The 54529-nt window shown below is 34.5% G+C and overlaps 1 protein-coding gene across 1 annotated transcript; it reads left to right on the top strand.

Moving 5' to 3' along the window:
- The first annotated feature begins 8588 nt into the window (after positions 1-8588).
- Positions 8589-48772, top strand: Hr51 (photoreceptor-specific nuclear hormone receptor 51). The gene is made up of 11 exons (XM_076130006.1): positions 8589-8649; positions 16617-16745; positions 17705-17819; positions 24527-24630; positions 37971-38085; positions 43607-43764; positions 44118-44208; positions 44628-44736; positions 45275-45389; positions 45846-45965; positions 48534-48772. Exons 1-11 carry the CDS (start codon positions 8589-8591, stop codon positions 48770-48772), a joined length of 1356 nt encoding a protein of 451 aa, XP_075986121.1.
- The last annotated feature ends 5757 nt before the right edge of the window (positions 48773-54529 follow it).

Genomic DNA, 54529 nt, shown 5'->3' with positions numbered 1-54529 from the left:
GTTTTGATTGTAGATTTTCATACAGTATGCGTTTGTTTATATTTTGTGGTAGAGATTTTGCAATGTAGATTATCAGAAAGTAGCAAATACAGTATGGCAACCCTAATAAAACTTCCAAATATGCCAAGGTTGTATTTAAATCTGTTCAATATTAAAATTATTATTCAAATTAGGAGTTGTTTAATTATAAATAACATAATGATATGATTATTTTTGTTGTGACACATATATCTGTGTGTTTATCTAAATTAAAGATGTAACGATGTCAGTGCCATCTACTAATCATTGGCTGCACTAGTAACAGATAAAGATGTAAGTTAGTAACATCCTACAAAATCATAGATGGCGTTAAAGGCTGAAAGCTTGACGAAACAAAACAACAATTTTTACAACAGATGGCATTAAACAAAGTTAGAATCATGTTTTATTTCCTTTTTTGAACGGATAAGTTTTCAACAGAGCTAAATGATAAAACAATAATTAAACCAAATTCATCATATTCATACATATACATACATCAAGTAGTCATTTAAGCTGTACCTACCGAATCTGGGACCTGGGAACCGAAGTAGGGCCCCAGCTGCCCAAGTCAGACGTTATCAGAGTTTTGATATCGACCTCGGTAGTAAGACGGGCAATTATTATTCTAAATGGAAATAAATTAATTAACAGAGCACAAAGAACGAAAAGAACATCTGCAGAGCCAAAATTCCTGTGGAAAAAAAAATACAAACTCTTTTTTCCATAACTTTTATACTTTCGCGTTGCATTACCGCGGACATGCATTTTAGTTTATTTTGAAAGCCAAAAAGAAGGAAATTTTAACTTGCGCCGTAATGCGGGCACTTTTTTAATATCTCTTTTTCAAACAATTGTGGCAATTTGTTTTTTCAGAGCACGTAGGTACCCACCTACAAAAGTAACTACAAAAAATACCAACATATTCCATCATAATTAAAATAAATCGAATCAATTAAACAACCCTAAAACACGATCAATCGAATAATCGCGTAAGTAAATTACATTCGAGTAAGTTGAACCGAAGTGTGACAATCCCTTTGTGATCGGATACAAGGTGCAATTGCATCAGTTCATTTGTCTGTCTGTAGCCTACAGTTGTTGTAGGGATGTTATGCTGCTCTGTCGTATCCGAAACTGCTGGGTATCCGATTTTATATGAATAATTTTTTAAACAGGAATATTTGCAGTTGTAGGTAATAAAATTTTATTTTCAAAAATGATTAAATTTCAATATTGAGTTGCGTAATCGAAACAACAAACTACACACTTTTTGAAATTAAATCACGCTTGTTTTAGCGGAGGGCTTGACAAAGGTGAAAGAAGTCTCTGACGTGTGAATTAAATTTTATAGGATTTCTGGCATTGATGATGTTTAATTTATTGAGGACACGTAAGTAAACTTGAGGATTTAAGGTTCTTTACATGACCTCGTGAAAATATATGGTATAGGTACACCCAGGCCACTGGATTTATCTGTGGAAAAATATAAAATTCTTAGGCTGCTAATCATTCTTACAAAGACTCAAGACTATGCAGTTTGCCCGACCCAGCAAAAGCCACATGGCCAAACGCCTTTAATAATTTAATATCCGTATCCGAATTTATATACTTATCCGAAACTTCCCATCCCTAATACAGACATTGGTCAGTGTAATGCACTTTGTCGTTAGGCTGTGTACACACCGGAATCTGGTCTGTAGGTGCTTGTACTTCGCTCGAGCGACGATTGTTTTGATTGGAGTTCCACTTTGTTTATGAGTTCACTGGAGCAGATTTGGACATTGTTTGCTTAATGTTAGACTGCCTTTTGGGTATAAAAGTAGGTTTTTATTTGTTTAGATATTTAGGTTTTAATTTAGGTGTATTTTACGAATTTACGATAGACAGAATTGAAATATTGCATTTTTGAATTTTAGTATAAAATAATCGTTACATATTTCTAATAAATTGATAATAGACATCTTTTACTTAATTCGATTTACATAAAATTATTTTCTAGTTACTACATAGGTACCTAATAACATGCATTGCATTTCCAAATATTAATATTTATGAGGTGATAAGTGGGTGTTAAAGTAGGCGTATCGAACCTCATTTTTATAATTGAAATTATAAGAACTAGCCGAATCTGCACGAAAAAATATTTGATAGCCATTACGCAAAGAAAAAGAAACTACAGTTTGATTTTTTTATATTTCGGCATCCGACCATTTTTGAAGCCTCTGTGGCCAGTATTTCTACGTGTTATGTGCAAGAAAACTTTTTGCACTGATAAAACGTCAACATGTTTTGTTATAGGTTAAAATATATTCCTAACTAAAACACCTACAGAAGCAATCATATTAAGTAAATAATGAAAAAACAGAGATTTCTAAAAGAAATTAACTAACTCCCGGTTTTAGCGTTTAAACTCGTATAAAAAAACGCAATTGAATAGATAAACTACCGCTAAATGTACTTAGAAACCGGGGGTGAGACAAGTATAGTAGGTTCTGAATTCTTCGATATTTTTGCTGTAAAATTAAGTATATTTCATGGTAGATAAAATTGATATGTCGACATCATTATAATTATATTTCAAATTACAGTACCAATAAAACAGAATAACATCCCAGCCCCATTTAATATCGAACAACAGGCACAATTGTCTATCTATTTCAACCAATTCGTATCTTCTGTAGTTGACACCCACCCGTGGAGAGTCCCGCCGTGCTTATTATCCAATTTGCTTGTTCAAAACGCGCCGATTAAAATATACACTGTTGATGACATTCACGTAGCTTTGTTTGTTGACATTGACGAAGCAATTATTTGATTATAACCTCGAAATTGTTTACTGTGCGAAAGAAAATGTCAGTACGTTTGACTGCTCAGTATCTCTGTGTCACTTTCGGTAGTGATGCATGTTGCCATGTGTATTTTGGCATTTGGCAGGTGCATAGTAATTAATAAATTAGGTATACTTATCTAAATGTTACTATGTACCAATATACATAGTTATGTTCAAGGGTTTTGTTTTACAAGCGTTTGTTGTGATGATGTTCGTTAAATTCTGTATAAAACTATGTGAAAAGCGTAGAAATAATTATATTGTAGTTGTACCTAAGTATATTATTTGGAATCGAATCAAATATAATATTGTGGAACCCTACTAGATTAATTAAAAAACCCATAAATGTCACATTGCTGGGCAAGGAGAGTTTAGTCCGAAATGAGCGAGGGGTTAGACCTTAGAGTCGACCACGCTGGCTCAGAGTGAGTTGGGTTATTGCAGAATACTGCAGGTATCGGTTCCATAATTAAATAAAGCGACCTAATTTCAAAATCAGATTACACCAGATAACTTAATAGACACTGAAAGGCCATCCTTTCCATTGAGTTATGACCTTAACCTGATTTTATTTTCTTTAGTATCTTGGTATAAGTTTTAATTTCTGTTTAATGCAACAAATTGGAGTGGTGATTACTTTTATCAAGATATATATAAAATTGGGTATTTGACGTAAGAATTTCTTAAACTTATACAATAGGTAATGGTTATTATAAGTATCTACAGAATTAAGGAATTCAGGCATTTGAGGGCTAATTATGTACTCTTTATGAAAACTTAATTGGGTCCACTTACACCTTTATTTTTCAGCTTTTCGATCGCTTTTGAAGTCTGCGAATCCGTACTTTATAACTACGTGTAGTACACATGTAGATTGTAGAGTCGTTACCTGAAAATGTAGAGTCACGTGTATAAAATATAGAGTTTACAGTTATCGTTGACCTTCCATACCTACACTACCTACCTAATAGTAAAATCTATAAGCCTTTTTATAACCTACCTATTTACTGTATTCCTTAATTCTTAAATGTAAAAAGAACAAAAAGGAGTCCACCTAAGTACAGACAATAGACAACACAATATTATGTCTAAAAAAATAAAAGGCTGAACGCACAAAGCCTTTACATTTTATTCAAAAGCAGAAAAAACAAGCAGTTAATATTAACAGAGACATGCCCTTTCAACGGAGTGAAAAACAAAAGAAAATTCGTATAAAGAATTCAATCGAAATCGAATCAAGAATCCGTCTACCGTGCGTTAGAATAAGATAGCGTTATATGATAGTTGGTGGGTTGAAAAGGGACGGGTGTAGCGTTAATCCTATTGGCTTATACCGGGCGACGTTTGCCGCGATTGGTCGCTGTGCCTTATTGAACTGTCACTGAAGACCGTGGTTTAGGGGGCGACCGGTAATTCGGTGGCAAGCGGGGTGGTTCGGGGTGAATGGGTGGCGCGGGTGGAAACTCGCAGTTTGGCAATTGACTTGTGGGTAGTTTTCGGGGTTCCTTTGGCAGGGATTTCGAGTGAATTGAATGTTGAAATTTTATTCGGTTTTGTTGGATGTTCGATTTTGATGTATTTGTGTTTGTAGATGTTTAGTCTATGACTGGATATAAGCTTGTTTAACTTGATTGTACTAGATATTGTAGTGTATAATTTAGAGTTTTTTTTTGTTGTTAGTTTCTTTACTGATTTTGCATCAGATAATAATATTTTAAGGACTTTTCTTTTAAGGATTTTGTAACGCCAATGATTTGGAAACTATATTTCAGAGTCAGCTACTTCTTTGTACCTACTTTACTTTACTATTTCTTTGCGAACGATAAATCAAATTTCATCAGAACTTTATTTAAATATTATTATACAGTACATATTTGTACCTCCTTTTTTAATCCTTTCCTTTTTTTCAGTCATAGGTCCCACATTTTTTTAATAAGTGTATATTGTATATGCATCAAACATACCTATCAGACATCATAAAGCACCCAATCTTGACAGCTCATGTTGGCGGTAAAATTTCGCGCCCAATCGTAGGACTGTTGACTTTTCGTCTATGACGGCTGTTTTCCGCGAGGCACAGGCGACGCCACGCCCTGCCAAATGTGCGAATTCTTATTGGGTAACATCAAATGTCATTGCTATGTAGGTTTGATGCGCAGGTAAATATGTTTTATAAGACATAGGTACCTATTTGTGAAAAAGTAATACGCAAGGACCGTAAGTCGTAGATTTACTATACGGAATTCAAAATTTCATAAACAGCGGCTGATATTAATTTTTACTTAGTTTTCAAAAAAATTATTAGCCTTCTATTGTATTCTAGTAATTTTATTGAATTCTAGCAACATTTTAGCTTGAAAAACCTAATAACTTTGATCGTTCAGTAAACTGTTTACACCATACTGGAAACTGGAGATAATGAAGGTAGATATGTAGGCACCTATAGTTAAACCGGTTAATTGGAATCTGACATTAATTAACATAGAGACACATATCTAGGTAGGTAGGTACTGTCTGCAGGGTGAGTATGCATAATTTATCAAACAAACGCAAGGAGTTTGAGTTTAGATTTTTCGTACTGATCCCTTCTAAAGAAAATACTTATAACAAGAATGCAACAAAACGTAATTTTTCCAATAAAATCTGAGAGAAAAGCCGCAACAGAACGACTCACGCATAAACGGTCCCGCACCTAATTGTTTCTATATAAATTCGAACAAGCATTCCGTGTTGTAATTGGAAAACGGAACGTTCAATCCGAGCTAAAATGTACGACGTCATTATTCTAAACGGCGCGGGGCCGACGCAACAGCGGCGTAATGCCACAAATTAAAGCTTAAAACGGACGGTTAACAGCTGACCCAAAATCGAAGTGTCCCCCTATCTGGGGGACAGAGTCAGACGCGAAAAGCAACGGGGCGGAGCCTCGCCACGCCTTCAAGCTCACAGGCAATACCGCGTCAAAAGTTCCCCGGCCGTGGCATAACGCGCGCGCCTTTGCCCGTCGGCTCGTAGAAAAAATATAAACGTCAAAAGTGAAACGTCACGTGAACTGTCAATTTTTTTTGGAGGGAAACTCATTGGGTATTTTGTTCTGTGAATTCGTTATTATATTATAATTAAATATAATCAATGTTATGTTTATAAATTAAGTTCCTTCTTTAAAGATTTTCGTAAGTGTCATATTTTTACTGATAAGTTAATTAGTTATTATAATTAGATCAAACTAATCAAGAAATTTTATATCTCAGGTTAATTCCCGGGTAAGAAAAACATTATATTATTTTGTTCAGTAATGCGCTACATATTTTGATAAAAAAATATGATTTACCTGAAGTGTTTTTACATAATTAAATTACATATCTTATTGTAAAATACCTACCTCGATATAGAACTTTATTTTCCATTGAAGCCAGTCGCTATAAATTTTCAGTTGACGCAATGACCCGAAGTACTCGTAGCGTCTCGTAGAGGTCTACAGCCGTAGCGCTACGAAACTTTATTTACTTTACGATCTAATTAAATACGTTTTTAGAACAAAATACTTTAAAAAACACATTACAAACAATTGGTCATAATTCGTTGAACGCCAGAGTTCTATATACTTAGTGCTACTCATTAAACTTACTTCGTTTTATCCGAATTTTTCTACGTTACACAAAATTCAATGAATAATCATGATGTTTTCACGTTTTCAATATTTACGGCAGCATCAAAATTTTAACGTTTTTTTTTATTTATTAAGTATTTATATTTTCATGGTTATATATAGGATTTAATAAGGCATGACCTGAAAGTAATTTAATCTTTAGGCACAGGTACTTAGCACTTAATATACTGGTAACTAAGCAGTAATAGACAGATACTAAAAAAATAATCGCACCTTTTTAGCATATTTTTCAAGTAAAGTACTGGGATCGTTCTAGAATCTTCTACGCTGTTATTCAAGCGACTATTTCAAAATCGTAAAATCACCATCGTTTACAATTCAACATGTAAATACGTATTTGATGTAGTTTCATTATAACTGTTTAACTGTTCATGTTAGTTCAGGTGTTATATGTTATTTAAAATGAAAGATCACGGCAATTATATTATATCACCAAAATTTAATAATGTTGGGTCATGTGATGTGTCTTTGTAGAAACAAAAATTGGTTATGCTAGTGATATTTTTAAAGGTAAATAATCTTAATGTCGACCAATTTAGGGTTAACTTTGACTTGTTCTGTTTATCGACTATTAGGATTAAAAAATATGTAGTACTTTTCAGAATTTGTATGTTAAACAGATCCAGAGCACAACCGGATAAGCTTTGGAAATCAAAATTAGCAAGCAAAATTAGTAGCTGTACTTTTTCAAAAACCTCTATATAGTACCTAAAAGTAATTTATAATTTTCTCTTTATTACTTCCATATCTATCGCCACAATCTGCCCTTAAAATCTTATTTGGAAAAATATAGTGTGATGATATACGAACTGATATATATTTTTCTTAAGTGCAGTTCTTTTAAAACATACTAGTACACTTACTTAAATATAAGTTCAAAAGTTCGTTACCCGTAAAAAACTAGCCAACTGTCAGCGCGAGGAATCATCAAACAAATAAAACAAAATGACACAAACAGTATCAATACGGATTACTAATAACGAATAAATAATAGTTTCCTACATTTTCATGACACAATATGTTAACAAATACTTAAACTTAATTTAGTTATAGGTGTTTGTTAATTTTTTTTATACATTTCAAAATAAATTTCAAACATCGTTAAGGTTTTCATAATAAATCAAGAATTAATTACTTTTTCAGTGTTATGAAAGGCTGGTTCATTTTTACGTCTTGTATTAGGAGCGCTACCAGAATAATCTTAATATTGTAATAGATTTATTGTTAAACTATTTACGTTTCATGTTCATCGCGATGTTGCCATAATGTTAGCCTTTCTTATAAATTGAAATATCATTCACAAAAATATATATTTTAAACCGAAAGGTCCAATAAAGGCATTGAAACAAAAAATACAAAGGACTTTCAGATTCATTAGGTATACCATTATACCTAGTAAGTAATTAGTACATACAAGTTTAGATCATGTTTATTCTTCAGTTAGTTGTACAATGACGTCATATAGCTTCAGATCAATGAAACAAAGGTCGCAGACGTATACGTCGGACTATTTACCTTTGCTCTTTAAGTCTAGACTAGTATATTTATCTCGTGTGAAAGTTTTACGTCATTCAGAATAAAGAACCATGCTTAAACTGTGCTTAGAATAGTCGGCTATAGAGATATCCTTTAGATTACGTTCTTAATTTCGTTGCATATTTTGCAATACACTTACATTAATTTATAAAAAATACAGAAAATCGTTTTTGCACATGTATACTCAAGTATGTTTGATAAAAAACAGTTGTGTAGAAAAATAAAAAAAAGATACAGTACGATTGTTAATCGTGATGTTAAACTGCAACTGTCAATTATTTTCATACAAAAGAAAATTAAACAAGGCATGCTTGGCGTCTCTTGAAAGCATCTCTTGGTAGAAGAATGATAACAAATAAATAAGATCCATAATAAATAAATAAATAAATAAACATCACCGTATTTGCAGAACATTATACTCATTACTTTATTCTTTACCCATAGATCATTTAACACATAAACTTAAAATTATGAAACAAAGTTAGAAACAAAATCAAAGTGACGTATAGTGTGAATCAAAGACTGTACAGTATGGAGGTGGCTCAGACTCCTCTGCAGCTGACTCAAGACCACTCCGACGGAAGAATGACAGGTAAGAACAGAACTTATATTATTAAAACTTTTGTTTAATGTAATCAAGTGTTTGGATAGAAGGGAAATTACTGATCATCTTTTGGTCACTGAGTTATAATCGTTATGAAAACCGCACCACGTTTTGTTGCATAAATCACCAAAACCAATTTAATATTTGTTTAATACAAAGGTCAAGATATCTTACTTAATATTGGTAATTAATCTGAAGTTGAAAATATTCTAAATCCTGTCTTTATTTTTCTTGAAAAATATTACTAAATTAGGTACACGCTTTTCTATGTTTCTAAAAGAAATTTCCGCAGATAGGAGCTTAGGTATGTGTAGTTTCAGTGCACCCGTGTATCGATTGGTGTACAATATTTGATGGAAGTTCTACGCTTATTATCGGTTCAATATGTATTAAAAAATAGCAATGTCATACAATAATCGAACACAAAAATTAAAATAATAGTAAGTGTAAACATATTAATTACCAACTACTCTATATTCTCATCATTCCCGCCATTGATGAACCAATCAAAAATATCGTTCAACCATTTCACATCGTGTCCGGTTCAAATCAACTTAAATTAACATTCACAAACTAAAACTAACTCTATTAAAACATTTGCAATCAACAGCAAACAACGTTACAATAACATATTCAATTCACGCTGTTAATATTCATTTTTGCGCCATTTTTCGCGCCGCCATGTTGGTATAGTTTTTTTTTTCGAACGCGGCATTAGTATTCAGGCCCATACAGCCAGTAACTCGGGGGTCTATTTGACTGATTTTCAAGCTCTTCATGATTTGCCACTTTACCCGGTCAGAGTGCACGTTGAATACAAAATAACCAATGGAAGAGGGGGATTTGAAATTTCATTTTCACATAATGTCGGCCCGTTTTGAATATTGAGATTTTATTATCACTGTATGTACAGTAATTTGTTGGAGATAATGGATTTGGTTTGAGTTTGCTTGTTTTGTGTGAAATTTACTAGTGGGTGTGTGATTTTATTAAAGCGTAATTTTGTGTGATACGATACCCATTGTCGTAGCAGTAGGCAGTTGATCTTTACATTATAAAAATATCTAAACGAAGCAGCTTAATTTGTGGCGATTACGAATTTTAAGCATTCATATTTCGTCAGCTACAGTTTTTAAAAAGCACATTTTTCATCATTTTCGGTCGATTATTCTTCCACTGGTACCTAAAGCAAAAATAAATCTACTAATATCCAGTTAATTTTTCCGTCGGCACCTTCACGTTCTAAATGTACTGGGTCTTCCTACGGTTGTCGGATAAGAATTGCTTTTATCCGTAGTTATTGTGTATAAACATAATAATATTTTATTTTTATATTTATATATTTGTTAAGGCTGGTGAGGGTAAACAAAATTCAGAATTAAAATCATCAGAAACCCACACGCTTAAGCAACTTACAGTGGCAGTATTTTTTACGGAATACTTACTCACATATATACATACCTAAAAACATGCCTTTTCCCGACACGTGGGCAGAAACCAAATAATAACAGAATAATAACATTTAATTATAATCGAGATATAAATCATGCGCGCCAAATCTTTTTACTAAATTCTTAGACTATGAACAAAAATTATCCGCAACGCTTAAAAACATGTCTATAAACTTCACCATTACTTTACTGCGGGTAGTAACAAAAAAATCGAAAGTCTACGTTGAAATGGAGTGGGGGTCAAAAGGATCCAGATTCAAGCGGGTGGGGGCGAATTAATCAGAAGGCTTAGGGGGCGTCGCGTCAAAAGAAAACCAAATAAAACGGCAAGCGACAAAGTTTCCAGTTGAGATCCGACCATAGAAATAAGTGGAGACGTCTGTGGTGGTTTAAAAATTAAATTGTTTCATTATTTCAGTTAAAATCTTCATAAAAGCTGTTTCGTTAACTTCATATGTAAACTGATACTATATTGTTTTACTTTTTGTCTCTTTCTCTCTCTTCCTGGCTATTCGTCCCATATGGTGGTGGGGTTAGGCTTACCTACTTACACTCTGTCTCAACTTCACGTGCCTACATATCTCGCCGCAACATTTCGGTCCACGTAGTCTTTAGTCTTCCTCTGGGTCTTTTTCCGGGGACGGACAGCTCCAGTGCTTAGTTGCAGACGTAATCGGATGGTATCCTTTTATCTCTTTATTAGTCTTAACAATAATATGAAAGGGTACGTCTTTATGTTTAAATCATGTGTAGAATTTGCTATGCATGCATCTCACTTGCGGAAAAAAATTGGATAATACCAAGAACGATAAAATGTTTTTCATCCAAGAGTATTAAAAAGTTATCTGAGTAGCATCGGGCCATTTATGTTGGAAAATACGCTTTAAAATGTACATCTGATATAAACTATTATACTATGTGTCCGTATATGTATTTATTCATAGCGAATAATTTAATATTCATTCAGTATTAATTATTGAACTGATTTAAAACATCAGATTACCGTCGCACGAAAAAGTAAAGCCCAATCAAAATTAAACACTTCGTGTGAAATACACCAAATGCAAATAACTACGAATCATTGGAATTATTGAAATTATCGTATAAAATTTAATGAATGAAATGAAGGCACGAATTACGTTAATTTGTTTAATTGGTATCGACGAATAATATTTAAATTCTTTTGTCGGCAGAGTATCCGACTGCTGATCATGAGGTCAGGCAAAGTACTCTTCATCCTTTCTAATTTATATTTTTATATTCTTATATAGTAGCCCGGATGGTTGTAAACGCGCCCGGCAAGTGGCAATAGGCTCGCCCTTTATAACACGGGGCTAACATTGTTAATGGCGTAACGTGTTTCCCACACCGTCCCGTTTACTTTCGACTCCGTATTGTTAAATAGTTTGAAAATTAGTTAAGGACTAAAGAAATAATACACATCGAGCCAAAGTAGAGCAAATTACGAGTTGTATTATAAATGAAGGTACAAATAAAATCGGAGCTTAACCTGATCGCGCATTCATAAACTTTAAAATCAAGCTCAGAGAATCGTGTCCCATTTATCAAATAAACAAATGCACTTTTACCTTAACAAAACATCTCTGAAACAAAATGTACAACAGAAATGGCGTCTCCACAGTTTTCCGTACCCGGCCGTAAGTGCCGCTCTACACAAACAAACATTGATTTATCCTGATACCCAGGATTTGGGCTTCAGCCCGCTGACTTCCAATTTCGGTGCGGGAACTTTTTATGTGTCTTATAAAATTTTCTTTTATGCCTTCCCGTTCCATCGGTAGAATGTATTGTGACATAAATCGGTGTTATTCGGGGAATATATGTGTTTGGGGAAGAAGGTGATTGGCTGGATGTGTAATGGAACTGTTTAATATATTGTTTGTTGAACGAAAATTATTTCTGATGTTTCAAGATTGTTGTATAGTATTCAGCTAAGTAATTGCGTTTGATTTTATAGTGGTGTTGGCCACTTGGTTTGCTCTCGCTGATCGATTACCGATTATAATTTTTTTTCTCTTTTGTGTTCGTGATAATATGAGGTTTATTTGAACTATGTTGGTCATGGCCTGCGTATTAGGTATAACGTACATTTTGACTACGTTTGATGGTACATTAAGGATCGATTTCCGCTTTAAATCGTCTTAATGCAGAAGTTATCGAAGTTTTTGGAATGATTTTTATTATTTAATGTAAGATTAAATCGTTACATTACAATGGCTACATCTAAAATGACACTAACTTTAAGATATTTATATTAAAACAGCTATAAAATGAACAAACTTTAAGATATTTATGAAAAAATACACAACACAAAGTAAATCCAAAAAATACTAGTCACATTACGAAACAGTCTATTTCTTTCGGGAAAAATAATCCAAAAATTATTATAAAAGAATCTACTAGAACTACTTGTAAGGTCTGTCCCTCTGACCAACTAAATAAAAACAGTTCTTTATCGCTTTATATCATCAACCCTTTAACAGAATAGAGTGTGGAATCTATTCTAAGTGTTTCACGTACCGTACAAAAGTCCTGTACCCAAATCATAATATCAATAAAGCGTTTTAACCCCTAATATCTGGTCCCAGATGTGACCCTCTCCGGGGACCAATCCCGACGTATATTGATTTTATATTGCTCACATATTGTTTGTGCTTGCGGTGTCACTGGCTGGGAAATTGTGTGTGGATTCTTGGTTTGGTGGATGAAACTATAAGGATATGTTAGTTTTTAGGGAAAATACGTGCATAATTAAATAATATTTTATATGTGAAAATGTACTTGTTGGTCTTTTATGCTTTCAGGGTTTAATTTCTGAAGCAAATATCAAAAAATTAAGCTCGCTATCCTTTAAATTAGGTTTTCAAAAATAACAGTATTTAAGTATAGTATACAGGGTGTCCCAAAACTCAACGATAATCCGAGACAGGATGAAAGGCCAAGTCATACCGGTTATAGGAAAAATAAAAAAAAAATTCCATATCACTTAGTTCAGCAATAATAGACACTTTTCAAAAAAGTTGAAATTCCACACCTTTGGTCGCATTTTCAAGTCCTGTGATCACCAATGTCACAATTTCGCTGTGTTTTTTTGAATTTCGTGATCTTAATTAAGTATGCTATTAATCGTATAACAAATTAATGCACAAAACATTGTTAATTTAATAAAAAAAGTTAAGTTTTAGTGAGTCATCTTTATGAAAAATATCGTTAGTCAACTTTGACGCTTCATACTGAAAAAAAAATGTACTACACTACCCTTGGCAAGTTATTTCAAAAGTTGGCGCATTTAATCAAGATTTCAAAATGGTATAACACTTGCCACTTTTCTTGCCATTAAAAATGTTATTTTTATTTGAACGAAGAGTATCCTCGCAAATGGATCGGACGTAGTGGTACAATTTTATGGCAACCTCGTTCCCCCGATCTAAATCCAGTAGATATTTTTTACTGGGAATGCATAAAAGAAAAAGTTAATTCGAATTACTTTAGTTTAAGGAGAATAATTAAATAAGATCGATGGTTCGTTCATTGTTTTTTTTTTAATTATTATAACCTATTATGTTTATTACATTAAATATTTGTTATGGACTGACTCAATTACCTCTTTACTAAAAATAATTGCTTTCCTCTGGCACGAATACAGTCTCTGCAACGGCGTACAAAAGATTTTTTCACCAGTCAAGCCAAATTCCTTGCATTTATTTCTTCTGACGCTGTGTCAATTTTTTGGCGAAATTCTGATAGTTTTGTATTGATTTGGAATAAACTTTTCCTTTTATGCATTCCCAGTAAAAAATATCTACTGGATTTAGATCGCGGGAACGAGGATGCCATAAAATTGTACCACTGCGTCCGATCCATTTGCGAGGATACTCTTCGTTCAAATAAAAATAACATTTTTAATGGCAAAAAAAGTGGCAAGTGTTATATCATTTTGGAATCTTGATTAAATGCGCCAACTTTTGAAATAACTTGCCAAGGGTAGTGTAGTACATTTTTTTTTCAGTATGAAGCGTCAAAGTTGACTAACGATATTTTTCAGAAAGATGACTCACTAAAACTTAACTTTTTTTATTAAATTAACAATGTTTTGTGCATTAATTTGTTATACGATTAATAGCATACTTAATTAAGATCACGAAATTCAAAAAAACACAGCGAAATTGTGACATTGGTGATCACAGGACTTGAAAATGCGACCAAGGGTGTGGAATTTCAACTTTTTTGAAAAGTGTCTATTATTGCTGAACTAAGTGATATGGATTTTTTTTTTTATTTTTCCTAGAACCGGTATGACTTGGCCTTTCATCCTGTCGCGGATTATCGTTGAGTTTTGGGACACCCTGTATATAGTAAGTTACATTACTTATTAAAGAAGAAGGGTTTATGTTATAACGAATAATTCGAAACAGTACTTCCACCGTCTACTTAAACAAAGCTTTTAGTTAATGGTCCTATATTGGCCATGCAGAGACTTTTAGTGCCTAGACAGAATTTCGTAAAACTAAAAAACGCAGAATTATTTTATTTATAAAAAATACCTAAGATTTTTTTGTTTCCTTGCGATCTAAACTTGATGTAACACTCCAAAAATACCAGGATCAAAAATATTGTACCCCAAAAGAGCTTGAGAGATAACGAGTGAATGAGTGAATGAAATTACATTTGCGCTCAGCTAGTGGTACAAATGTAGTTAGTGCGTGTGACGTGGCCCCGACAAATTATCTTGTTCATGTAGACTTATGAATGTAGAGACGGTTGTTACAATATTGTAGAGTAAAGAATAAATGAGTGAGTGAATGAATTCCCCCGTAAAAATAATTACATGATACAATAAATTTAATGTTCTTGGGTCAACAGAGTCAGAACATGACATAACGAAAGCTTTGAGCATTTTTTGAACTCACCTTTAGAGAGAGAGAGAGAGAGATATATTTTTTGTAGGTTTCTCTTAAAACTCTATAAATGAGAATCATTACAATAAAATCAGGCTTTATCTATACTACGGACTCTGAAACTCTACGAAAATAACGAAACAAAAACTCTACACCTACAACAACTTACACCCGTCATATCTGAACAATAAGCGACTCTACAACAGAAACGTGTCGCGACTGTCCCGGACACTTAATATAGGTAAATAAATAGAATGCGCCGACAATTGCAATTCACCAATTAATAGACTCTACATGTGAATAGAGCGGTAGAGCTATTGTGACTGATTGGTAATTGAGTTTGTTGGGGTAGAGTGCTGTTTTGACAATGGATTCACGAAGGATGGTATGATTATTCGAATGTAGAGACTGAGGTAGAGAGATAGAGTTTGTAATAAATATGCGGTTTTGAGTTGAGTTTTGCGCTCGCAAGGAGAGTTTGGGGCGCAGTTTTAATAGATAATGATTATTGTGTTACAAGTAAAGTTAAGCTTAAAACTGAGCCATGGTGAAATACACAAAGAGTAACACAAACATAAAATGAATAAAACTAAAAATATGAATTCCACTGTTTACTTAGGCACATTATTCGCAAAATATATATTTTTTTTATTGATTTTTGATGATGTTTTCATAGCACAGACCGCAACGCAATTTCTATTTTTTGAGTTTTTAACATTCAATAAGCACGCATTCAACAAAGCTTTCTTAGCTTCCAACAGCTAAGAACTTTTCTTAAAAAGCTTCCTATAACATTTCATATCGAACAACACTGGTAGTAGATCCCGATCTACTATAACTCGTTTCTTAATACAACATATCAACAGCTCTACCGACCATACAACCACTATGAAAACCGAAAATTCCTCTAAACCCCCTACAATCAATTTGTACGTCTGCTCTCCAATCACTTAATTGATTCGACACATTTGCTCTTAATCTATTCATTACTTACAAAAACCTTAAACTCCTCGAAATAAGGTTCAAAATTGCCTGAATACTACACGATTTAAGGGGTCACACCCCATACGGAACGTAGGAATACTATTAAAATGAAAGGGTGTGATTTGCAATGGTTATTTTATTAGCTTTATCGAGATTAAATATTTTGGGGATTGAGTGATACTATTATACGTATTGTACCCTTCTAGCGTTATCAAGTTAAATGTATTAAGTTATAGAGACTGATTGAGATTCTCTGCACCAAACATTTCCGTCACGAGTTTGGCTGATCTGGTACAACAATTTTCTTTTTTTTAAGGCCACCTTTTATGATAGTTGTCCATCAAAATAACTATGGAAGCTAAATTAGTTTATAATAAGTTCTAAAATTTACTACTCAAAAATATTTTGGTCTGTTTTGGTCACAGTTTTTCAAACCACACAATTAGAATAACAAAACTTCGTCATCGAAAACACTCTTGCAATAGCAAATTAATAAAAACCTTATCTAGCACAATAAAAACCTATAACGTACTATGATCAGCAAAGCGAAGGAGGTATCCGATTTTTTTGTAGTTTTCACGGCATGTTTTCTCTCCACCAGGTGAAGGCAACACATCACCTCTCCGCTGGTCGCCTCCGTCTTCCGCCGCGTTAGTTGCTGCTGCGCTCGCACCACCAGCACTGAGACCTTGGCTCCCAGACCCTCCTACTAAGAAGACCAACCATTTGGGTAAGACAGGTATCAACCTCTTCTTTACTGGTTATACAGTATTGGAGTATAAAATTAAGATAGTAATTTTTAAATCAAAGTTGTTCAAAAGAAATAAATAACTACAATAAAATTAAAAGTCACTTACAAAATTCCCTTGCGTCATTCACATCCATACATCTTGGCATACAGGACCGCTGGTTACGAATATTACGCACCTGACCTAAAAGTCAAAAGCTTAAACAATAGTAGACGTTTAAACTTGCATGCCAAGTAGTTCTTTAACACATTTCTTGAGGGCATTCAAAGTCCCCAACCCATGGCTAGCGTGGTGGACTCAAGGCCCAACTTCTCCGTCGTTCGGGAGTAGACTTTTGCCTAAGATTGAACTATATTAGTATAACTTATATTATTCGAGTTTAAACAAAAAACTAATTGGTTCTTCATATTTCTACGTCTTATGGTATTCATTCGTATTCACAAAAACACATTTGCTATCAAACTCACGTGAACTAAATTCGCTATTCGTTTTCACACAAGCGTTCAAAACAGTCGTATCAATAATCGAATTTATTTAACTTTGAATACAAAATGTATAACTTGGAAAACACTTATTTTGGCGTTTTCAAAACCATTCCTAAAGGTTCGTAACATTGACTTTATAATACTCATTGGCTATAGTATTTACATCATCATCATTATGTCAAGCAAAAGATGTCCACTGCTCGACATGGGCCTCTTTCATGAAATTCCACAAGGGCTGGTGCTGGGCCATTCTCATCGAACAGATTTCAGAGCTTTTCACATATTGAAAGAAAATGAATAAAGATCGGGTTAGAGAGCTGGACTTGGCTCACACTTTGACTGGCGTTTTTGCCTGTCCATCTCTTTTGTAGTTCTTAGAAAGAGACAAAACATAGTTGTAATCTTCTGTAGTGGACAGGTTAAATGATGGTATTCATGGTTGGTTTGTTCCACAGGTCTGATCTGCGTGGTATGTGGTGATACGAGCTCTGGCAAGCATTATGGGATCCTGGCGTGTAACGGCTGCAGTGGATTCTTCAAAAGATCTGTTAGAAGGAAACTTATCTATAGGTACGTTATTTTATGTATTTTTTCTAATTTCTCTCGCGGAAAGGAAAATGAAAAGTTTGTTGATGTTGTGTCAAGCACTTTACTAAAATGACTGTTAACGCCGTTTAACAGTGTTAGTGGATGTCTTCTACAAAATAACTATGATTTGATGTGTAAATAAATAAAATTAGGGCTTGAATAACCCCTTTCCTCACAAACCTTTAATTACAAAATAAATATAAGGAATAATCAAGTAAGTTTCCAACATGCCAACATTTATACAGCGCCTGCATATTTTGTAATAGCAACATCTTCCTTTCATACAAAATGCAATTTCAAGAACCGGATTTTGTTCTTAAAGTATCAATCTGTATGAAATCGTCAATAAAGAAGTCTACAGATCATTTATATTATTAATTATTGAGTAAACATTGACTTATCTTTTAGACAACATAAGAGCAGGTCTTTTGACGATCGGATTGATCTTTCCCAACTTGTATTACAATACCTTCTATAAGACCCTACTTTATCCATAACAACTCGAACACCAGACATGACTTTCACACTCATATTTGTGTTCCGTCCTAAATTCTCAATCATTATGTCAACATTTGACTCATTTATCCGTATTACATGGTCTGCAAATGTTCACTGTTGTCTTAGGTGTTCAATATCCGTAGTACAAACTATGTCACATGTGTGACCTGTGGTTTGTGTCGCGACTTTCTCTCTCAGCTCATTGTTTAGATCTTCAAATTGTGATTTATCAGGTTAAATCGCGAATGCCAATGCCATCGTGTTGGAATCTAGTTCATGTTTTGCAAATAAACTTGACATGATTTTGAATATGGTGTTTATTCAAAATCAAATTATTCACGTGTTATTACGTATATTGCTTTATTTTTATCTTGAAAGCGTCAAGTAATTTACATTGCAGTCAAGAACCATTTGTTGTTTATGTTTTATGTCATTATTTTGTTTTTCATTGTCTTTCCATTATTAATTATATTTTTAACTAAACTACGGTTCGCAAAAACAGTCGTTGTTAAATATCAATGTATTATTATCAAGACCACTTACAAGTCAGATTACACGATTAATCGCAAATCAATATACAGGAATATCTTCGATATCTTGCGTTTGCAATTCAAAATATATCAGTTCTACTCTAAAGTAAATAATTTCAGGCATAGCAATACTGAAAAGTAAACGTGCCGAGGTTTATTTTGACGTTATTTTTGTGAAAGTTACACGTGTAGTTAATTATAACCAAGTTATTCCACCCAAACTAGCCTTAAAAAACAACTCACACATCAAACAAGCGAACAAAGAGTCAACAAGTTGAGCAACCGTCCCAAAGATCCAGTTCACAGAATTGTACATGAAATACAAAATATAATACAAATACAAATACATGACGAAATAGAAGTTTCACTTATAATAACTGGTGCAACTATGGCTAATACAATTGTACAAATACCACTAATATTTGGATGATCTAATTTTCTGGTACAAAGATAGATTTGCGGTTGTGAAACTTAGTTTACAAGAGGGTTTAGAAGAAAATGTTGAGAGACAACTGTATACGGTTGTTGGTATTTGTTTCATTGATGAATTTAATGAAAACATGAGGAATTTTTATAACAGTTTATTTTTGCAGTTAGTGTTCCATACTAAATGCGTATTGCGATGGGTGGCTTGTATTTTTTTTCAGGCAGTTTCTTTTTGCTTCATTTGTCTAAGGCACTGTATCACTCCGTAATTTTGCTGGTACGTATATATCTCATAATACATCGATATTTTTTTATTCTACATAGCCAATATAATTTGTTTTGCGTATAACAAAAATGAAACTCATTGCCTAGCTCTTTCGAACTAAGTATAACATGGTTAAATTTCAGGTAATTTTTTTATTAATTACTAAGATTTGATCGCTACATATTCAAAACAACATACTTGTACTAAAACAGATTTATTTCTTCAAAATAGCAGACTTGATTTCAAAACACACTCAAACAAAATATAATCAAACATAGATGATCCATTGATCCGCAACCAAAATGGCAGCTTGTCTCATCTGTTACAGCTAACAATACAATAGCGAAGGATGATGTACTTGAATCCGTTTAATCCAAAGCAGTTGCGGCTCTTGTGATTGTTGATTGCAATTTTATTATATAAATGCGATTTAAATGTAAATTATTACTAACTTCAAAAGCTCATTACAATTTATGGTTTTAGAGTCTTTTCTAGCAGTTAACTTTATCGATAAGTCCTAGATGATCTAATCTAACTGAATTCAAGCGAACTATAAAGACAGGTTTAAACCGACCGGTGATTATAATCACCATAATAATATAATAAAATCCATTTCAAAAGTTCGAGAGCCTAAGCAAAGTTATTTAACCTTACCTAACCTCAGATGAACAGTAATCTGACAATTAGCTATAGGACGTCTAGAGAAATCATTACAAGTATATATCAGAATACTTTCATTCAATACCTTTATCTCTTTGGGAAACCTGAAGAAAAGTGTCGTTATATAGACGTCTAGCCAAACAAAAATAGCAATTCTGTACAACATCAGAGCTATCAAACATGATATCCCAAAAGCAAGAACAGACAATGTTAACTAAAATGACAATACAGAGAGTAGGGAGCCAAGAGGACTTGAATCCACTTAATCCGACGCAGTAGAAAGCGCGACTGTAATTTTTGGTACAGCTGTGGCCGCGGGTAAGGGTGAAATATGTTAAATTGAACAGCGATATGACGTGTAACATAATAAAGTTAAATATGCAGTTCAGTGCAGGAGATCTTCAAGATAGAAATGTGTATGAACAAGTTTCAGGATGTCTTTAATAGTGTCAAAAGACGTATCCGCTAAACTGAAACGAATAGCTTTTTCTAACTATAGCGTTCTTGGATAAAATCTCATTTACCGAAGGAAATCAAACTGGTTACCTAAGTTGTAATTATATGCTAAACATAGATTTTATGCAAATCTTACGATTATGTCTTTCTTTCGATTAAGGCTGATAGGTATTAAGGTAAAAAATATAAAACCCCCCGACAGACGTTGTCCTGTCTAATAAATTAAATATTAATTAAAAAAACATTGTCTAGCGGACAAAATTTTAAATCTAAACCATTCTCAGATCCCCTTGAACACACACAAAAAATTTCATCAAAACCGGTCCAGTCGTTTATGAGAAGTTCAGTGACATACACACTTACAGGAGAATGGAGAATGTTACTAGGTATGCCAAATCGCTTTAAACAGTGACACAGTATAGCCTGTATGTATACATATTAACTAGTTTTTGTTTGAGTCAAAAATACCGAATAGTTTTGATTTTATAAGCATTCAAAGTTTCGAAAAATATCGAGTCCCGCTAACAGCCGCGTGAGCGGCTGTGACGTCATACTACATTGCCGCGCCGCGCGGGCCGCGTCCCGCTTAGTATTTTGGTAGTCTAAGTATAGCTAGCGTAGTATTTTGTTGTGTTTTTGTCCGCTTATGTATAAAATAACTTATAATAATAGTAAATACTATTCGATTAATAAAATGGGTAAAGGATTTGAAAAAGGACAATCGGATAAACTACCTAAAATAAATGGAATAATGGTTGCGAATTATTTTGTGAAACAAATAGAGGTTTCGTTGCCTCCAAAATCCTACTTAATATTATAAATGTGAAAGTTTGTGAGAATGTACATATGTATGTATGTCATCGTATGTACGTAGGTATGTACGTACGTTTGTACATATGTATGTACGTATGTGTGTACGTACGTACGTATGTTTGTTACTCTTTCACGCAAATTTGACTGAACCGATTACGATGAAATTTGATATATAGGTAGCTGATGACCCAGAATAACACATAGACTACTTTTTATCCCGGAGTTCCGAAGGATCGGGATTTACGCGGGAAGGGTTTCCATGCGGACGAAGTCGCGGGCCGCTTCTAGTATATTATACATATAAGTACCTAATATGTTAGATATTTACGATCACTGCATATTATAATGAAACAATTTTTAACCGAAATAATCGCGAAAGTACTTATTGATTTTACATTTTTCCTGCCACAGTAAAATCAATAAACTCGCGATCAATCCGGTTAGAAATTGTTTCATTATAAGATGAAGTTATTTATTATTACTTATGTACTTACCTACATAAAATTAAATTACATTTAGGCACAATTGTTTTAGACACATGTTTAAAAGTATTTAGGAATAATTTCAACGCATTGAGCGCGCGACCGTAAGCGGACTGTGTGAGCCAGACTGAGCAAGTGTAAAGTGACGTCACACCGTCACCGAGAGCTAGCGTCGTACGGTTACAATTTGTTTTACTTATAAATCGAAAACTAATTGACGTATCGAAGTAATTCTTTCACCAGTATTTTTTATTTTTTAACGAGAATATGGAGTGCTAAAAAACAAAATTAGGTAACATTCTCCATTATATATATAAAGATAACCGCCTCGTTAAATAAATAAAATACAGTTAAAAATTAAAAAGAAAAAAAAAATTATCAGCACTTTACAAACTTTTCTAGGTTCAATAGCCTTAAGGCAATATTTTGTTTCCATTAAGATGAATAAATCGCTCCCGCTTATGCAATATAGTTCCACCCTACGATCGTCAATCGAGGGGTATTTAAATACGATGTAAATGTATTTGAGCGTTTTTTATACAAACTGAATCATATTTCAATTATGTTGCATTACAGTTGTGATTTATAAATATTTTGTAGCTCAGCTTCTGTCTTTTGTTTATTTTATTGTTCTACTTAATTTTTCTATTAGGGTTCTTTTATAGCTATTATATCTTTATATTATTATTTTTCAACTTTTACTATCGTTCCCACTGCTGACAGAGGTCTCTAACCATAATCGTCATTCTTATTACTAATATTTACAAAAGGTCTTATGCTCCCGTCTCAGGTACAGTATGTTCAAGTCGCGATAGTTTAAAAACGTTAATTTCCAGTCTTCTCTGTTGAACTCTGTTTATTGCTAGCTTGGTCTACATGTCTATGGATTTTACTGTCGATAAAAAGCCTTTTCCATAGTTTCCCATTAATTTATCTATTTAGCCCATGTTTATCTACTGTTGAGTCTCTCCTTCAGTACGCCGTTTTCTTAGGATCTTGCGGTTGCCTCATGCATTCCAGTCCTACACATTTCACCATGTCGTCCGCGGTCCGACCAACTAGTTGTTCGCCATCTTATAACTATGTTAATAACTGACTTCTTGTTACAACTTAAATCATTAGTTTACGATACTGCTACCTTTGAATGGAAAATACGAATAATCGATTCATAATTTGGAAAACAGCACGGACGGCAGATTTAGCTCTACATTTATGCAAACGTACTCTCTTTAAACTATATTTAACCTGATCTACATCAACACCATAAAACATTTTATCTAAACCATCATCTTTTATACAAAAAAGCCCTTGAACAGACAACATTAAAATCTGTTTAACATTTGGCTGGCACCCTAAGTGGCGTTTCAATTAATTCGCCACCCGTCCTAATGTTATTAATATTGTGTACGCACCCCTATGATAGATGGTCAAGTGCGACATGTGTACCGGCTTTATGATTCGCTAATTGATTTTTCTGTTACTTTTTTTGGATTTTTTTATAGAGATTATGGTCTACGGTTGACTAGGACCGCAAAACAAGGACTACCTTACAAAGTTAAAATAATTTTATGCCTTATGATAAAGACATGTAGTTACTAGTAGATAAAATATTGTAGTGCAGGCTATTCTACCTGCATATATGGTAAACACTAAATGCAGCGATGACTGTGTAAAAACATGACAGTATTGTGCGTCGCATAGTTATAGTTAATGATAAACTGATGATATTAGATTTCTATGTCCAACATGCCTGATATTTATAAAAGTCACATTTTCTTCATAAATTCTAAATATAAAAGTTGGTTTCTATAAATGTGTTTTATTGTATCTCAGTATGATATTTTCATCAAACATATTGACACTGTAACAGCAACATGTTGTTCGACACATAAAGTATTTTTTCACAAAGATCCTTAACCACAATCAATTAAAATCTAATATCAGAATCACCATTCTCCAAAGCTTAAGTAGCGTAAAAGCGGGCTCGCGCAGAGCACGACACTGGGCCCACTTCTCTTTTATATAACACTGCAACAAATGTCAACCTAACGTAAGCCTATTACAGAAGGGATTATCAGTAATGAAATATCTTTAATCTGTATTAGTTTCTGTTGTAGCAGATTTTTCGTTCGGGGCAAAGACGATCGATTAAGATGTATACCTATAGCTTGTATTGTGGTGTGGATTAAGTAAGAACTTTGTGTAGACTTTGATTGACTGAATTGATTGCCAAATAGTTTTGCTACTGTAATCATAATATATGCAAGTGTGTGACTAATAAATATTACAAAATATTCAATTGATAACTTAAAGATTATTGAAACGCCTTTCGATTTTAATGACAATTACATCGTATTTCGTCCTAAAGAGTAAAATACTTTTAAAATTGTAATTGTGAGTTACATTTTAGTAATAGACAAATTATAGCTGCATCGGCATAATGTCATCCTATTGCCAATGCAGCAATAGCCTATAGCATTTTAAGATAAATAAGGTAACGAGATAATTAGTGAATAATTAGAGATTTTCACAGATCGTAATTTGAGTTCTTGTTGACAGATGTCAAGCAGGCACGGGTCGGTGCGTGGTGGACAAAGCTCACAGAAACCAGTGCCAGGCTTGTCGACTCAAGAAATGCCTTGCCATGGGAATGAACAAAGATGGTAAGTGCTTTACACTTTATCACTTTTAAACATTTTCAATGGAAACTGATACTTCACTACGTACTGAAAGATACACGATCAAGAGGATGCATTTGTGTTATGTGTTATGTAGCAACAAATTTCAAATATCATAGCGAATCTGAAGTTCAGTTTCGTATAGTAAAAAGCAGCGCTGTAAAGGAGCCAATTGCTGCAAATCGTTGAAATTTCGTTTGTTTCTTATTACAATTGTATCCGTTATAAAATGTCGCTCGAACTACATATGACACAAGAATATCAGGCATGCTTATCCGATACTTCTCTTCGTGTCAAAAGACAATACGAAATGGTATAAACTAACACCTTCTATATTCAAAATATAGTTTTTACGAACCATAGTAGGCCCTCAACCATCAGGATTCGAATCAAAGACTGATTTCCAGAATAATTGAACAAGAGTAAAGTCACAAACATGCCATGTTATCTAATAAAACTACTACTTAAACTACGATTAACTACGACTACGATTAAAAATATTCCAAAGCATTTTGCAAATATTTTGCATATTTCTAAATTCAAATGTACCTCTAACATTGAATTATCTTCCCACCCTATACAAGTCAATATTGACAGTAACCAACATTCCCACGTAAAACAAACATGTCAAAACATCTCATACAGCGGTTATATCCGAATCTGTTGTAGTCACACGCATGCCACAAGTCAATTAGGCGAAAACATATTCATATGGACAGATTGGACGAGGGTCCCGTAGTTTAAACGGCTATAGGAAATTTGACTTTGTTGGTATGATGTTAGGGTTGGTTTTTGTGTGGTATGGTATTGTTTGAAGACGCTGCTTTGGCTGGAGTCGGTACGGTCGTAATTTTGTCCGATTTCAGGCTTAGGATTGAATATGATGAAAAGTATCTTAGAATTTTACTGATTTTTAAGTGTTACGTTTTTCTTTATGTCAATGAACAAACGGTTATTTAAAAAGTTTTAAAATTGTCAAAAACATTTGGCATTTGCAATTTTCGCTATTTTATAAAGCTTTAAAAATATAAAGCAATCATTTATGTTTATCGTGTGATTGTAAAAAACTTAGGCAAATGAATAAATCTCATTTGTCTATGCATCAAATAATAATCCATCTCTCTAAAATGTTCTTTACAAGTCACAACGTAATTTGTGCTTAAAACCTCTGTCTCAAAACTATTCAACCACAACTCATTTCAACATCAAAATCATAAAAAAAAACTAAAAAGAAAACTGCAACACCATTACCGTCGTTTAACATAAAAAGGAAGGGTTCACACAATAGATTCAACAGACAATCTTCGCCACGTGTCGGCACGTGTGTACCACGCCCAATATACAAATGATGGCTTAGAAAAACCATAAAATGTTTAAATCTTTATTTCTGAAACAAGTCGTGCATACGGTTGTTAGTTTAGCACTAGATGGGGCATAGTTGAGTGAATTTGGTGTAATAATTTAAATGGTGGATCGTGAGGAGAGGTTGGGAGATGTGATTAAGATTGGTACTTTTGAAGTAAGTGTTTCTTGTGTGTACATAATATTTTAGCATAAGGTGTGTTTAGTAACAAAAACGCATTGGTTAATGAATTAGTTTTGAAGTATGTTTCTTGACGCAAATTTCACAAAAGTTACAAATAGTATTTTTTTTTAATCTTGTAAGTATATTAATAACAAAATGGTTTCTAATAGCATAATAACATATATCTCTCTATATTTCTCGTTTTAGAAATCTACGTATTTGGTAGGTGACAATTTTAACATTCCTTATAGATCTTCAGAATTCTTAATAAATGATAAAAAAACGTTTAGTTCAAGACAATCTTTAACTGAACATTTTCAGTTAGTCCACCAACCTTAGGTTATCATCACCAACCGGTTCAACCTTAAACATAAGGTCCTTTATTATACCTTCAAAATCACACCAACCTACACTTCCTCTTGAACTAATAGTTCACACACCCTTTACCCTGCGGCAACTGATTCCATTGTCACCCCTAATTGTTACAACACAATGTAACAATGTCTCTAATACTGATAGTTTATTTTAACCTATTACTACAGAACTGCTATTGACATGTCATTTTGTTAACACTATCAAGACTTGTATATCCGTACTTTCAAACTAATATTGTAATTGTGAAAGTCCGACTGTGTTATTTTCTTCATTTATGGTAAAAGCCGCTGTAAGCTAAGACATGCAATTTTAATTGTTTTATTTTATCTTCTCATGTGTGGCCAAATCTTTGAACCTGTCCGGATATTTGTTGTTATGATAAAACAGTTATATCATTTTAATCCTGCATTAATTACTACTGGTAACTATACTTAACCTAAATAATACACGAACTACTGTTTGCGTAATGTTGCTGTTAGGTAAAGTACAAAAAAATATTAAGTTTTTTATTCATAAAAAGTAGCCTATATTTGTTTCAAGTCTTTAACTATCCTGAGTCCTTTCCTGGGTTTCATCAAAATTGAGCAGTTTAGTAAATTTTCTTTTATAACATTCATGTAAATTATTAAAATTGGACTTTGTCCATAGTCTACAAGGAAATCGGAAATCATGCATAGTTAAATATGAGTAACATGTTCAATATTACACACATTTGTATGTGTCATGTAGGTTACAATTTACAGATGACTCAACCCTTTTAATTTTGACAAATAAAAAAAAATGTTTCCGAACTACATAGAACCCAGATATTTTTCTGATGTTATTTTTAGTACCTGACAGCTATAAAAATGCGTAAGTGTAAAAGTCCTTATCTTTATTTTTTAAGTTTATACAGCACTGAAAAGTATTTCTTATACAAAACAAAAAAAAACTTGATATTTCAGCAATTTTTAAAGTGCCGTTTCAATATTCATCGACAAGATTTGTTTAATATACTTACATATATTGTAATCTTACATACACGCATTCAAATCACGTTTTTTTTCCCATAGCGTAGGTAGAGACCAAAACAAAACTTCAACAGCGCATTCGCTTTAAATATTTCACACGCTCAAATCGATAATAACTCCGCATAATTAAATCCCCAAATTCAGAAACAACAATAACAAACCACAAAACTGTTCACAAATCACGTAATGCCCTAAAGCTGATACTAATAAGTCCACGCCTACATTATAATGAGTGGAGTCGCGGGAGATAATTGAGCAAAAACTACAAAGCGATGGCCCTCAGGCGTTCATACTTACCACATTCAAATGAACACCCTTTGTTATAATGGGATGTTTAACCGCGTGAAATGCAGATTTTATTTTAATTACTCGTTTATGCGATTTTTCTTCGCTATAGATACTTAGTTTATTTATCTTACTGAGAGACTTATGAAATAAATCGTTTTTGATTTAAAAATACCACTCTCGCAGTAAGTCGTTCTAAGTATCTCCCGAAGACTTTTACGAACATACAAAAAACAGACACATAGTACAACCTAAACTTGTAATCCTGGATAACACAAACATCTGTTTGGTGTTGAAATCGAACCTACTCACGACCGGTGACGAGCGGCATCGTTAGCAGTTTTACAACGGTGCCTTATCAATAATAAATTATTATTTCACTTACAACATATGCAAATTATAGTTACATGTTAAAATGAGCACTAATTATAGGTTTAATGGTGATTGTAAATTAACTTAATTTTGTATTAACAATGCGTAGCTCATTACCAGCCCTCGATCCATAATTGGCATCGGTATTCGTTATACTATTTTAAAAGTAAAAGAGCCTATGCGCCTATGAAACATACTTAATATGTGACGTTTTGTCATTTGTTCTCAGCATTTTTTCTGTAAATACTAGAAGATTATTTAATGAAATTATAATTCAGTAATTACTTATAACTCTCGTCTTCATTTTGGGGTATACGGTTGATATACTACAGGCATTCTTTTCTTTTATTCTCAGATCATCATGGGATCTACTCGAGATACAGTTCGTATATTCAAATAATATTAATAGATTAGATAATAACATTAGGTTCAAATTAAGCTCTATGTACAACAACAATTAACTTAACCACTCAGCAGATAAAACTTGAGAATTAAACCAACACTCATTATTTAAATCAACCCGTAGAACTGAGAGAGGCTTTTGACAGGGTGAACCTAGCACACCATCCGAAAATAATTAGATTGTCGCGTCGACATCTCAAAGCGTAACGAAATTACACTTTCCTTTTCATACTGGGGGTCCCAAAGACCAAAATAATTCAAAACTTAAAGTGATAAAGGCGTTCCCGTCTGGCGTGCCGCAGGGCACGACGCTGGGCCCTCGTTACTACCTTTATCTTTTTGACACTTTCTTTTCCCGCACAAATTGGATCACATTTTCATTGTTCGTTGTTCATGCGTTATGGTAATTTTTGTAATGGATGTTTCTTGTTTTTATTAAGTTTTATTTGAGTTTTGTTACTGATGTGAGTTGTTTTAATTAATTGATTAACGTTTCATTATTATCTTATAATATTATAGCTATGGTCTTTATAAAACAACCGCCTAATTTATGCTGTTTAAAATTTAGAGTAACGTTTTAAAATATATGCTCGATTTTTATACAAAATGTATCCTAATTAGTTTCCTAATAACTATTGAACGGGTTAATTCCAGTGGAAATATACCTAGTGATGTTTTAGTATATTTTCCGTAAAATTATGTTTACCACTAACTGTAAAACTACGGCGCATATTATTGAAGGAAAACGTTATAATATTTATTAAGTCAATAACGTAATAAATGAATATAAATCATTTGGTTTTCAGAAGGTTATTTAGCAAAATGCAAATGCAAAATAGACCAGTTAGGCAAACTTTCGTATATATAATTTTATATGCAAAACTAATAATGGGTTGATTATGTTACGGAAGTAGATGTTAAAAGAATTAAAATAAGTCTAGCTTTTACCCGCGACGCTATTAACAAATTCCTGCACAGTTAGCTGGTTTAGATGAAACAGACTGCCGTTGCCGAATATCGGCTAAGAGAACATTATTATAATTTCAACCATATTATTATTTTGAGACACAAACTAAAAAGAAAAAATAAATTTCTAGTTAAAATATTTAATAAAAGTAAAGTAAATGAATATAATAATAAAACAGTACGTAAATAAATGCGAAGAGAGTAGAAGGCAGAGAATTAAAGATTCATTTGTAAAATTAAATGGTAATGGGTGTGATTTTGTGTTTTAATCCCCGACTGTACCTAGTCGGAACAATTGTAAGCTCGGACTTACGGTGTAATGTCGCTGTCATAAGTGCTTCGAGCAATACAGCGGAAATACATTTAAGTAAATGTTAGGACCTTTAGAGTAATGTTTAAATGATTTTGTATGTTTGCGAAGGTAATTTTCAGATTTTGTTTTTTTTTTTTTATAGTATTTATTTATTTATTTACATCAAATTTTACTGTACAGAACTTATGTAACTAAATATTTACATTAAATTATTAAAATTAAAACTATATATACACATTGGCGAAAAAAAAAACAAATATATATAAAAAAATTAAAAATATAAAAGAAAGGAAGCGCGCTACGCGTCGTAGTACTCCTCCACATCGCTGTCTATCGGGAACGTTCCCAGAATGCTGGCAGCATTGCCACGTTGTATGGCAATGCTTAACCTTTGTCCCAAGAAAATGCCAGCATTCTGGTCACGGGAACTGTCGACGAGGCGTTTGGCGATGTCTTTGTAAAGTAAGTGGGCGCTCGGGCCCCATGGTCCCAGCGTCTCGACCCCAAACGGCTCAAACATATAGTCACCAACAAGACTTCTGTATTTGCGCCGCTTGAGGTCTTCGGCAGCCGCAGCAGCAGCTCCAGAAGCACCGGCCGTCCTTGGAAGATGAGACGGCGCAAGGGTGTCGACGCAAGTTGCATCCCACACCAAAGGCCGTCCCATCCTCCAAGGCATCAACGACATACCGTCCGGCCTCTTCCCGTCATCGCGCGCCAGCCCATTGGGTTCTAAGATGGCTGGCATTCCAGCGGCGGCAAGAGACCGGCGAATGATGTCGTTGAGGTGTGCGTGTCGGGGTATACGGCCAGAGCTCCTACTGCAGGAAAGACCATGGTGCCCAAGGCGGTCGAGAGCTTCTCCACAGAGACAGCGATGCGGAGAAACGCAAGGAGCACCCAAACGGAGGCAAGTGGCGATGCGAAAGGTAGCATCATCCATCATCGTGCCCACGTTAAAAGATGGAAGTGCTTGAACCAAACTAATTTTCAGATTATGTTTCGAGGAAATTGTTAGTTGTCCTACTATTCTGTCAAGTCATCAAATCGGGTTTTACAAACATTATCCTGTCTGGCAACCCCGATAGGTTTATCAATAATATGTTTTATGTTCTAAGTATTTTATTTAGTAATCATTCATGCCTATCTGACTCCACAACCCAGTTACCTTTAACACGATACCCGTCAGTAAGACTGGTTATCAGACTTTTAAGCTTCTGACTACTGTTAACGACTGTCAAAGATCTTTAAAAATTACAGCCGGGACTCACAATTTAACGTGCCTTCCGAAACACGGAAGAACTCGATATGTATAAGATGGTTACCCATCCACAGAACAACTTTGGTAAGCGTACCTGAACCTCAGAAATCGATTCGCGCGGCGGTTGTTAATTAATTCACGGGCTAATTTTAGTTATTAGTAATACATTAATAAAATGTCACCATAAAAGTTAAATCAACAGTTTGAACAGATTTTATAGTAGAAACAAAATACTAAGTGCAGTAATTTGTTTCTCGATTACCCAAATCGTAGTTTATAATCCACACAAACTAAGCATCGTAAAAGGCTAGTTACAGCTTTACATTCAAAACTTGTGTGCTTAAAAGTACGTGGAATTCACCATCGTACCCTAACACTTAACTGTTTATACCGTGAGTTTAAATCTGCAGTAACAGACACTGATTAATGCGATTTTAATCCGCAGCTAAAACCCCCAAATCCAACCCTGTATTAATATCCAAACAGATTTATAAGGTCACAAGTCCTTTACACAATATAAGCGAATTCCAACCATGTGTTTAGGAAATAAGGTTGAAAATGTAATGTAGTGTTTTTACAGAATGTTTGGTACGAATTTCTAACTTTTAAAGCGCGAGTCCAAATTCAAAAGGCCCAGAGAGGCCTTGAAATGAGCGGTGGATGATTTAGGCAAGGTCCTACCGAAAGCTGAAGCGTTATTCTATATACATTGACAGTAATAAACATGTGTTTATCAAATTTTACGAAATTTATGTAGATTTCAGTCATTACTCAATACTACTTATTGTTCACATCATTTGCATTTTTAAGTATTTTTTTTTTATTACATTCACTGTTATAAATTACAAATAACTTTTTTGCACTGAGATAATCGAATTGAATCTGCTGAAAAGCCTATCCGTTTTAAATACAACAGCATTTTAGTTACATTTCGAATTCAAAAGACTCGTTATATTATTCCCATTATTTACTTTATACAGATTCCAATAAAACACCAATACGTTGAATCAAACAATTTTAAACATTTCAAAAGCCGTCACCTAGCCCGCTATATCACAGACCTTATCTTTACCAGTCCATATTCTACTACCAACATTAAAAATATTCAAACGAAATTCATCCTAATCACTATAAAAATACAGTTCAAATCCCTTTACCATTAAATCGAAATCAATAACCATTATGTCGCCGGTTTGACAGAAGTCGTTTATAGGTGAAGTAGCAATATAATATGATTTTGTACAAGGGGGAAAGGGATAGAGATATTTTTATTGCTTCGTTTCATGTTAGGGTTGTTGCACACCTGATCCTGGCGATTTTATTTTCCAATTATGATTGTATTGTGCAAATATGTAGTGTATTGTTTTTTTTTCATAAGGGTTATAAATCATTGTACCATCTGGTTAATGGCTTGCAAGTTGTAGGCGTCAACCTTTTAAAATGTTATAGTGACTTTTGTTGACTATTTATATTTAGGACGGGTAGGGATATAGAGATTAAGAATGAGAAATTGTGATTTATTTCGTTATTTTCATTACTGGGTTTAGCTATTGTATAGTAAATTACGGTTCTTTGCCAATTGAAACACACGTGTCTGTGTAGTAGTAGGTGTGTAGGTACATAAAATTTTCGTTTATTTTTCGGTCAAAAATGAGAAAGCATGGTTCTATGCGTCACAAAGTTTGTGTCACGTTGTATTGTCGAAATAATATGTACCTTTAGCACCAGTTACTTAAAAGTTGTGATTTATAAAAAAATGCAACTTCTTTTCTTTCACCTAAATACTCATCTCTCTACTTAATTTCTAAAATGTAGAAGTAATGACTGCTTTCAGGAATTACAGCCTTCGTATATGAAAGAAAATAATAATAAGTATACTAAGCAAACTAACGGCCTCTTATTTAGGATTTGTGTAAGTATTCCCGTCAACAATGTTATTTGACACTGTTACTATTAAATATGGGCTATACAGCAAGAGACACTGGCTTACTTTTAGGGAAAAATGTTTTTTGCTAATATAAATTGAAAGTATGTATGGTTGATTGCGCAATCGGCAGTTTATTCAACTGCTCATCGTAAAGTCTCGAGTTCGAATCCTGAGTCGGGGAAAGTACTATTGGCATTTTCTTATTCATATAGGATTATTTCTCAATAGCTCGGAGTTTAGTAACGTGCCCGGTATATGGAAATAAGATCACCCCCTGTTACATGGGACTAACATTATTAATGGCGACATTGGTAATTCATACTCCTTTACAATCTACATTCACCTTCGGGTAAAACAGGCATGATATTATGTATGTATGAAACAAGTATTTCACATTTACTTGACTGCGTCAAGGACTCTGGTTACTTATTCCACATTGCTCAGATACATCAAATACATAAAAGATACCTTTTTTAACAGCCCTTAAGACAAACTATCTTCGCGAAGAGTACATACAGTACATTACACATACAAAACCATCCAACATATCGCCTGAAATGAATTTTGCCAGTTGATCGCATTCCCTACAGACACATCAAACACACCTTTTACATAGCCTTTAGAATCCGAAAATAAAATCAAAAATCACAAACAGCTACCTCTCTCTTTCACTCGTATGTAAAACTAAAGTATTGCTGTCTCGCTTGCACACGACACCGGAAGTGAGATCTCAAAGATGGCTGCGGCCGGATATGGGAGGGGCGCTTTGATTTATAGTGTAGGTGTAGTGGGGGAACTATTCCTGAATGTGTGTGTGTTTGTTTGTGTGTGTGTTCATATTAATTCGTGCTCAAGTTTCAGTTTGTCAGACGGGATTTAATTATATCTTCACGGTTTAGGAAAGGGGTTGGTAGTACAAATGTAATGTAATGTAGCAAGTGGCTTTGTATAATGCACTGAAAAACAGCCTTTTTGGGTTTCCTCTTGATGTTTTTCAGATTCTTGGTCAAAGAGTTTCTGGAAAACTCTTTGACGGCTAAGAAACAGCGGTTATAAAATTTAAGATGTTAATTCGTTTTTTTTTATTATTTTTTCAGTAACTGAATAAAGTCCATATTCTGAAGAAAAATGTCTTAACATTTTAGTAAGATATCTCTAGATGGGACTAAAACTATACTCGTGAGACATGTAAAGAAAATATCTTAGATTCTAGAATTTGATTTTAGTTAATACTTAGAACCACTCTTAATTCTTTAAAGCTTATAATAAGTTTGAACAATTCAAATAAACACAATAATGGTAATTTTCGTATTTCAATAAACAAATCCTTTCCAATATACTTAAGGGTAAAGCAAATGGATTAACTTTCTTGTTTTCGGCTTCAAAACTCTTAAGTTGGTAACACATAGGCCGCAACGAAGGGGAATAAGGGGGGTGATACAATGAATTATAATAACAATATTTATTGAAAACTTTCTAATAAGCTGTGTTTAACATTCGTATTCTGTTTGAGTAACAGTTGAAGTGCTGGGTGTTTAAGGTGGTTTCACGGTTTTCCGGCTATTTAAAAAAAATAACTGACATATCAAAAGTGTTTTTGGGTTTTATTACAATCATTACAGTGGCTTTATAGATTATTCTGTAAAAAAATGTACCTTTTTTAAGTTTTGCTGCTTAATTAGATTATATTCAATACTTTAAAAGTATAAAAACCCATAATTGCTGGTTAAAATGACTTCCTTGTTTTTCGTTTTTCAAACATTCAAACATATTTCACTTCACAAACCTACAAAAATATCAGAATTGAACGAAAAATAATCCAGGAACTATCATCCAATTTCGAAAAAGCAACATTTCCGTTTCTTCCTCAGTCAATAAAAGACAAAAATAACAGCCAAACCCGGATCCACGGGCTAGTGGTATCTGTATCTGAAGTTTACCCGTAAAAGGTGACTGTAGCGGGCCGGGGGGTGGGGGCAATAAACCCCAACGACCCACCCCACGGGGAGAACACGGCATGTGACATTTTTATTGTACTCTTTCCTACTTTCTTTCTTTCCTCTTTGCAGATTTATTCGGTTATTGCTATGAAAAAGTTTTGATTTTTGTTCACTCGATTATTTGTTTTACTATTGTTTTAATATTTTGCTATAATGTATAATTAATGAAATTAGGACGTCAGAGACAGTCTAGTGGAAAGCGGGAGGCCTTTGCCCAGCAGTGGGACGATAAAGGCTAAAAATAACGATAATAATGGCATAGAATGAAGATCATCGGTAGAGGTCATTGACCAGAAATGGGATGACGTAGGCTAGCAGTACCAGCATCTTTTGTACCTGAGGCTTCTATTAATATAGAGGCCGTTGAAGACTACTCTTTGAATAAATCTATCTTTATTATACCGATACCAGCTGGCTATACCTACGCTTGAACGTTTTTTAAAAACTAGTGGGTTTCTTTTTCATAAATCATCAGGGTTTTTTCTCTCGTGACAGTATAAAACACTATATTGCGTCGTATTTGATTGATAACCAACATCAATCACAATTTCATTGAGTGACAAGGGATCGATCTAGATTTCTTAAAGAAAGGAGATACAGTATAGTCCACATATCTGTCCGTTTTAGTCATAAGACTGAGAGTGCGTAAACGTCAGACGCCTCACTGCCACTATTTTATAAAAGCTGACAATTTCACAGTGTCCCCCCCATCGCAGGTAAAATTATGCGTTATAAAACTTAGGTCCTCATGGATTTGGCACCTATTGTTTATGTTCGTCTAGCCGGAAACAACCATCAAAACTCTTCAACTGGCTTTTACTAACAATTTTTTCAATGTGAATTGAAGAAAAATAAGCCTATTGCCTGTCTTGGGAACTAAACACGGAAGATCTAGTAATCAACAGTCGTATATCTTCTGCTTAGGTCACTAAGGCAGTAACAATTAATGCTCTTTAGAAAATATTATTGTTAAAATTACGGATAGTAATAAGTTACCTTATTCTCTTTTATAACAGTGTTTCCTACAGTTTATTTTGTAAACTTCTACGTTGCTGAGCTTCCCTCGTGCTATATCCTGTGTCGTGTGTGATCCGACTATCAATAATATATTACGTTTGATCGAGTAGAAAAATATCCACATAAATATAAAAGGAATATGAAGTGTTGTTTTCTTTGAACGAGAAAAAGGGGTAGACAGAGAGAAATCCACAATTTCAATGTCCTAGAGCCACATATTCATTAAACTAGCAACTTTGCTTGCGTCACATAAGAAAGAATGGGTAAAAATTTTCCCTTTTTGTAACATTTTTTACTGGTACTCTGCTTCTATTGGTCGTAGCGTGATGATATGTAGCCTTCATCGATAAATGGGCTATCTAACACTGAAATATTTTTTAAATCAGACCAGTAGTTCTTGAGATTAGCGCGTTCAAACAAACAAACTCTTCAGGTTTATAATATTAGTAGTAGTTTTAGCTCCAAAAGTTATGTCTTGTTAAGGCTACCAGAAGGAACAACTACGCTTTTACAAATAGTTTGGTAGCTTCAGTACAGCGATTTTCTACAGTGACGGAGTACTTGAAAATTACTTAAAGAAAATAGTTCTTGCGAAATACGCTAGGGGCGCTGTTTAATTTTAAATACCAATAAAAGCGTCCTACTCAGTATAGCATATGTCATAAACCACCTTATACATATCTTATTACATAAGATTTATGTTATTTTATCCAAAGATAAGAATGGTTCGATTGAGGTTCTTCATCCGTAATAAATAGGTACAAAAATGTTGCTAATCTTAAACCTTTTCAGGCTATTTTTTCCGGTCTTGTGCTAATTTCTTAACCATATTCAAAATATAGCAAAAAGGGATTTTAGCTTTAAATAACTTACTCACTGCTTTACGCGTTTACGAGAAAGATAAGTCTATTAATATTGTAACCTTTTACAGACGTAAATATGGGTACTGGAAACTGTTACTAAGCGAAACACTGAAGGACAAATTCATGATTCATTTCAGAATTAGTCATAGCCAGTATGAGTAGTAGATTTTTGCTCATACAGATCTTTTGACTCAGAGCCTTTATTGACATACGAACATCAATAGGCTAAGCTATGAACACAAATGCAGAAAAAATAGAGATCAATTATAAACGTTGCTGAGCACCTTTTTTTTACTATTGCTTAGTAGGAGCTCGGCTTAATTAACAACAGCCGCGCGGATCGATCTCTGAGGTTAAGTTACGCTTGCCGAGATTGTTCTGTGGATGGCCATATTATGCATTCTGAGTTCCTCCGTGTTTCGGAAAGCTCGTAAAATTTTGGGTTCCGCCTGTCATTTCTAGAAGATCTTTGACAGTCGTTAACAGTAGTCACGTCAGTTAAGTTCATGTCAGTTATAATCAGTCTTAGCGAGGGATACCGTATTGTAAACCAGGTAACTGGGTTGTGGAGGTCCGATAGGCGACTGCCTGAGGAGTGACTACTCCATGAAAATACTGGTTTCCAGCTGCATCCGGTGAGACTGGAAGCCGACTCAAACATAGTTGGAAGAAAAGCTAGACTGACTGACTTAGAATATTGTGTTGCGGGGACTTACGTAGATATGAAAGTGGATCATATTGTGGTAGCAGAGTGATATATTCAACTGCCACCGTGGCGCTGTGGTTAAGTCGCCACGCCGCTACCATTGCGTCGGAGATCGTCGAGATCGATCGGGTTCGATTCCCGAAACAATTATTTGTGCGATCCACAAAATTAAATAATTGTTTGGGTTCTGGTTGTACACACAAGAGCTATTTTTAGGGCGGAAGTTGTAATTAAAAAAAGAAATAATAAATGAGAAGAAGTGATAACCGTTACGATTTCTTACAAAATTGTTTCCTTTAACAGCCGTCCAGAATGAGCGTCAACCACGCAACACGGCCACCATCAGACCTGAGGCGTTACGAGATATGGATCAAGAACGAGCTCTGAGAGAAGCTGCTGTAGCGGTGGGAGTATTTGGGTAAGGAATTATAAATTCTTCTATTATCTTTTTATTTCTAGCGCCACTATTGTCCTGGGGAAGTAATATAAAAGATTTCTGAAACTGAGTCTAAATAAAGTAAAAGAAACGATTTCATGACGTGTTTGACCCGACAAAGAAGATACGGTAATTGTAGAGAATTCCTTAGTTCATATATTGGTCATGGGGGTTTCAAGAGAAATATAACCTGTTACTGTTTTAGTCAATGTTTTGCTATTCTAACATGCCTCAAAGCCCAATTAAACCTCACTTCATTTAGTCTGTGTCACCAGTAATAAATAATTATTCGCGGCCAGTTTCTTCTTCAATAATAACAGCCAAATATAGCAAAAATTACAGTAAAATTGCTTTTACGAATTTACTGATAGTTTTATAAAGAAACAGAGTTGCCTTTGCTACACAAATGTCAAGTATAAATAAAAAAAATAGCTATAACTTTAATTATGTTTGAAGAAACTGGCCGTCAGACTCAAACAGCAACATCCATTTATTTGAGTCGAAAAATAGACCTTTCTTAACTTCAACTTATCTGAAACACCACGGAATCCACACTGGTATAATCCAAGCAAGAAAATAAAGACTGCGGAACCCATACCAACCCTGTACCTATAACCAAACAAATATGTCTGTAGACGTTCTCTAAGCTCATGTACAGAATATAAGCCGTACTCGCGACGCTGGAACAAAAAACAACAAATTGTTTTGAAACAAACGTTCACTCAGTCGGCTTCACACAGACGGGTTTCCGCGAGACGAATCAAAGACAGAGTCAACGAGTAATGAAATATTATGTTAGTAGCTAACATTGCTTTACTTGCCTGCATTATTTTCCATTCAGGTTGTGTTAAAAGTCTACTTATTTCTTACACAAGAAGTTTCACATACGTTACTAATAAGTATTCGTTTAATACATTTATTGAGGGCATGCAAAGTCCACAACCCGCATTTGGCCAGCGTGGTGGATTCAAGGCCTAACCCTCCCTAGTTTGGGAGTAGACCTTCGCCCTGCAGTGGGACAGTAATGGGTTAAAAAAAAACTACTTGCTATACACGACTTACGGTTTGTTACACACATATTCGGTTCGGCACGTTCGGTTCGGCAATATTTATTGTACAACAAAACCGACTCGACTCACTCGCCAAGTCGACTCAGTACCAGGCAACTTGAGACTCAGTCATAGCTGTTATATCAAATGAATCATCTTTCTTCTCTTCGAAAAGGTCGAGGGACTCGGATTTGGCAAAAGTCTAAAAGTAAATCTTAATTTTTAAATATAACACGATATATTTACACGTATAGGAAAACTACATTCATTGAAGCTGTCTAAAACCTGTGAAATATCTAAAAAGTTCACAAATTAAGACAGTCTCCCCTCCTTTTTGACAAGCACAATGAATAAGAACTTTTTACCAGTATATTTTTGGAAGGAGACCTGTGAGCGATAAACAAATCTCGAAATCAACAGTTTCTTATGATCGTAAGAAAAGTGTCGTTCAAACATCATACACAAAATTGCATACAGGTTAACTTAAGGCCAAAGGTAAATAAATTTAACCCATTAATGTCCCACTGCTGGACAAGGGTCTCCTCCCGTAATGAGGGAGGGGTTAGGCCTTGAGTCCACCACGCTGGCCAAATGCGGGTTGGGTTAAGTACAAAGGTAAAGATTAGTTTTTCCAAAAATATCTAAATAGTTAGTCATAAGTGCTAAGGAATTGTCTTTCTATACCCAAAAGACAAACACCTACAAACTTCCAACAAAAACATGACATTATCTTTATTATTGTTTACCATTGACATTAAACAATCTACGTCACATATCACCTTATAATAAACCGAATTTGAAATAGCGATCTATAAGTATTCTCCCAGGGTATAAATACATAGTGACGTCAGTCCAATGAGGCGTGTCGATCAAGCCACGTTCATCAAAGGTTGACGGTGGCTGGTCAAGCGATGATTGTTCAGGTGAATAGGTTTCAGCTTTGCTGGTTTTTAGTTAGAGAGGCGCTTTGTAAAATACTGGATGTAACGATGGAAAAATAAACTAGTTTAACAGGCACCTTTTCTAGTGTTCTTTCGTTTAAACAGATTGGGACCTGGGGGGCTATCACGTATTTCAGTTGATATTTATTTGAAAACCACTATACTGTACATTGTTTTCTTTCTTAGAATACAGTGATTTACACGTAACGTCAAAGCAGCAATGTACTGAATAGTGACCATCCATTTGACGTACACTAGCTGTCAACTGAGATACGTGATAAGCCCGCAGAATCAGAATTCTTCTTCATCTTTGTCTTGTCAGCACTGAAAAAGGTCGGTACACTCAGTACACTATGATACAATTCGGTAAGACTTGTTGTCAGACTTTCAAGCTTCTGACTACTGTTAATGACTGTCAAAGATCTGATGGGATCCACAATATAACGTGCCTTCCGAAACACGGAGGAACTTGAAATGTATAATGTGGTCACCCATCCACAGAATAATCTTGGCAAGTGTAACTTTACCTCAGAGAAAACGCGCGTTACCTTGAAAATTCTCATCGCACTGTAGACCTGTTAAGCAACTTACTATAATACTTAATTAACCTTTATTATAGCAAAGACTGAATGAGTAACTAAACTAAACGAACGAACGGAAGAACTGACTAACGAATGACTCATAAAAAAATCCGGATTTCCTGAAAAATCCCATTATAAGTATGAATAATCCATAATAAGATTAAAATGCTTTAATATTATTATATTCGACATATAAGACCTATGACTAGTCGAAAATGTCCGAGCAATTACCTTCCTGTCTGTCCAGAATACCTATACAGTTATTTCTATACTAACTAATAATAAGCAGAAGAAGTACGAATTGAAAAAATCCATTGGGTTGAATATAAAGAAGGTAAAAAAACAATTATGAGCCACGGAGAGAAACTAAAACATGCTTTTGAACTGCATTCAAAATCTTTTGATAAATGCTTTGAACCGGGAAATGACCACTCAAAAATAAAAAATATATAACTCACTATTTTATTTCGCTAATCGTTCATTCATGAAAAGAAAATCATCGAAACATACATCATAATATTATCTTACAAAAATGAAACACCCTGAAATTCAGCATTTTGTACTTGATGGTCTTGCTTGTTGGAGGGAAATATAGGCTGTATGACTAGTAAGTCGAACAGCAATACATTTTTTTAATGTTTTTTCGCCCGCCGCTTTCCCTGCGCGAAATTTCAACTCTTTCGGAGGAGAATTTCCAAAAATCCCCTCTTAGTGGTTCTCTCTCTTCATAGCAAATTTCAATTTTTACGCTCAGAAGTTTCGGCTACTACGTTTTCCATCAGTAAGTCAGTAACGGAAGAGTTTTTCATATAAAGATAAATTTGTGACGTCTAAAAACAATGACTAATCGCAAATTTCCGAGCGCATTCCTCTCTAGTGTATAATATATGTATTATTATTTATTATTAACTAGTGACGTCACTACGTCCAGACATGTCTAGATGTCTATCTAGATAAACTTGCTATTTACCTATACTGTTGTTATATCTAGCTTGGCGATGACGAATCTATGTCTATGACGAATCTTTAACCTATTTTTAATATTTACTAGCTGACCCGCGCAACTTCGCTTGCGTCATATAAAAGAGAATTGGCCAAAATTTTCCCCGTTTTTGTAACATTTTTTATTGCTACTCTGCTCCTGTTGGTCGAAGCGTGATGATATATAGCCTATAGCCTTCCTCGATAAATGGGCTATCTAACACTGAAATAATTTTTCAAATCGGAAAAGTAGTTCCTGAGATTAGCGCGTTCAAACAAACAAACAAACTCTTCAGCTTTATAATATTAATAACTAGCTGACCCGCGCAACTTCGCTTGCGTCACATAAAAGAATCATAATTTTCCCCGTTTTTGTAACATTTTTCACTGGTACTCTGCTCCTATTGGTCGTAGCGTGATGATATATAGCCTATAGCCTTCCTCGATAAATGGGCTATCTAACACTGAAATAATTTTTCAAATTGGACCAGTAGTTTTTGAGATTAGCGCATTCAAACAAACAAACAAACAAACTCTTCAGCTTTATAATATTAGTATAGATTTTATTTATATATGTCGATTTTTTGCATATTACGTTGAATCCTTACGCTACTGATTATCGTAAAAAAATCCGGTAACTTTTGACCTTTGTTTTACAAAATGAATCAAAATTACGAACTTATCGTTTGGGAACATATGAGTTGGGCATCTGTCGCCAAATTCATTGAAATAACTTTTATTCTCTTTATTTCGTTTAAAGTATTTGAAATAGTCGAATATTTATAATTTTTTACTGTTTCGGAGAAGCTGGTTGCTCTTTAGAAGAAACGGCAAGAAACTCTAAGGATGCTCTTTTTTAATGTCAATATATTTAATGCAATTTTGTTATATAATTTACTATTTTTGTTAAAATTGTAGGTTTGGTCCTGACCCAGAATATTCTTTTAAAATATTCATACTTATAGTCTTATCGAGGGGTATTGTGTAATAAACCAGGTCACTAGGTTGTGGAGGTGCGATAAGCAGTCGCTCCATGTAAAATACTGGTATTCAGCGGCATCCGACGACACTGAAAGCCGACTCCAACATGGTTGGAAAAAAGGCTAGGCTGATTCATTTAATCCGATCCAAATATCTTCTTGCGAAAGAATCAACCAAACAAAAGGGTATATTACTTATTCAGTGTGCACTAAAAATACAATCGTCACAAAAACGATAACAACAAAAAATAACATTCGCAATCCAAAAAAACAATCCTAAAATTCTTAATTTATTACACAAAACACTTTCTTTTAAACGACTATTTGTAAGTCACCTTCATCCCCTAGATTCCCCTGTAACAATATTCCCCTGTCATAAAAACTGCTATGAATATTACATTAAAGTTATGATAAACTGTACAGGGGAAGGCACTATGCCTGATTGCCTCTGAATGATAATAGCATAGCGTTTGAATATCGGTATATGGTAAAAGGATTTTATGAAAATTGGCGATTAAATTAGTTTTGGGAAGGTAAATAAGGTGCTTATGTAGATATCTAAGCAAATGTTCTAGGGTATATTTAGATACGCGGTGTATAATGTGTGTGTTGTTATAATTGAGTTTTGTTTTAAACGACATCCAAAAGATTTTGCTTGTTTTCTTAGCTATATTCATTTGACAAAACCTAAAATGATAAACCGCTTTATAAAATCGGATAATTAAATCTAGGAAACTAAACAAATTGAAGTCTTCATCCGTGCCATAAATAAGAGTACAACACACGTACATATTTTGGTAAATAGCTGTGACGGTTCAGTTTCCTCGTGGAACAAATATTTGTCCGATGTGTATTCATAAATTGTTATTTCGAGTCTGTAGGCACAAACATTAGGTCCGTTGCATATAAAAATCTGGACAACAGATTATTAATCCTTAAAGCAAAAGCCTTAATTTATGTTTTTTCTACAGTCCACCAGTATCGCTCGCAATGGCATTATCGCCTGCCCGCTATCCATTGCTGTCTCCGCACTACGCGCCACTACCACCACCGCAGCCTCAGCCGCCGACGCAACCGGACTCCTCGCATGATCACCATGATGAAGGAAACACGCATACTGACAGTGACGGTAAGATTAAAATATCAACCAATCCTAAGAACCAGTACAGTCACAGGCCAAATTGGCTTCAAGAGGATAATCTCCGTATTTCTTCTCAATACTACACCCAATATCGGGCTGGCATTCCACTGTTGTGTGCAATTGAGGATGTTTCCACGAGCAACTTTTTCACTTGTTTGCGTATATGTTTAGATCCGTTGGGTATCTCTATAGGCTAAGTGATTAGATACCTACCAATCTCAAATTAATTTACAGAAGACGTTGCACTCGTGTTGATACTTAGAATCGGCAACTTCCTTGCTTTCGGAAATGTTCATACTTGTGTGTTGTGTTCGTACTTGTCCACGTGTTGTGTGTTACAGATGACAGCATCGACGTGACCAATGAAGAAGATTCCACGTCGTACTCCCCACCAGCTGCGATCAACTACCCACAGAACTGCACCTCGTATAGGTAAGTCTGAACGCTTTATAATCGTATTAAATTAAAGGTGTCTTCCAAAACTACGTTAAAACTGTATTGTTTTTATCAACTAAGAAAAATCATATCCATCTTGTAAATTAAAAAGCCTTTTATTACTTTCAGAATCAGAAAATTACGTTAAAAAACTTTAGGAAAGCCTTTTAATTATAAAAGTTTCAACTAAAATGGATTAAAAAGTACCTGTGATGAGGCAGTAAATACCTTGCTATGTCCGACCCATCTGTAGCGATTGGAATTTCTTCTTATTAATACACAATTAACTCTTTAATTCAAACCATCCAAGACACTTTATTAATACCAACATAATCTAAAAATAGTACATTATCATACACACTAGTGTTACTGCAAAAGAAACAGCAAAACTTAGTTGTTATTGCATTATTTTCCAGGCCTCTGGGCGTTGAAAGCGCAGCGGAGTCAGCCGCACGACTGCTCTTTATGGCAGTTAAATGGGCGAAGAATTTACCGTCGTTCGCTAGCTTAGCTTTCAGAGACCAGGTTTGTATACACAATACATTTCTAGCTAAATATACGTGTGATGAATGAAATATAAGTGATAAGGGTGTTTATATAATATGAAATGTCTGTGGAAATGTTGTGGATTGTACTATAACTCATGTAATGTGTATAATTTTTAACTGGTAAAATACATTGTACAATTGTTTGTTCTCCCAAATAAATAAATATGTGAATAAATGTTATTTATTTCTGATACATTACAAGTTTCAACTTAGGAAACGAATGGTTAGGTACTTTATGACGAGAGAACGTAATGAAAAAATAGTATAATACTATAATTTATTTTATTATTTTACATCATATTGACACCTTATTATTTTAAAATATTTACAATAATAATCTAACTATAAAATACTTAAACAAATTTATAAGAATCATCAGTCAGTATGTAATTATTCTTAACTACACTGTTTATTTTGGTTCTTACCCGAACTGGTACTCGGCCAGTTCGGGTTCTATTTGGTAAATAACATTAAGATTTTTTTCTCGTAAATTCATCAAAACTATCTATTTCCAGGTAATACTGCTCGAGGAAGCTTGGTCAGAGTTGTTCCTGTTGAACGCCATACAGTGGTGCTTGCCACTCGATGCCGCCTGCGCCGCGCTCTTCGGAAGCGATCAGATTGATCAGGGTAAAACTATAGATTTCAGTTATTATTCTTGAAATTGAACTTTCCTTTTAATACTGTGTATTATTGATACTTAATAGTTTTACTGGGGGCCTAAATGTCTTACAACACAATACATTTTGCTTGTACCTCTTTTTGTATATACCAAAATGGACTGTAATTAAGTCCATTAAGGTGGATTTTATCGTCGCATAGGGCCTGCGACATTTGATAGAGATTTTTGATAAGTTTCCCTGTTTCTTCTTCCTTATCCCACGGTAAGTGGGGTCGGCACAGCATATTTCATTGTCAAAACGTGACGTCAACCCTCCTTGGAAATCCTTAGGAAATTTCATAAGAAACTCTACTTAAATATAAAATTATTCTCCAAATAAACTCTCTGAGAACATAACAATGATAATTAATATTAAATCAAGCTTTCTTATACTAAATCTAAACAAATCTATTACTTACTTTCAGAAAACGGCATAGACTCGGCCACTCTCCGTCGTCTACGAGAAGTACTATCACGATACAGGACTGTTCTCGTAGATCCTGCAGAGTTCGCTTGTATGAAGGCTATCGTGCTGTTTAAATCTGGTAAGTGAAATATCGTAAATAAGTTGTGTTATCTGTGTGGTTTTCTCAAATATGCTAAACCAGCAACTTATACCCGGTTTCTGAGGCATATTTAGCCATAGTTTATTTTATCAAACAACTCACACACGGTCATTTGACTCCAAACTAAGCATAGCTTGTACTAACTACCACCATACTACTACTACCATAGCGCATAGTACAAGCTATGCTTAGTTTGGAGTCAAATAGCGCCACACGCGGCGCTATGGTTAAACCAGTAGGTAATCATTGCACCAAACGTGCAGTTAAATTACAATTATTAATTGTTATGACGAAAAAGGAAGCCAGGGAGAGTCCCCTGCCCAAAAAAGGGTTAGTTACGATTTTAATATATTTATGAAATAATTAATATTTCCCAGTACCTACATTACCAAATTACCGCAATAATTTCACAATTAATTGTAAACTTAAGATTTTCCTATTTTGGTCAACGGTATTCTAAGCTTCATACTGTCTTATGACTAATAGTTTTATACCATGAGTTCATACATTCATCATGGTAAAGCCATAAATTAGGGTAAGGTTGAGTTACTTATCGCCCTTTTGAAATTATACGCTTAATAAAAAAATATTATGAATACTGCGGATACTTTGATAAAACTGCAATTTATTTCCCCAATTTCTATATTGCCTGCTCCTACAGTTTTGAATTTATGACCGTCCAACGTAAAGTGGTCCAATGGTAGAAACCCTACCCTATTTAAATTAAACTTGCATTTTTTTTTACCCGTGACTGTACCTCAGCTGGGCAAATGTCTCCTCCCAAACGAAGGAGGGATTAGTCCTTGAGTCCACCACGCTGGCCAATGGCGGACACGTTGCATACCTTTAAGAACTGTTCTAAAGAACTCTCAAGCATGCAAGGTTGCATCACAATGTTTTCCTTCACCGTTGGAACCGGTGATAGTTATTCCTAAAACACACATGTCTTCGAAAAGTCATTGGTGTGTTGCCTCGGGTTCGAACCTGCAACCGCCTGCGTTGGAGGTTCGCGTTATTAATAAATATGATAGATAATTTTACTTATACCTTTACCCACTATACCCTGTGTCGTGTACCATTCAAAAATCTAACCTTCTTATTCATAAAAATATATGAAGTTATGAAAGGCTTATAAAGTGTTTTGTTTCTTTCACTCTTTAGCGAAATGAAAAAGAAAAAACATATTATAGCAGCTTTATAACTAAAATAGGTTTATAGCCACGTCAAAGGCCTTCGGGCGGCTTGAACAACTTTGACACTAGGTTGACCACTAACCATAGATACGACAAGAAGAAGATAGTGTGTTTATGAATAAGATGGTTAATCATAAGGGGTTTAAAAATTGCGCAATGCTTACGGTGAGTGACCTCAGAATATGAACTCCATGGACGTCAAATTACACCATAATATAAGTAGGTATTTATTGAGGAAATATAATGAATTATTGGGTTTTAATTCGTACTATTATTGCACAATTATTATTATTAATTTCAATACCGTGTCATTATACGCAAGTATTATATTGATTAGAAAACCACTTTTTAAATTTAACCCATTACTGTCCCACTGCTGGGCAAGGGTCTCCTCACGTAATGAGGGAGGGGTTAGGCCTTGAGTCCACCACGCTGGCCAAGTGCGGGTTGGGGACTTTGCATGCCCTCAATAAATGTATTAAACAAATTTTTAGGCATGCAAGGTTTCCTCACGATGTTTTCCTTCACCGTTGGGGCATGTGATAATTATTTCTAATACACACATAACTTTGAAAAGTCATTGGTGTGTTGCCTCGGATTCGAACCTGCGACCACTAGAGTGGGAGGTGCCAACTGAAAACGTTTTACACCTTATATCACAAGAAAAGTTACCTACGTAATTTATTTTATTAGCTTTTTGTTGTAGTCTGACCTTTGTCTTTAGTATATATTAGAACATTTCACAATAATAGATAGCTCGGAGTTGAGTTACTTGCTCTGTAAATGGCAATAGGCTTGCCTTATTACCTCGACTAACATTGTGAATGGCAAAAATGGGTTTATATGTAAGTATACACCAATGCCTCCACCTTCTTCTATAACAGGCATGTAAAGTGTTATAATTCTAACTGACGACGTAAACATCTACAATAGATGAATACAGACCAATAAATAGAAATTAATGTCGTTACCATAACCGAGCCAGCGTTAGATTCATTCGTAATAACTATCATAAGTTTCAACATTTGACCTATACCTATATCAATAACTAGCTGACCCGTGCAACTTCGCTTGCGTCACATAAGAGAGCCATGATTTTTCCCGTTTTTGTAACATTTTTCACTGGTGCTCAGCTCCTATTGGTCGTAGCGTGACGATATACATACAGACTATAGCCTTTCTCGATAAATGGGCTATCTAACACTGAAAGAATTTTTCAAATCGGACCAGTAGTTACTGAGATTAGTTCGTTCAAACAAACAAACAAACAAACAAACTCTTCAGCTTTATAATATTAATATAGATTATTTTGATTTTGAATGTATCTAAGTAAGCAAATTAATCTCTTTTCCAGAAACCCGAGGACTCAAAGACCCTCTTCAGATAGAGAACTTGCAAGACCAGGCGCAAGTGATGCTCATGACCCACGCTCGCACAGCCCACGGAACAGCTCCCGCCAGGTTTGGAAGACTCTTGCTATTACTACCCCTACTTCGCCTTGTAACCCCACAACAGCTTGAAAGGGAATTCTTCGCTAAAACTATAGGACAAACCCCCATGGAGAAGGTTCTGGCTGATATGTATAAGAATTAATTGTAAAAATTGCATACTTGGTTAAAATTGTCTACACAAATTACTGTTTAGTATTGTAAGAGCATTATGTACAATCAAGTAATCTGCAATTGCTTGATCTGTTAATGTAATAAGTAATATCGATTGCTCATTCCATTTTATCAACGTTCAATGCTCAATCGATTATGATGACTAGCATTCCAAAAAGATCATTAAGAGACAAACAATCTGTAACTATGAAACTTTTTATATTACTCCCTACTTCCGTTACCTGTATAAAGGTAACCTATGCATTTATCTACATAAAATAATTGCGTGAGACTTGTTACACACATATTCGGTTCGGCAATATTTAACGAATAACAAATTCGACTCTCATTTGTTCGACTTGTGCCGATCGGGTTCATCTGTACATAGTTGGTTTTGCCGTCTGGCTAGGCCGATTAATGCCAAATCGAATGTTGGTGTAGCAAGTTTTTGTCGATCAATACGCGGTTTAAAAAAAAGTATGCACTATATAATTTTCCAAGATAAAAAAAAGGATTATACCTGCACTATAAAGCAAATCTCTTCACCTTTATACACAAAGAATTTCGTGTCACTGCATTTAAATCTTTGCAAAACCTAATTACTAAACTTAATATTATTATAGAACTATGTTTTGTAGTATTTGTAATATGCATAAGGACTGTAAATAGCTGGCTGCATTGTTATTTATATTAAGTAACTGTAGTGATTATTTCTAAATGTATATTAGAATATGAATATTAAAATGATCTATGAATGCCATATTGTCTCACCAAATATTTACTTGTATATATAAATTTATAAAAAGCAAGTTTATTTGTAAGGCTTGTTATACACATATTCGGATCGGCACATTCGGCTCCGAATTATTTAATTTTATCGAACAACAAAATGGACTCGAAACAATTACTTCATTTGTTCGGCTTGTGCTGATCAGGTAATTTCTTTGAGACCGATCGTCACAATTCGCTTTAAACATTCAGGCGCCGCATTGCCGAGCGGTATTTTTCCCGAACATTCATCTAAACATATTCGGTTTTGCCGATCGGCTAGGCCAATTAAAGCCGAACCGAATACGTGTGTAGCAAGCCTAGAACACCCAAAACCTGGACTAGCATCATAAGCAACAAGTTTTGTTCTACGAGTTTTGACATAACTCAACAAAAAATAGGGATATTTTAAGTTTTTGTTAAGTATGTAGAGGTTTTTGGTATTGCATATTTAACGCAGTACAAATATGCAATTTTGAAAAAGGCGTATGTCTAATTACAAAAACATAGCAGGTATGTCATTTTCAAAATTGAATTATCAACCTTCACACTTTGCGAATTCGGTAAATTTTCTACCAATTGCATTAAAAACAATTTATAATACCAAACTGGAATCCAAAGAATACCTGTGTAATTTTATTAGTAATAAGTGCTTTGTTTGTTGTATTATTAATAATTGTAAATATAAATGATATATTATAATATTATTTTATATAAACGAATAGAAAGGCCTCGGTTTTAATCTGAGATACAGTTATAAGTATAATGTAATATAAATTAAGTATAAAATTATAATATCTAAATAGTAATATATTACTTTAGTTCTAAGAAAGTACTAATTATAACGTAAGTTAATTCCCAGGTTCGATTCACAAGCCGGAAAATGTGCTATTGGTCTTTTTGAAAATTATATTAAATTACTAGCGGACCCGACAGAACGTGTCCTGTCTACACGTCTTTAATTTGTAAAAAATACTGAAAAAAACATTGTCCGGCGGACAAAATTATGAATCTAAACTATTCTCAGATCCCCTTGAACACACACAAAAAATTTCATCAAAATCGGTCCAGTCGTTTAAGAAAAATTCAGTGACATACACACTTACAGAAGAATTATATATATAAAGATTCTCACTCGTAGTCCAGAGTTTGGTAACGTGTCCGGTAGATGGCAATACGCTCGCCCCATATTACAAGTGACTAACATTGTTGGTAAAACGAGAGTATATTTCATTCTTTTCTGCCTTTACCTTCAGGCATATCAAGCGTGATATTATATTTGTATTGCATCAGACATATTTATGTAAATTAAATTTCCTTGAGGAAATATGAAAGAAAATTTCGCGTTACCTATAACATAGCTAAATACTACTAAGGTTTTATACATTTTTTCGTGCAAAACGTGAAGGATAAACGCTATCGCAAACACTGCATTCATAGAATATTTATTCGGTTGTTAGAATTCGTATTGACGTCAATAAAAGCCACAAATTAAGCACTTAGTACCTACTTAACTATATTTTCAAATAGAATATTATATAGGTACTTTGTTTTGTAAGTTTCGCACAAAGTATTTGAATTAGTCATATAATTTTGACCGTTTCGGAAAAACTAGACGCTCGTGAAACAGCAAGAAGTTCGCGGCTCACACTCTATTTAACTGCCAAGTGCCAATATTTTATGTATATATTTTTATAAAGATGATTTTGTGTACCTAATTCTCCTGGAATCTAACATACTCACTACGAGAGCTGTCTATTTCATTTTTATTTAAACCTTGAACACTATCCATATAAATTTCAAAAGTATTTTTTTATTTTAATGATGTCAAACAGTCATCAAACAACTTGTAAATAAACGAGAGCGATGGAAAAGCCAGCGCACATTGCGCAATATTAGCAATTCCCACACAGCTGGCTAATTCCAATAAAACTGGCCACTTCAAATATCGGCCGGGAGAACATTATGCAATATTTCACAGTACTTTTCAGTACTATACGTAGGTAATACTAGGAAATATCTACGCAATAAACAGGTCATGTTGTATTGCGTCACATTTCGTAGCACATGTCCTTTAGAGGAAGAATGACTTAACACCGAACCCTTATTAAGTCTCTTACGCCTTTATTCCATTAAAAAGGCGATGCGTATCGTTTATGATGCAACTGAATGCAAGTATGAGTCAAACTGCATTGTAAATAGTAACGATTTATAAACTACATTCCTACTATATACGGAGATTGCCCTTTTATATTATGAATAAGAAAGGTCATTTTGTAAATGCATCATCAGCTTAGCCTTTCCAAAAATGTTAGAGTCAGCTTCCAGTCACACTGGATGTAACTGAATACCTTTAGATGCTTTGTTTATAACACGATACCCCTTGGTAAGACTTGTTTTCAATCTTTAAAATTTGTGACTACTGGTAACGAATTTCAAAAATCGTTGAAAATTACAGATATTTGTCAAATATCAGCCCCTAGCTAAATTCTACCATACATATCACAGCTTTAATTATGAATGGCTCTGGATAGAATTAAAATCTCCGAATCGAATGTAACACCTAGATCAAGTTCTGAGAAAGTCAGCTTAAATACCACTAAACGGCCACTCATCTATAGAATATTTCCTACATAAGTTGATTAACCTACTGACTAATCGGTGGTCTCAACTGGTCATGAAAGAAAAACAAAATTACCCACCTAGATAAAAGCCTCCGTTACACACACACTATGGCGCATGAAACAATAATGTAACGCGCGTGTAAGGAAAGGTCCATATCTGACGGAAAATGCGTCGCGTATTATCGGTCCCGCAACGCCAGAACAGACAAATGTGTAGAAAAACACTTGACCGTTCACACTCAACCGATGATGCGTCGTTGCGAAACCCATATTATTTAGGCTACGCCCGACGCATCTTCCGTCCCTAAGGGGAAAGAAAAGACCATGCACCGCGCTCATCTGTCAAGCCGACGAAGACCGCGCTGCTTTACCGCGCGTAATCTTGTTAGGGCGCGTTCCCACTATGTTGTAACGGTTAATTTATCGTTGGACGACTGTCGTCTCTAGCTGATCCCATTATATCGATTGTTTGTCGTCAAAAAAAATTATCGTTTAGTGACTGTCGTATCTAGCCGTCCCCACTGTCACTATAATCTGTCGCCACTGCAAAAAATGTCGTAGACGACAGTAAGTCGTGTCGTTCTGTATGTAAACACCTTCATTTAAACATATAAGCCACGACACTTAAAACTACACGATTATCTGTCCTCACGACATAGTGGGAATGCGCCCTAAGGGGGAAGGAAAAACCAAGCACCGCGCTCATCTGTCAAGCCCGCGAAGAAAATCGCGAGCGAGGACCGCGCTGCTTTCCCGCGCGAAATCCTGCGTGTGTGTGTGTAAAGGCGGCTATAGCACAAACAGTCATAGAAAGTCATACGACTCTTACAAGTCACTCGTGACGTCATGTTGCGTACGTCATTAAGTAAAAATATCGAACTACATAACACCTTATGAAGGAGTGCGACTGACGTCATTGCCGTGACGTCATCTGCTGCCTTGAGAATTTCCTGTCGTTTCGCCATTGTTTTACGATACCTAAATATAGAGGTTGTTTTGTGTTTTGATAATAAACAGAAATACATAATTATTGAGTTGTGACTCAATATATTGTGTGTGCTGTTGCGTAGAAGTCCCGAGTTCGGATCATGGGTTGGTTAAAAAAAATAACTCTCAAATTGCTGGTCTGTTCTGTTTTTGTAGTAGCTGCTGTATAGACAGGGCGGTAAAGTCACAACAGATATTTTTCTAACTAAAAACAGTTTTTATTCAAGAGCCCAGAATTTTCGGAATCTTTGAAAATTTATATTTGGTGTCTCTATGGTAGATTTGCAGAGTTTACAAAAATAGATCATAGATGGCGCTATACTACAACATTTTTTACCTTTTTGCATATTTTAAGTTCTAACTCCTACCTACCTAAAAGAAACTAACTACTGAACTAACTCCAAGAAAAGATTTATCACAGAACTGCCTACGAGAAAAGTAAGAGTGTATATTGTATCAATAAAAGCAATGAACTCATAACTATGTCATTATAATAACATCATCGGTGCTAAAGGTACAGTGACCTATATTCCTGAGGGTGTGTCATGTTTAAACCTATTGCATTACGTTATTACAATGACGGCATAGTGAAGGTGACTGTATTAGTGATTTGTACCTACAACTTAGTGTTGTTTCCATACTTTTATTTCATTTCACTCGTGACTTGGTTTTTGGTTCAAAGAAATTTACTTTAATTTAGTTTTTTGGGTAAGAAGTATCCCGGCTATAAGCAGCCTGAGTGACAAATTACATAAAAATCTTTTCAGTAGTTTTTGCGTGAATCAGTAAAATATTTCCAAACCTCTGTCTTTGCAAACTTTTGCATTTCAATAATTCGTCTGCGTAAGAAGATTCTGAGTTCTGACCTATAATTCGTTTTAATCCAGACTATGAACTATGTAGGTATGCCACTAATTTCACAAAGAAGTTAAGAATAATAGTAAATATTTAGAATGCGAAAATCTGTCTGTAACGCATTACGGCTAAACAGCGACGGCCAGTTTCATCAAAATCTACCAAATAGCTCCTAGTTTAAAAACCCAGGTCATCGACATAAATGACGTAACAATGATGACGAAATACGATGCCGTATTGAATACTTATGATGAAATGTACTACGCCATCTTACAATATGGCTGCAATACTGAGTACCTAGTGAGTCAGTTTGTTTACTTGTTCGAGTAAATGCGTCACTCGTACAAGGAAAACTTGTTTTATTGTTTTAGTACCACAAAAATGTTCTAGTTAATTCTGGGGTTTTCTAATTCGATTGGATTTTGATCTATTGTTTAATTGGGTTTTTGTTTGAAAAAACCGACTAAAAACAGATTGCTCGAATGATTTTGTAGATTTTCAAACTTCTTTCGGTT

Source organism: Anticarsia gemmatalis, chromosome 23 (assembly GCF_050436995.1).
Source record: "Anticarsia gemmatalis isolate Benzon Research Colony breed Stoneville strain chromosome 23, ilAntGemm2 primary, whole genome shotgun sequence".
NCBI classification, from domain to species: Eukaryota; Metazoa; Arthropoda; class Insecta; order Lepidoptera; family Erebidae; genus Anticarsia; species Anticarsia gemmatalis.
This window is presented reverse-complemented; position numbering and strand designations above follow the sequence as displayed.

What these genes read in the sequence shown, in the direction of transcription:
- Hr51 (XM_076130006.1), top strand. Translation starts at nt 8,589, where the DNA reads ATGGAGGTGGCTCAGACTCCTCTGCAGCTGACTCAAGACCACTCCGAC. An exon ending in AGAAGGAAACTTATCTATAG is followed by an intron (nt 17,820 to 24,526) that starts GTACGTTATTTT and finishes TCTTGTTGACAG; the next exon opens with ATGTCAAGCAGGCACGGGTC. An exon ending in GCTTAGCTTTCAGAGACCAG is followed by an intron (nt 44,737 to 45,274) that starts GTTTGTATACAC and finishes ATCTATTTCCAG; the next exon opens with GTAATACTGCTCGAGGAAGC.